At 42.3% G+C, this 71,707-nt stretch overlaps 5 protein-coding genes and 1 pseudogene across 5 annotated transcripts; 1 reads left to right on the top strand and 5 right to left on the bottom strand.

Annotated features, from left to right (window-relative positions):
- Nucleotides 1-6,090: 6,090 nt before the first annotated feature.
- On the bottom strand, nucleotides 6,091-7,050 carry LOC109255095 (olfactory receptor 3A2). Its single transcript, XM_019429509.2, has one exon. The coding sequence runs from the start codon at nucleotides 7,036-7,038 to the stop codon at nucleotides 6,091-6,093; it is 948 nt and encodes a 315-aa protein (XP_019285054.2). The 5' UTR covers nucleotides 7,039-7,050.
- A 10,155-nt stretch (nucleotides 7,051-17,205) lies between these two features.
- On the bottom strand, nucleotides 17,206-18,153 carry LOC109255096 (olfactory receptor 3A1). The gene has a single exon (XM_019429510.1). It carries the CDS (start codon nucleotides 18,151-18,153, stop codon nucleotides 17,206-17,208), a length of 948 nt encoding a protein of 315 aa, XP_019285055.1.
- A 9,907-nt stretch (nucleotides 18,154-28,060) lies between these two features.
- On the bottom strand, nucleotides 28,061-29,008 carry LOC109255097 (olfactory receptor 3A2-like). Its single transcript, XM_019429511.2, has one exon. The coding sequence runs from the start codon at nucleotides 29,006-29,008 to the stop codon at nucleotides 28,061-28,063; it is 948 nt and encodes a 315-aa protein (XP_019285056.2).
- A 21,272-nt stretch (nucleotides 29,009-50,280) lies between these two features.
- LOC109255085 (putative olfactory receptor 3A4) lies at nucleotides 50,281-51,290 on the top strand. Its single transcript, XM_019429500.2, has one exon. The coding sequence runs from the start codon at nucleotides 50,343-50,345 to the stop codon at nucleotides 51,288-51,290; it is 948 nt and encodes a 315-aa protein (XP_019285045.1). The 5' UTR covers nucleotides 50,281-50,342.
- Nucleotides 51,291-53,738: 2,448 nt separating this feature from the next.
- Nucleotides 53,739-54,506, bottom strand: LOC109255084 (protein SET-like; annotated as a pseudogene).
- Nucleotides 54,507-62,227: 7,721 nt separating this feature from the next.
- On the bottom strand, nucleotides 62,228-69,886 carry LOC109255220 (endogenous retrovirus group K member 13-1 Env polyprotein-like). Its single transcript, XM_019429743.2, has 2 exons — nucleotides 69,834-69,886; nucleotides 62,228-63,897 (listed from the first exon to the last, which is right to left on the bottom strand). The coding sequence occupies exon 2, from the start codon at nucleotides 63,851-63,853 to the stop codon at nucleotides 62,810-62,812; it is 1,044 nt and encodes a 347-aa protein (XP_019285288.2). The 5' UTR covers nucleotides 63,854-63,897; nucleotides 69,834-69,886; the 3' UTR covers nucleotides 62,228-62,809.
- Nucleotides 69,887-71,707: the final 1,821 nt, after the last annotated feature.

Here is a 71,707-nt window from a genome sequence, read left to right as displayed (position 1 = left end):
TATGGGCCTTGTGGGATCTGGGAAGGAGAGGAAGCACCTGAACTTTTAAGTACATCTGCAAAAGCAAAAGCAACATTGTGCTCCTTTAGCAACATTGTTCTACAAAAGCAGACAAGGTTCCTGGTGAGTTCAGCTTCTGACCTGTCACTGTCAGCCAAGCTGTGCCCACGAGAAAACAAGCCTCTCTGCCTTTTGACCATCTGACAATCCAGGGGAAGGCACTGGAAGGCAGGCACTGGCCACAAGCAGGCTGCTGCAGTGGGTGTATCACTCCCTGCCTGGTAGGATGGTGTCCCTCAGAAGCCAAAGTTCTGGTCCACAACAAATCACTTTTTTCTTGATCATCCGGAAGGGACGACATCCAGACCATAGGAGTATCTGCCTTGGACACATTTAGCAGGAGGGGGAGGGGCAGCTGGTGCTTCTGTTTTCTTCTTTGCCTCTTCACCCCAATAAAAATATCTTTTATTTAAAATCCTGAGCGTTAATAGTGCTTACTTTGGTCTTTTGAGCTGTGGCCGATTGTGAGAAGCTATTAGTGCCACAGGACCTGTAGGCATTTTCCCCACAGTCTAGTTAAAAGGCCTGGGACGTAAACTCTGATTATACAGAAGTTCCCCTTAAGTGTGGTTTCGCTTTCTGTGGTTCCTGGTACCCACGGTCGAAGCAGATGATACTCCTCCTGACCTCAAAAGGTCAATAGTATCCTAATGCTAGGTCACGATGTCTATGTCGTTCACCTCACTTCATTTCCTCGCCTAGGCCTTTTATCATCTTACATCATGGGGGGGGGGGGCAGAGTACAGTTCAATAAGATACTTTGAGCGAAAGACCACATTCACATAATTTTTGTCACGGTTTATCATTATAATTGTCCTATTTTATTATTATTTATTATAATTGTCCTATTTATTATTGTTGTTAATCTCTTACTGTACTTAATTTATGAATTACACGTTATCATAGGTATGTATGTGTAGGGAAAAAACGGTATACAGAAGGTTCAGTACTGATGAAATTATGAAGTGGGCTTTATGAGTAAATGCTAAGAAAGAATTCTTGAGACGTTTTTGGTGCAAAAAGGTGATTTAATTATAGCAGGGGACAGGACCAATGGGAAGAAAGAGCTGCACCGAGATTGTGAGGAGGGACTGATAATATATTTTTAATGTTGTGGTGGCAGGGAGATAGAGATAAAGTAAGTTTCTAAGGAATTTTAAAGCAAGGCTTTTAGGGCCTTGAGGGGCTAGCTGCTGTTATGATAAGGTTACTTTTAGCCTTTATTTTATTATTTTTTTAATTTTTATTAATTTTGAGAGAGAGAAAAAGAGAAAGAGGGAGGGGCAGAGAGAGAGGGAGACACAGAATCTGAAGCAGGCTCCAGGCTCTGAGCTCCACGGACCATGAGATCATGACCTGAGCCAAAGTTGGGCACTCAGCTGACTGAGCTCCCGAGGCACTCCTACTTTTAGTCTTTAATAAAACAAAAACGTTAAGGAAGTAAGGCAGCCATGAGTTCCCTGGGAAGGTCACACTCTGCATGTTTCTGGTTTCTATCAGTGGGCTGCAAGCTGTAAGGAGACTGAATTTAAGCTACATTTCTCTTGTCTTTGTGTTCCTCATTGGCCTATTTCCTATTATGTATTACTTCCAGAAGGTACCATGTTGGAAGCCCCATTGAAAAGCTGGAGTGTGTACCATCCTTTGCCCTTTGTCGGGTCTTACCCCCACTTTCCTTCCGCCTCTCCGGCTCCAGACGCCCCATGGAAGCTCTGCTTGTGGCCTCTCAGCCCCTGTCTTGGAATCAGCAAATGGTTTGTCGGGAAAGCAGTGCAATTGTCAGCAACGTCTCTCTGGGATTCCTTGCTTTCCTGTGTTTTGGCCCCTCAGGTTACTTGGTAGATCTTTGATGCCTCTCAGACTTCCAAGGGCAAGGATGTTTATTTCTTTGCTTGACTAAGAGTTTTGACACAAAATCAACAAATCTTTTAGAATGTCTTAAAAAAAAAAAAAAAAAAAAAAAAGGAAAAGAGTTTTATTGGAGCCCAAGTGAAGCCTGCTGCTGGCCGGGATACACAATCTTCACAAAGAAGAGTGTGCTTTGGAAAAGGAATGTTTAATCCAGGGCTATATATGTTTTTTGTTACATTGAGAGTTACAGTCATCATGGCCAAAGACGTTTCAGAAAATTAAAACCTTTATCTTATGCTTTTAGTATGTGCAAGTTCACAGGCTTCAGAGGTACAGGAACAGACACAGAACTTAGGGAGATTTTTCCTCTTATCTTTAGTTTGGAATGTTTCTTTTAGGTTATTTGCTAATGAAGCAGATGTACAATGTGTGCTCAGGGCAGAAAGATTGCCCATGCTTTGAAGTTGAATGAAGTCATTGTGATCTTGGTAAAGGTATAGCTTCCCTGGGAGCCCAGGAGCAGGGCCCACAAACATTAAAAGTTACAAATTTTCTTTATCAGGAGCACATGTAGAGCAGTCCTTCTCAACCAGAGTTCCTAAGGAATTGAGTTCTAGTAACCTAAGGTATGCATTCTATGTAGTAGGTTAACTTCTGTCCTGTGCATCTAGAATGTTGCTAGCTATGGAGCCTTGGGAGAATTGAAAAAATTGTCCATTTTGAGAAAATTGACAAAATTGTCAGAATTAAGCACAGGGCTTAATTCTGTCATGGAAACACAGTTGTGAAATGCTAGTATAAAGCATCTTATTAAACTAGCTTAGGCCACATGCCCACGGAGAATCATCACTATGGCCAGGCCAGTGATAAATGCTAGTATCTCCACTCTGGAGCCACAGGGTGGAACCCATTCCCAAGAACCACCCGGATGCCAGAGGGAAACTGGGAGCTGATAGAAAGGCAGAACCAGAAATCAGAAAGACCATGAATGTTCACTACAAGCAATTACCCAATCAAATAAAATGTAGACTTGCGGTTTCCACTCAGACTTGGAAGTCGTTAGTCATCCTCAAGATAAGAAAAAAGATGAGCAATCAAAAAACAACAACTCTTTTTAGATCTATCAAATAACTGAGGTCGCATAAATAAAAAATGAACCTTTGCTGTTGAGAACCCCCGAGATTTTAGGGGCTGTTTGTCAGCACAATGTAAACTAGCCTAGCTTGCCTGCTATAGATGGAAAAAGTCTTTTTTTCGCTCAAAGCGAGACGCAAAATCATAAAGCGTTACAGGGAAAGACTATGAATCTGAAAATAAAGAGCCACAGTGAGAGGCAAATGAGCACTTATTTGGGATTAAAGAATCGCAATTCAGAGAGTACAGATTCTGGTAGAAATCCAAACAGCCCTGCTTGTAGGATGAAAGCAAGGGGCTTTTATGAGGAAAAGGAAGGGGCAATTACATGAGTTGAAGAAAAAAAGTTTTCTATTGGGTGGGAAAAGGATGTCTTTTAAGCATGTAGAGGTGGGGATTTATTGGCACCTGTGCATTTAAAGGTCATGCTTCTTAATGCGTCATATGTGTAATTAGCCTGTTAAATCTCCACCCCTGGGCATGACTTTTAATGTACGATAATGAAGGAGAAAGTGAGTGAAAGGTCAGCTCTAGGGTCCATCTTGGCACAGCCTGGTTTGGTCCTGTCTTTGCCAGTCTTCATAGTTGAGTCATTCCTTTGGTAGGCATCCTGTTTCCGCATTCCTGCAAGTTATGCTGCTACTCAAGGGGCATAGAGTGTCAGCCATCAAGGAACGCTGGATTTTGCAGTTAGGGCTGAGAAGACCAGAGTCCTGTCTCTGCTGTCTTACCAAGGTCTGGGGACCTTTGATGGGTAATAGATAAGAGTGGTCGTGTCAAATGCTCACAGGTTAGATGGAGTGGTGGAAATAGTGATAATGTCCTCAAAATATTTTCTGGGTTCAGGCTAGGAAAAAATTCACCCAGCTTATTGTAATCAAGGGTCATTTAATGTGAAAAACTGTGGAGGACATGATCTTGTCCCAGTTCTTTAAGGTATAGGTTGGAACAAGTCCAGCCAGAGAAAGGAAATTTCTAAGGTCTCAGAGCAGTGGTTACAACCCACATTCCTGATTTTTACTCACAAGAATTTTGCTTGTTCTCTTTAACCCTGAAGTGTTGGGAGACCCAAGAGTATCAGAAAACAGACATACTTCAGCTGTACTCCTTAGACTGTACCGGCAGGCACTGTCCCCAAAGGCAGGAAGGCTGATAACTTGAGTGGGCCAGTGGGGTTGTGAGGAATGAACCCTGAGCACACACCTCCACCCTCCTTCTCCCCTGCCAGCCCTGCCAGCCCTACTCTCTGTTCTCCTAGGATTGGCTCCTAGTCAGAGGAAGCAGAAGAGGAGTACCGAGACTATTCTGCATCATTATACCTTCAGCAAAACTTCAACTTCCCCCCTCCCCCCGCCCAGTTAGAACGAGGGGCAGGGGAAACCCAACAATAACATCAAAGGTGCTAGTTATTACATGGCCACATGCTGATGGGAAGTGTTTCCATACTAGGAATGTTACTCTCTTCTCCGGTCCCATTCATTCTTCACTTTTTCCATACTTATCTCTGAGCTCATCAGCATCCCTGAGGCATCTTGCTTGATCATTCCAATCATCCCATCCTTTCTCATCTCCTATTCTCTTGTGTCCTTCCCCTAATTTCTGTCCTTCCTTCTCACCCCTTCTGCTCACCATCTTATCCCATCCCTCCCTGCATCCTCCCATTATATCTTCATTAATCCACTCCCACTCCTGTCCTACCTCCCACACTCTTGTGTTTTCTTCCATCCTCATCTCAGCCCATACTCAGCTTCATGGCTCCAAGAAGAGATCACAGGGAAGCCAGGCTCCAGGTGTAGCCATGGGGCAGATTTAGGAAGGATACATTGGAGGGATGGTAGAATTGCTAGGACAGGGTAAGTAGCCTTCCAAGGAAGGCTGGAGAAGAGGTACAAATCGGAAATGGATGAGCTGAAGGCTGGATAAACATCAAGATGAGGAAATTCTCTGGATTGGAGCTGTACTGATGTACTAATAAAGCTAGAGAGAGGAATCACTCCCAGAAGCTTCATTTATGGGCATTTTCTGAGCTAGGGGGTTTGGGAGGGGAAGATAAGATGTTGGAGGAGAGGGTTATATTGTACATTCCTTGCTGAAAACTCAAAGCAATACCTGGTTATACCTGGTTATATACCTGGTTGGCGTATAAATGCTTATTCTTACAAAGGCTTTATCATATCTGTGAACAAGGGGATTCATCCAATAAGAAAGACATGGCAGGGGGTGGAGATGGGACATTGCTTTTTTGACCTGGAGATATATCATGTGTGTATTAAAGTGGTTTTAATTTAGTGAGCTATTTCTCTCTCTAGACCCTACCTGTCCACTAAACATTATATTGGGTTCTTGTGTGATAGTCAAGAGAAGGAATGGATTTTTTTGGAGGTGAAAGGTGAAGTGTAGAATAGGATAATCTTGGCACTGGGCCCATGGCTTAAAAGGTCTTTCTGTACTCTGACCTAGATGGAATCTTATGTCCCCACCAGGAAAAAAACCTTCACAGCGACATTACTGGTTACTTGGGTTAATTGGTTACCTATTATCCAGATAGCCCTTCCTTATAGGCCATTGCTCTCCAGAACTACTGGGCTTTCAAGGCCTCAGGCTTACTCAGAAAGTGAGCACAGCCATACACAAGGTGGCAATTGAGCTGGGGCACTTCCTCAGCAGAACCTAGCTTCATATCTGCCTATCTTCTTTATTTTTCTTTAGAGCCCTTATCGCTGTGTGATATTCCATATATGAAGCTTATTTATTTTATGTATTTTGTCTGTCTTCATGAAAACATGAGTTGCATAAGTGCAGAGACTCTTGTTTATTTTGTTCACCAGTTCCCTAGGAAAGCATCTGGATCCGAGAAGCAACTTAATAAATATTTGTTGTATGAATTAATGAATGAATTACATAGCATTTCTTTGCAGGACACATACATCACACAAGTCTTCAGGCAGTTAGAGATATGATTATGGGCAATTTTCTAGGTTAATGCCTTCATGGGAAGTTTTCCTTAACCCAGAAAAGGCAGGAGAGAAAGGACATTGTCAAACCTTAAGTCAGTGACTGCTTCCCCACGAGTACCCGCCACAGGGCACCCTGAACATCAGGATTTCTAAGACTGTAAATGAGAGGGTTCAGCATGGGGTTGATAACAGTATTAAAGACCCCAACCCCTTTATCCTTGTCTGAAGACTCCTCGGAACCAAGACGCATGTAGTTGAAGATACCAGTACCATAGAAGAGGCAAACCACTGTGAGGTGGGAGCCACATGTGGAAAAGGCCTTCTTTCTGCCTTCCACCGAACGGATTTGTAGGACTGCAGCTGCCACGTGTGCATAGGACACAGTGATGAGGACCAAGGGGGTTACAGCCATGAAGGCTGCTGCTACGAAGAGCAGCAGCTCATTGAGTTGGGTGCTGGAGCAGGAGAGCTGGAAGAGCTGTGGGAGGTCACAGTAGAAGTGATTGATCACATGGGGACCACAGAAGTTCAGGGTGGTTAGGGTAAGAGTGTGATTTAATGCATTGGTGAAACCCAAAGCCCAGGACACAACCACCAACATCCTCTGGACTGTCTTGCTCATTTGGGTGCTGTAGGTGAGGGGCCGGCAGATGGCCAAGAATCGGTCATAGGCCATCACTGTCAATAGGAAGCAGTCCATACCAGCCAGGAGGTGAAAGAAGAAAAGCTGTGTGAGGCAGGCTCTATAGGGAACGGTACGCTTGTGGGACAGGAGACGGGCCAACATTGAGGGAACAGTGACGGTGATGCACCCAACGTCCAGCACCGATAGGTTCCCCAGGAAGAAGTACATGGGGGTGTGGAGTTTGGGCTCCACCAAGATGGCGGCCAGGATGCTGAGGTTGCCCCCAACTGTGAGCAGATAGGCAAAGAGGAAGACTACAAAGACCACAGACTGCAGCTGTTCTGTTTCCACTAGGCCGAGTAGAATGAACTCAGGAACAGATGTCCTGTTAACCCCAACTTCTGGTTCCATGAGTTTCTGTAAGGAAATGTCCCAGGAGGGGAGATATCAGTCCACTCCAATTTGTTTATTCAACATTAATGCTTTAAACTACCCATGTTAAAAACCCCAGGTAAGTTCTCAGCTGTCTGGGTGATGATATTCCCACTCCCCAGGTTAAACCTCATCACTCACCTCCTCCATCAACTCAGTGCCTCTGCTCTTAGCTGAGATGCCCCAAACCATCATCACTTTGTCCCTTCCATCCTTTCCTGGTTGAAAAGGTTGAAATACTTGGGGCATTGGGAAAATGAATTAAGATAAAAACAGACAGTGAGATTAAGATGGATTTCTCCATTTTACTCTGGGGCATCAGTCAAAACCAATAAGCAGATTTTACAATAGAAAAATTAATGCTATTTCCAGAGAAACCAGAAAGCATTTGAAAATCTTGGCTTCAGAGCTTCTAGAAATAAAGCTCAAACAAAGAGAGCAAGACTCAGACCCGTGATTGCAGACATCAGATAGTTGAACCGAGTATATTTATCCAAGGTGAGGAACGTAGTGCTGAAGTATAAATTCAAAATCCCTAGGTCAATAAGTTGCTGATGTTCTTGATGCCAACTAAGACTTTATAACAGCTTAATTTAAAATTATTTATTGTTTTTATAGTATCTGCTACTCACCTCTGAAACCAAAATTGCAAGCATGACCTCTGGGGCAGCTGCAGCTGGGTACCGTTAGTGTTCTACATCACACGGCCACCAACCTTCCACTTATTCTTGACTCAGACACAGCGGTTTGACCACTCGCTCTAAGGAGAGATCCTCAGGAAGTAGGCACATACTTAGAGAAGCAGATTGAGCCACGTTTTTCAGATATTATAAAAGATCCTGGTTAAAAAAAAAAAAATCAATGTTTCTCTATTGCTGATGGGATAAGCAGAGCTCGAACTTCCTAAGAGCAATGTTATTCCCTTGCATAGAATACACCGGAATCAGAGGGAAGCGGTTGGAGTCTAGTGACTCTAACAGAAGGGGAAAGGGTGATGGGTTCACATGAATGAAAACTTAGATGCAGTGATCTCTAAAATATGCTTAAAATTCTAGGATCACCAGATAGGCGAGAAGGAGGACCAGTCACAGGCAACTCATAATTTCTGAAATTGATGATTAATCAGTGTTTTGCAAAGGACAAATGAATGGATGGACCACAGCTCTGTACATATACTACATAAGAGCAATGAACTACTCTCTATTTTCCTTTTTTCACGTAAGCATTAGATTGTGACTGTGTCACTTTCTACCTCTGTGCTCATGCAGTTTTCTCTGGCTGCAATGGATCCCTTTCCAACTCTACATCCCAAGTATTTCAAGACTGAAGGCTGGCTGCCTGGGAGTTCCCACTGTCAAAAGCACCACTGTCTCTCTTTCTCTCCTAAGCTCTCACTATACATGATCTCATGGAATTTATTACCATGTATCTTCTAGCTAAGTCATTTCTCTATAAAGTGTATCTCCCCTACTTCTCTGTAAATGACATGAGGACCACAAGCAGGTTTCATTCAGTTTTACAACATTAATACTTATCATACTGCTTTATATATAGTAGGTACTCAGTGTTTATTAAATAGATAAATAGATGGCTCAAGCATTCATAGGATTGCAGAGAAAGAGAGCATCGGCGTGACCTAGAGTTGTCATGGAAGATTTTTGGGACATATTGGAACTGAGGCTAGACTTTTGTGAATTAGGATGAATTACGGGAGGTGTAGAGGCATTTAGCATTCTCAAAGCATTGTCCCGAGTCCCAGGTTCTCCCTCCTGAGCTATTACCGCTCCCTGCTCTGGAACTCCAAAGAATACCTCCATGTTCCTTTTGATGGAAAGGCTCAGCAGGACCTGGGACTGGAGTGAAGGTTTAAGGCTGCCCGATGCAATGGGTCATAGGCAGTGGATCAGACTCAGTGAATCCCACTCTCCTACGCTCTCCTAAGAGTAACAGAGAACAGGCTTCCAAGAAATGGGGGTATGGGCGAAGGGGTCCAGAAAAGGAGCCAGGATCTTTGGGTCGTAGCCTCAGATCTTCCCATAAAACAGTTTCTTTTTCAGAGGCAGCAACTGTACCTCATGAAAAGTCAGATTTGAGCTGATGGCAGCAACAGAGGCCCCATCACTGTTTTGGAAGAGCAGGGAAAGAACCCCTGAGTACACTCACCTAGGCATGGGCGTAGACACAAGGGAGGCTCTTCAGGAAAGGAGATGAGGAGTTATGTAGACCCACGTATCCGCCAGAAAGGAGGTAAGGAACTAGATATAATAAATCAAGGAAACAAGCTGATATTTTCTGTACCCTAGCATTATCCTTACAGTGTTATCCCTCCAAAGAGGGAGTAGACAGATGGGGAGAAAGACAAGTTGTTTTGTAAACAACACAAGCCCTTCCTAAATATAGCAACCGTGCCTCACATCTTCTGGTATTCAAATTTTCTTTTAAAAAGATGAACAAGGGCTTTATCTCTAGCCATAGCTTTATAGCAAGTCGTTAGAGACGGTGATATAAATTCCATTTAATGGTAGGGTCACTGAGGTCCCAGGACTTGTTCACATTCTCAAGCCACCCCGGAAACTAGAGGTGTAAACGGGACTAGATATAGGTTTGCTAAGGGAGGGGTATATTTCTCAGATGTCAACCCCGAGCGGAGCCACTGAGCAGAGATAAACTAATTTCCAGACTTGTCTTGGGCCTGGGATGAGAAAGGAACCCCAAAAGAGAGGCAGGAAGGAGAAGCTTTCTTCACACCCAGTTTCCTAATGAATCCTCAGAAATGTGGTGTTTTTCTCCCTCAGGGCCTTGTTAGTGGGAGCCCCTGGGACTGTGTCTTAGGCACCCAGCAGTGTCTCTGGAAGTGGGGATCGAAGAGCTATATTGGGCTAGGAGGCCTTCTGGGGAGCTGTCTGCCAATATGACCATCTAGGCCGGGCTCTGAGAGATTGAGAGCCCTGGTGAAGGCGGCAGACTAGTAAACAGAAGATGCAGGAAGGTTAAGGAGAGTGTTCCTCTGACACCTATAGCCACCACTACTTACGCAACACTCCTTTCCCAAGAGAGGGTCTCTGTCTTCTCCCACCAGAGGAGCCTTCTGCAGTAGGAAATGCACTGTGAACAGACCTGTTTTCTGGCGTTCGGTGGTTGACTTTGGACAAGCTGCTGTACCCTTTTGGTCCTCAGTGTCCTTATCTGTGAAATGGGCATATCCTCTACCATAGAGCATTGCTTGCAGATTAAATCACGTAAGATTCGCTAAGCTGATGATAGAAGTTTGGCAACACATCAGCATATCAACTGATAACATCTGTGGGTATTTGTTAGGCACATGGTAATATGTTACGTACTTTTTGCGCCTGGGTCCCTGTCATTCCTCACAACACCTCTTGGAAGCACCTTGTGGCAGACACATCAGATGTCTGCCTCACCTCTCCCTCAGCCTTTCTTCTCGTTTCATCTGCAGCTGGGTCGGACAGTTCCCCTCAGGCTTTTGCTTGTGGCAGGCCGACAGAGGGTAGCCTCTTCCTTGGGATCCTTTGATGCCATGAATTTTGGCAGTGGGGCTGGGTACTCGCTAGGTCTGAGCATGAGTGCCCAGAGTGCAGAGAGCGCCTTGACAATAGGAAAGGGGAGCCAATGGGTAGACACCCCAGCAACCATTCCTCAGACAGTCGTGGGAAGCATTCCATATTCTCACGCTCAATCAAGTCTCTGCTGGACATCCGTTGCAGAGACTTTGGCCCCTTGGTCAGGGACATCTCTTCTTCATTCATCTCACTCTCCTCTTAACCCCTGTCTTCCTCCCAGGGATTCCTGCTCCCTGGGATGATTTCCCAGTTAAGCCACACGGGCGTCTTGTCTCAGGCTCTGCTCTGGGGGGAGCCTGACTGAGACAGCTGGTACTGGGAGTGGCCCTAGGAAGCAAATCCTCCTGATGGAATTCTGCACCTGGACCATTCGCCACAGCTGGGGGGAAAGTGGGCTTGGTGATAACCGTAGTTTCATCGCTGCGACTCAGCTGTGGTATGTTGGGATGAGGTACAGGTGAAAGGCGAAACACTGGGTCACGTGTTAGCACCAGCACATTGATATGATAGCCATGGAAAGTATAAGAATTGCGGAGTTTTAAGAATTAAGGGTGGGTCGCTTCTGTTAACTTTCCCAGAAGCCTGAAAAAACAACGCAAAGCCCAGGGGAGCCAACATTCAATTCAGGGTATGCCACGAAAGCCTGAAAACTTCCTTGGCACATCTCATGAGGCATTACTCTTCTGCAGCCACAAGGAGAGAGCTCTGAAAATCAGGCATCGGACCTAATTGTAAGGGTGGCAGATCCACACGGGAGGCTGAATGTGCAGCTTAGGGGAGTCTCCTGTGCTAAATCCAGGGCCCGGCTAAGGAAGGAGTGAGACCCTGAGTCTGGGGATGGGGAAGTTTGAGAGGTTGCTCATGAGAATTGCAAACCCCCAGACTCTCCCGCAGTCACTTGGCCAGAGTATCCCTTCCCCTTTGCTGGCGGAGATCAACTTCCTTGTGTGTGACGGCCACACAAACACCTCATAGGAAGCAGATGTCTACAAGATGATTCTTGTCTTCCTCAAGAACTTTTCCCAGGTCTCCTCCATGCCTCCAGAACAATTGGGATTACGTCTCAGCATATTCTGAGAAAGGCCAATCCCACTCATGATGTCAGAGAAATAATTCACTCACTGAAAAGAATCTGACACTAGGCTGAAACAGGGCCCCCTGGATATTCAGGTCCTAAGCCCTGAAATCAACCCTTTGGAGATATGATGTGATTGTTAAGGGTCTTCATCTGGGAAGATGATCCTGGACCATCCAAGTGGGCCCTAAATGTTATCACTGGAGTATTTAGGAGACAGAGGCAGAGGGATGACTACAGAAGAGAAGGCAATGCGAGGCTGGAAGTGGAGAGGGAATGAGGGAACCACAGGGCAAGGAAGGCCAGCAGCCACTGGCATCTGGGAGAGGCTCAGAATGTGTTCTCCCCGGAGCCTGTGGAGCAAGCTTTCTCTGCTGCCATTTGAAGTTAGCCCTGTAGGACTCATTTTGTACCTTTGGCCTCTGGAGCCATGAGAGAATAAACTCCTGTTGTTCTGAGTCACCAAGTGTGTGGTATTTTGTGGCAGCAGCCATAAGAAATGAATACACTCACCAGTGCAACCCAGCAGGAACTGGAAGTTCCTCTTGTTGACAAAGGAGAGATGTGGGAGTGGATCATGAGGACCAAAGGGGTGGGTGGAATGTGAGGCTGAATAGCGAGAGTTCATTGACGAGGGAGCACTTTTCAGGATTCAAGATTTAAAATCCTGGCAGGATGCCTGAAGCTGGCCCTAGTAAAGTGCCAAGATGTCTCTTTGAAGCTAGATGTTGGTTATAGGGACTCTTCAAGGATAGGTTGGCATGCCTGTCTCTGGGAGTGTGTCTTCCTCCAGGTCCTTGTGGGCACAAGTGTTCCCAGGCCACTTTAATCTGCAGTTGGACAGAGGTCTGTGGGGCAACCTCTGGAGGCACAGTAGCATGTGTCTCCTGGTGGGTCGTTGGACGAGCGGGAGTATTCCTGGCCCATGACTGTGAGGTGCAGAAGCCAAGTTCTAGGGCCTTTTCAGCGTCTGCAGTTGGACCGGGGCTTGAGGGTCTGAGAGGCATATATGAGCGTGTCTCCTGCATTGTCCCGGGCTGAGCGGGACTGGCAGCTGAGAGGGCTGGAGCTGCTTCAGCATCCACAGCCAGGGTCAAGGTTGGCGGGGCTGTTAACCAGGGCACAGGTGGGTATGACTTCTGCTGGGTCTCCCGGCAGATGTTGCCAGTGATGGGACCAATGCCAAACGGGGCCAAGCTGAGTTCACAGGGGGACAGAGCTGCTTCTAGGTTGTAGCCAGGACCTACTGTCAGCATGACAGCCACCTGGGCACATGTCCTTCTCCAAATATACCTTCTTAGTCTTGGGTTCCACCAGGGTCTCACAGTCTCCTACCTAAAGCCCAGAGCCCCCACAACTTTTCTGTCCAAAATATTGTTGCTGAGGGGGGAATCGAGTGGGGATCTCCTCTTCTGTCATTTCGCTGGCTGCTGTTATATATTTGTGTTTATATTTGTATTACATTACACATATTATACATAAACCATATACATTATCACGTACACCATATACAAGCAAGCTTACATTTTATGGGATCTGGACAACTTTGATCCACTAGGGGAAAAGTTAGAACATACACAAAAATAAATTGTGTGTACTTTAAATATTTGACTTACAAATAATTGTAAATAGGCAATCATTTGAACTTTGGCTCAGGTCACGACCCTGTAGTGTGTCGGTTCGAGCCCCATGTCGGGCTCTGTGCTAACAGCTTGGAGCCTGGAGGCCTTTAGATTCCGTGTCTCTCTTTCTGTGTCTCTCTCCCACTCACACACTCTCTCTCTCTCAAAAAGAAATGATAGATAAACGTTTAAGAAAATTAAAGCAAATGTAAATGTACTAGAAAAACATCACTGATAAGTATTTAACCAACATTTAGATGGAAAAGTCATTATTTTCTAAGCATGACAAAAAAAGCATGATAAACTTCACAAAAATATCAGACTTCATTTGAGCAAAAGAAGCCTAAACAAAGTAAAAGACAAGTGGGAAATTAGGGAATATCTTTGCAACACAGACGGTAAAGAGATACTACCCTAAAATGTGAAATGTTGCCACCAATGATTAAAATAAAGATAAACTACCCTATGGGGCAAAAAATATGAACTGGCAATTTTGAAAGCATAAATATAAATAAATTAGAAATAAATATATAAAAATCAATTGAGTCACACTCATAAAGAAATTCTAATTTAAAAATAATGCAATATTTAATCTAATTATCAAAGATAAAAAAAAATTCTATTTATAACACTCAGTAAAAGCAAGTGAGGTAAGAAACATTCTCATAAACTGCCAATCAACCAACTAAAGCTGGTTGCCCTACAACCTTGGTCCAACACACACACACACACACACACACCTTTTATGCATATAACCAGTGAAATAATTTCAGTTATATGAACACATATACAAATGAGAATGTTAACTCCAGTATTATTAACAACTGCCCAAAATATGAAATAAATGAAATCAATAGGGATTTGTTAAATAGATTGTAGTTTATACATAAAATGGAATATCATGAAGCCTTCAAAATGGATAACGTTGATTTGTAGGTTGATATGTAAAAAAAAATTGTAATAATACAGAGAGGAGGGAAAGCATATTACAAAGCAGTACGGTGTTGTGCTTGCACATGTTGACGTGCATGCAAGTGGGAGCGTGTGTTCATTTGTGTGGAAAGCCAAATACCAGCTACCGCCACTTAGTTCTTTTTTAAAAATTGGATTACTGAAGGAATGGTATAAAAGAGCGACAATGATATTCTGTATTGTTTGAACCTTTATGATATGATGTATTACATGTATGATAAACATACATTGGAATAATAACCTGGAATTAAAAAAAAACCAGGCAAATTCCAAAGAAAAGGGAATCTCCCAAATCGGTAATAAAACCCTATGATTCTGGAGAGTAGACAGCATGCCCGGAATCAGTGCCTGAGTCATCACTTATGATGCTGAACAAGTTGATCCATTTTACTCCAGTGATTACACATGAAATCATCCCGTGAGCCTTGAGATGAGTGTTCATATATAAGAAAGGCTAGAGGCACAAGGAGTTTTGGAAGTAAATAAGCTCCATCGTGCAGCAGGGTTACATGCTGGTGGGTAGGAAAAATGGTAGTAGGAAGATGTGGTAACTCTTCAGGGTAAACAGAGTGACACAGTCTTTTTGTTCATTAAAACTAGTAGAATCAGAAGGGATTACAAGTGGAAGAACCTTGATGGCTACCTTGTGCCTGTCAAGTACAGGCCCAGACAAGGTTGAGAACTTATTCAAGGTCGAGAACATTGCGGATGAGAGGAAGTGATGAAGTGAAGACCATGTTGTAGGTCTTCCTGGACAGTTTCCTCGACCCTTGGAGGAAGCTCCATTTGCATTCTTGAAGTTTATCTGATGACTAAGAAAGGATCAGGAAAGAGCTATCTTCCTCCCCTCCCCGCCCCCCCACCCCCCCCTCCCCCCCGTGTCTTTTGACGGTCTTGGCTAGCGTGACCCAAAAGGCAGAGAGTAAGTTGATAAGGTGGTTGGTTAGTCATAGACTCTGGTGACATTTGAGGTGGACAAAATACCCAGAACTTCTTCTCATCTCTTTTGTCATCTGATAAACCTCCCTAACATTCTCAGAACACTTTCTTGTAAGAGAAACTGAAAATGTGTCCCTTGGACACTTTTTAGCACTTTCAGTGAAATCTGAAAATTGCTTTATTCACGGTAGAAAAGATACACCACAATGATGGTGTGAGGGTCGCATAAACTGGTTATTGCTGGACAGTATAGAACAGAAGCAGCCCTGTACAGAAGCCCAACTCTTTCGTCTCTGACCCACTAATTTTGTTTCCCCCCTTCTTTTCTCTGACCTTTTAGCCATCTCAAGGTATCTTATCCTATTTCTCTATCTTTCTTGTCTCCACTCTTTGTGTACCCCATTCAGTCTACTCCAGTGCCCCGAGCCTTCACTCTCAGCCCATTTGTTTGCAGTTCTGTCCTATTTCTCCCCGTGTCCCTCTTTCTTCTTCATTTTCCCGCAAACGCTTCACCTCCGGTCTTGTTTTGCTTCCCTCCCTCATGTCCTTTCTCTTCATCTCTGTCTTACCCAGTCCTTTCAATCCTTTCACTTCCCTGAAAACTCACAGAGAAGCTAGGACACAGTTCAGGTCAAAGGGATGTTTTGGGGCAAGGAATCAGGAAACATCAGTGACAGAGTAGAGATGCCCACAATAGGCGATTCATCTCAAAGGGAGGCTAGAAGGAAAATAAAGCCAAATACTGATTGGATGAAAGCTTAGGATGTAGCATGCAAGATGAGAGAACATTCTAGGTTAGAGACTGTTCTCCTACCGAGAGGGGACGTTTAGGGGAGCATCACTATATGGCTTTATTTACAGATATGGATGATCTCAGCTGGAAGATTTTGGGACTGAGAGGATTTAGAAAGGAAGTTCATATGGAGTATTTTGGGGTTTTTCATGCGTAAATAATATTTTCATTACAAAAGATTATCTTTTCAAATGATTTGAAATATATCAGGAAAAACAGACGAGGAACATTAAATTTGTATTATAAGGTTTACCATATTTATTAGTGGAGTTTTAAAAATTTGCACACATGAATCATGCTCTCCAGAGGTACTAGAGAACATATACCCATACAGCTTCCTCTCTGTCCCCTCTATATCCCATGATATCTTCATGTGATAGGAAAAGAAAGTTCCTGTTTTGGTTTGTAGAAATCTGATAGGTGAAATAAAATGAATCTAATCTCTAGGTCCATGTTTTAAAACCAGACCATCCATAGCTGAACTTGCGGGAATCACATGACCTACTAATGGATGCAAGGCGTGGTGGGAAGGCTTCTTTTTTAAAAAAAAATTTTTTACATGTATTTATTTTTGAGAGACAGAGCCCAAGTGGGGGAGGGGCAGAGAGAGAATGAGACACAGAATCCGAAGCAGGCTCCAGGCTCTGAGTTGTCAGCACAGAGCCCGACGTGGGTCATGAACCCACAAACTGAGAGATCATGACCTGAGCCAAGTTGGACACCCAACCAACTGAGCCACTCAGGCGCCCCAGTGGGGAAGGCTTTGGATATTTTGGGGAAGCCAGGCTATAACCAACCAAAGAGTCATTCCCTGTGAGACATGAACCTGTACTAGTCGAGGTTCTGAGATTTTGCTTCTACTCAGAGAAAGGAGCACACAGTGTCTGAAGTTGTAATTTGTCAAAAGGGTTGGCCTTGACAGGGCCCACACACCTACTGACTATAAATTGCACATGGTTTCTTTGGGAAACAATAACTCTTATCCCTAATTAAAACAAACAAACAAAAAAACCAACCAACCAACCAAACAAACAAACAAAACCTCCTGTGCAAGGAGACAGAAGCAACTCTGGACCGTTAGTCTTAGTTACTGGCTCTAGAGGATTTCTTCTTTAGTCCAGAAAGGGAAAAGGAGGGAGTGACACTCCAGACCTCAGGACCTTGTCAAGCCAGTGGTCGCCTCCCCATGAGCACTCTCCAGAGGGCACCCTGCACGTCAGGGTTCCTGAGGCTGTAGATGATTGGATTCAGCATGGGGTTGATGACGGTGTTAAAAATTCCAAAAGCTTTATCCTTGTCTGAAAGCTTGGCCGAACCCAGTCGCATGTAATTAAATATACCTGAACCGTAGAATATGGCAACCACAGTGAGATGAGAGCCACATGTGGAGAAGGCTTTCTTCCTGCCCTCAGCAGAACGGATTCGTAGGACTGCAGCTGTCACATGGGCATAGGAGGTGACGATGAGAGCCAGGGGAGTACCTGCCATTATGAAACCCACAGCAAAGAGCAGCAACTCATTGAGTTGGGTGCTGGAGCAGGAGAGCTGGAAGAGCTGTGGGAGGTCACAGTAGAAGTGATTGATCACATGGGGACCACAGAAGTTCAGGGTGGATATGGCTACTGTGTGGGTCAGTGCATTAGTGAAGGCTAAAGCCCAGGACACAGCCACCAATATCCTCTGGACTGTCTGGCTCATTCGGGTGCTGTAGGTGAGGGGCTGGCAGATGGCCAGGAATCGGTCATAGGCCATGGCTGTCAAAAGGAAGCAGTCCACCCCAACGAGAAGGTGAAAGAAGAAAAGCTGTGTGAGGCAGGCTCCATAGGGAACAGTACGCTTGTGGGACAGGAGACGAGCCAACATTGAGGGAATAGTGACTGTGGTGCACCCAACGTCCAGCACCGATAGGTTCCCCAGGAAGAAGTACATGGGGGTGTGGAGTTTGGTCTCCACCAAGATGGCGGCCAGGATGCTGAGGTTGCCCCCAACTGTGAGCAGGTAGGAAAGGAGGAAGACTACAAAGACAACTGGCCGCAGGTCTGGTGTCTCCACCAAACCCAGCAGGATGAACTCAGTAATGGCTGTTCTATTGTACTCACATTTTGACTTCATTTTTCCTGCAAGGAAACATCCAAGGATATAATCTTTCTTCTCAATACATTTATTCTAAAAGAACAAATAGACTGTAGGGCGGTAAAATTTGCCACCCCAAAATGTGTGTCTTTGGCACGTGGACTATTTTAGGCTGATTACTTTTAAAAAGCGGAACTCTCAGGAGAAACCTTTGCTCTCCCCTCATATGCCTAAAAGAGTTTAGATAGAAGACTTGCTCCAGGAAGGCAGCTATCACCATGGATACCAACAGTATAACATGAGATAAGTGTGGTAGCCAGGGAGCATTTTAGTGACTTTCATTCTGTAATAGAATTAATTTGACAGAAGAAAGCAAGGCTGTAAAAGCTCTCAATATAATTATGGAAGAGAACTAATTGGTATGTATGCCTTTCCCAAATGCCCCTGACTGTCACATACAACGCTGTTACAACACCATTGACTCTATTCCCTGTGCCATGCCGTTCATCTCCCTATTTGTTCCTCAACTGAAAGCCCATACCTCCCACTCCCCTTCACCCATTTTGCCCATCCCCTACCTTCCTTTCCCTCTGGCAGCCACCAGTTTGTTCCCTGTATTCATGGGCCTGTTTCTTCTTTGTTTTATTTTGATTTTTAGATTCTACATATAAGTGAAATCATATGGTATTTGCTCTTTGTCGGACTTATTTCACTTATGTCATCATGCCCTCTACGTCCAGCATCCCAATGCTTTTTATGAAGTTAGCACGCACCTGACACTACAAATATAAAATTTTAGGAAGAAATAGATGAAATATCACTAGAGAGCAACTTTAGTTATGACTATAGAAACAAAATGCTAAATATAACTATAGAGAGTTTTAAATATCAGAATATTAAAAGAAGTAGTCTATCATGATTAAGAGAGCTCTTATAAAAAATTGAGGCTGATCTAATATATGTAAATATATGTATATATTAGATCAGTTGCCTAAAAAGTACTTTTTACAGGTTACAATCCATTGTTGATTTAAAAGGAAAACACCCAGCTGTAGTCATCTAAGAATAGAGGGATACTGCAGGATTATTGCTAATGGAAAGTAACAAATTATCCCATGAAAGTAGGAGCAAGAGAGGGATCCCCACCATTACATCTATTTTTATTATTGTCCTAGAATCATTATAAAATTAATGTCAAGAAATAGAAAAATCAAGTTTATATATTGGAAAGGAAGAGAAAGCAAGTGTGTTGATTGTCCATAAAAGGTAATCAAGAATTATTAGAAAAAAGTATCGAGATAAAAATCAAATATACAGAAATCCATACATTCCTTATATACCATCAATGTACACTGTTGGAAAACATACTGCAAAAAAAAAAAAATTAAAAAATGAAATGCTTATGAGATAATGTTAAGACTAAAGCAGGATGCAAACCTGTACAACACGGTGTTATTTCAATATTAACAAAGACAAAAAACACACACTTTCACACTCACACACAGAAACAAGACTGGGAAGAAATACCAAACTTTGTCAGTGGTTGAGTAATAATATGAATGGGTTTTATTATCTTTCTTCTTCTCTTCTCTACTTTATGATTTGTCTACAATGAATGCAGATTATTTGTTTTAAGTTCATTTATTTATTTTGAGAGTGCACGCACAAGCTGGGGAGGGACAGAGAGAGGGAGAGAGAGAATCCCAAGCAGGCTCCACATTGTCAGTGTAGAGCCTGACACGGGACTCCATCCCAGAGGAGATCATGACCTGAACCGAAATCAAGAGTCGGAAGTTTAACTGACTGAGCCACCCAGGTGCCCTGCAGATTATTTTTATAGTATTTGATGAAGTACCACTTCATGGGCATGATCATGGAATACCTACTAAACCCCATATCACAATAAAGTAAGTGCACAAAAGAGAAACCAGCAATCCCTTCCCCTATGATATGTAGGTGGTCCCAACATATTTGATACGGACAGAATTTCCTTGGGGAATTCCCTGAAAACAATTGCAGCTAAAAGCTGTTAGGAGAATTACCCTGAGCGAGACACTGTGTACCATTATAAGTGCTTTAAATGTATTAACTCCTTTATTCCTCACCCCCCCTACTATGAGATGGATCCCATTGGTAATCCCGATTTTGCAGAAAGAACATGAGTCACGTAAAGCAAATAGCAGAGGCAGGATTTTAACTCTGGTAATCTGACTCCAGAGCCCCTGCTCTTGTCCTTTACACATATCACCGCTCAAGCAAGGTAACCCAAGGCATCTGAAGGATCATGAAGGCATGTCTTTCTCCTGAAATTCTCTCTGAATCTATATCTGATCCATTCTCATGACTCAAAAACCCACTCTCATGTTTGCTGTGGTTTGTGCCCTTGCAGATCCCAAAGTCTTGACTTGCAGGCTGAAGTAGCTCAGGTTCAAACAAGTGTCTTGGTTGGATCATGGCCACAGTCAGAAGTTGCCCCCAATTTCCCTTTTTATTTCAATCCATGTCACCAGATTGCAAATTCTGTGACTTCCTATATACCCACCTTTGCTGTTGCTACTTTCTCTCTATAGACTATCCTTCTTCCATTGTCACGTGCTCAAAGTCTTCAAGACTCAGCTCAAATACTACCTCTTCCAGAAATACCTTCCTGATCTGTGCCCATTTTAAAGTGATATTTACATCTTCAACATTCCCACCACACTTTAATTATATTCCACATGGCACTTACCACTGTGCCTTCTAGCATAATCATTCAGTGATTTAGTGCAGCTCCCTCAGTCCAATTTAAGCATGAGATTCATATCTGAATTTAGGAACTATATGCATAAACTTATTTTAGGTATGCACCATTTTATAAATGAATGAATAACTGCATCCATTGACAAATAGACTTTCTGACAAAGAGGGCATCTTTGTGGGCTATAGTAGTGATGAAAGGGTTTCTGGAAAAGTGGGAATTTTCCTAGACTTTGAAGGATTGGTATGATTTGGTTGAGGTAGAGTCAAGTGAAAGGCACAAGGGACTGTTGTAGGGATGACTCCTCCACTCATCGAGATGGGGCATGCAGTGCACGTAGCAATCTACATACTGGCATACAGCTTTTTATATAAACTTCCCACAAAGTTTCCACAATCGGAAGAAATATTCCTCAAAAACAAGTAAGTCATGAGCCAGAATAATATGTTCCCCTAGTAGCTTCTGTCTAGCCCTCAATCGATGAGGGATGAAACTTACACAAGATTTCCTAAATTCTGGGTTGTTCACCAGATTATTGATCTGGGGTGTCTGTGGCTAATGAAATCACAAGAGTGACAACCGATGAGGAAGCCCTTCTGGATCGCCATTCTTGGGGGTTCATATGAGTCCTAGACTTCCGTCATGCTGTGAGAACTCCCTGCTCTGAGGTCCCAGTAGGGCCTCCATGTACTAGTGGTGGTCTCAGTAATCTAGGTGAGGCTGTCCAGCAAGGATTGGTTCCGGGCAGGGAAGTTGAACACTGAATCTCATCCCACTCATCCTTAACAGTCAGGAAAAAACAAAAAGCTTCATCTAGGAAAGAGGGAATTGGTAAAGATGCCTAGAAGAGGAACCTCAATCTCTGGTTCATAGTCCCGGATCTTTCACTCACCTGATTGTCATCCTGAGCATGTCTCTCTTAGTTGTGCTTTTGAGACTTTGGTTGCTGTGCCTGTAAAACCAGGAGGTTTGACTTACTGAGTAACAAATAAATTTCCTTCCATTTTACACAAGAGTGGAGGGAGGATCATGGGAAAACTCACCTGTTACCGCACAGAGACCAGTGAGGTTGCAAGGGAAGGGATGTAAAGGGAGTGAGAATCTGCACAAACTCAGTCAGCAACTCTGGGGGAATATATATGGAAATGAGATTAAAAGAGGTAGAGGCCATCTCTGTCATGGGACTTCTCCACCACAGGTAATCCTCTTGTGTCCTTAAAATTGCCCAAGAGTGGGGAGGAGCAGGTGGGGCGAGCTAAGTAAATACAAGTCTTAATAAATAGGACAGCGGTAACACAGTGGTGCCTCATGCATCTGTGGTGATTTAGAATCTCTCCAGACATCTCCATCCCCCATATTGATCTATGGGGGTAGATGGGATGGTTATCCTAAGAACTCCATTTAACCGAAGGGGACATAGGGGAAGTCTTTGCTTTCTCAAGGTCATCTAGGGAACTAGACACGGAGCCAGCACCGAATCTGGGTCCCCAGCCCAAGGGTTTCCCTCTTCCACTTGTCTGGTCCAAACAGGACTTGGGGGCAGATACAAGCTGACTCCTAACCTGAGATGAGGAGGAAGCCCAAGAGAGAAGGCAAAAACTGGAGGTGCCCTTTCCCACTTCAAATTCTTAATGAGTCCTCAGGAACAAAGTACATCCCCCCCTCGCCCCTGCAAAGGCCCCTGGGGCCTTGTTAGCGAGGGCCACAGACACTGTGTCATGGGAGTCCCAAAATGATCCTGAGAGAGGTAGTTGAAGCAGTGTGCTGTGCTGTGCTGGAAGGGACCAGGGGACCCCTGGGAAGGGTGCTCCCACCATCATTACCTGGGTTAGGCCTTTAGAAGATGAGAATTTAGTGATAGAGATGATGAGAGAGGAAATTGGAGAGGTTGTATAGTATAACCCTTGGACTCTTGTGTCTTCCTCCTCAATAACTCACCCAAGTCCATGGGATAGCATACTCTCTCTGGGAATCCTGCCGCACTTTGTAGACAGACAGACCTGCTCTTCCAGCTATTAGCAACTACTGAGACCCTATGGACTCCAGTTTCCTTTTTTGAAGAATGAGAGTAATATCCTCTCAAAAGGTTGTTGGGAAGACTAAATGAAATAACACGTATAGAGTTCCTAGTAGGAGACTAGCAGTGTTGCTATTAACATAATAATAATTGATAATATGTACATGACCCCACACCATAACATTTATACGCACTAAATCGCAATCAACCCTTACAACGATTTCATGAGGTAGAAATCGTTACTATTCCCATTTTAGAGACAAATAATTGAGGTTCAGGGTGACTCAGTAATTTGCCGAAGGCCACACACTCAGGGCTTTGAGGGGTTGGGGCTCAAACTTGAATTTGTCTAATTCCAAAGCACATGATCTCAACAATTATGCTATGTGATTGACTCCTCCACCCCTGTCCAATTAACCCCTTTCCTCCAAATGATATACTTGTTTATCCTGTTGTTTGTGACCAATATAGCTTCTAATTCACCATGAATTATGCCCCAGGATGAGCCTAAGGCATCCTACTCTCAGTGATAGTGGCCTCTGCACCACCCAATAGCCTGGTGCACAGAACTGGGATCGACTTCAGCTGCTGCCTCCAGTACAGCCCTCTTGCTCTCCAATTATATCTGCTACTTATTCTCACTGCAAAGAATTATGACCTTAACTCAGTAGTCTTATGAGGAGCTGACCTTCCAGAGTTAGGCTTGCGTTGTTGTCTTAATGATTGAACATACGAATGTTAAGGCTTTTCATCATTCAGTAACATTTTTCTAAAGATAAATGAAAACTATATTGAACTGGAGCTCTAGAAGTTGTTCAGAGATCATGGGAAAGGAGTAATACTTAAAGGATATTGCCTATGAGTTTATTTATAAAAAATATATTTGAAAACACAAAACTATTGAACTTCCAATTGTTGGAAGACATCAGAAACAAAAATGAAAGAAAAATGGTAAATTGGAATACTGTGTAGAATTATCCGTAAAATATATGGCCAAAGATACGCAAATACGTAAAGAGTTCCCGCAGATCAATTAAAAAATTGACAATTCAGTAGAAAAAGAAGCAAAGGACATAAAGAAACAATTTTCAGGAAGCTGTGAGATTAGCCAGGTGGCAGGCAGGATAGGAGGTCGCATGCTCATCTCCAGGAGCTCCATCACTGTTGTGTCCAGTCCTCTGAAGACCACAGTGCCTTGCCATTTACAAAATAGGAGCTGCCACTGCTCAGTACCCCACACACGAGGTCCCAAGTCACAGCTTTGACCAACGATCACCAAGCCAAGCTGCACTGCTGTGTGACCACATTCTGGCTCCTAAGCAGAAAGTTTGACCTGCCATCACCAGGGGGTCCTGCCATTGCCCTGTGCTCTGCAACCTAAGCCCTAAGCCAGGGCTCTGACATTCCATCACAGGGGCTCTGGTTTGTCTCCCAACCCCTAGGTCCTAGTCTCAGCAGAGACTCACCGTCACCAGGTTGCCTTGCTGCAGCTCTCTGCCCCACTTCCGGTGTCTTGACTCAGGGCTTTGATCCACCATCACCAGGGCTGTGCTGTTGCTGCTCTACACTCTGGGGTCTGGAGTTGGAGCTTTCGCCCCAACTGCTGCTGCACCCTGCCACCTAGGCCCAAGCCACCATTACCTCGTGTCATCCCTGGGCCAGCCACTGCAACATTTCCCCTCCCACTTAGAGCCTGAGTCACTATGGTAAGCCCCAGAAACCCAGACCCCAGTTCCATGGGATACCTGCACATGTTCACATGTCAGACACCGGCACCACCACCATAGCAAGTGCACCTGAACCCCAGGACCCTGACTCTGTGGCCACTGTGGGTGCCAGCCCACTAGACCTGGGGCCGAGAGGGGTCCCCTCAGGTAGAGCTTACCCCCATGGGCAAAATAGGAGAACAGGAGAATGCCAGCAGCTTTCACCACCAAGGATCCCAATAGCCCTAGCCATCACTGTTTGGGCTACCAAAGACCCCTGTGGTCTTTGCCAAGGTTGACCTCAGCTGAGGGAGCTACAATCGAATTAAAAAGCATCTACCAAACAAAGGAAGCCATCAATAAACTGAAAAAGCAACCTATGACATGGGAGAAAATATTTACAAGCCATGCATCTGATAGAGGGTCTTTATGTATCCAAAATACATAAAGAACTCATTCAACACAATAAAAATATCCATTTTAAAAATGGGCAAAGGACCTGAATAGACATTTTTCCAAAGAGACATCCAAGTGACCAACAGGTACTTGAAAAGGTGTTCAACATCACTAATAATCAGCACATCAAAACTATCATGAGATATCACTTCACACCTGTCAGTATGGCAATTATTAAAGACCAAAGACAGTAAGTGTTGGTGAGGATATGGAGGAAAAACAAACAAACAAACCTTGTGCACTGTTTGTGGGAATGCAACCTGGTGCAGCCACTATGGAAAACAGTATGGAAGTTCCTCAAAAAATTAAATATAGAACTACCCTACGATCTTGCAATCCCACTTCTGGTTATAGATCCGAAGTAAATGAAATCAACTATCTCAAAGAGATATCTGTACTTCCATGCTAATTGCAGTGTTGTTCACAATAGTCAAGATATAGAAATAGCCTAAAGTCCTTTGATAGATGTTTAGATAAAGAAAATGTGATATATAGATAGATACTGATACACACACACACACACACACACACACACACACACACACTAGAACTCCTGTAGTGACAGTGAGGATGGGGTTTGATGGCATTATGCTAAGTGAAATAAGCCAGGCAGAGAAAGACAAATTTGGTGTGGTATCATGTGTATGTGGAATCTTAAAAAAAAAAAAAAAAAGCCAACTTCATAGAAACAGACACTAGAATGGTGGTTGTGGTTGCCAGGGACTGGGGGAGAGGACAAAATGGGGAGATGTAGGGCAAAGGGTACAAGTCTTCAGTTATAGGATGAATAAGTTCTGAGAATCTAATATGCAGCATGGTGAATATAGCTGATAATACGCAACTGTATACTTGAAACTAGGTGAATAGATATTAAACATTCTCACCACACACACACACACACACACACGGGAGAATTAGCTATGTGAAATAAAGGATGTGTTAATTATCTTGTTCTTGGTAATCATTTCATAATGTGTGCATATATCTATCTATATACCTATATCTATATGTATCTATATCTATATATCTCTATATATCATCATGTTGTACACTTTAATATATACAATTATATTTGTCAATTATTTCTCAATAAACTTTGGAAAAAATTAATTCCCAGTGAAGAAGTACTAATAATTATATTAGCCCAGGCCTCCATAACAAAATACCATAGATTGGGGGGTTTAAAAAACAAAATTTATTTTCTGACAGTTCTGGAGGCTAGAAGTCCAAGATCAGGTGCCAGCACAGCCAGGTTCTGGTGGAGCTCTCTCTGGCTAGCAGATGGCCGTCTTCTCACTTTGTCTTCACAATGAATGGCACTTCCTCTCTTCTAGACCACAGGCCAGCAGGTTAGGGCTCCAACCTAATGTAACCTTAACTACTTCCTGAAATACCTCATTAATACTTCCTAATTAATCTCATTTAGCCTTAATTATTTCATAAAGACCCTATCCCATATACAGTCACATTGGGGATTAAGGGCTTTAGCACATGAATTTTGGTGGGATACAATTCAGTCCATATCATGGATAATAAACATTTGAAAATGTATTCAACCTTACGTGATGTCAAAGAAACGCATATTAAAATAATAATTAATATTTTACAACCGTTATAATGTCAAAAATTAGAAGAATTTGTTTCTATTGGGGCGCCTGAGTGGTTCAGTTTGTAAAGCATCCAACTCTTCATTTCAGCTTAGGTCATGATCTCATCGTTCGTGAGATGGAGCCCCGTGTTGGGCTCTGTGCTGACAGCATGGAGCCTGCTTGGGATTCTCTCTCTTCCTCTCTCTCTGCCCCTCCCCCCTCTTTTTCTCTCTTACTGTCACTCAAAATAAATAAATATTAAAAAAGAAGAATTTATTTATAATAGTTACTGTTAAAGCTGTAGGAGGCAAGCAGTTTCACCCATTATTGTAACAGTAAAAGAGTGAAATTTTTGTGGGATAAGAAGGAAATATGTATTTAAAAATCTAAGTTTTTATATTTTTCAACGCAGAAATCATATTAATTAGAACTTATGAAAATGCTTGCAAGATAATAAAAACACATCTTTGAAGAATATTATTGATCATATTGGAGTAAATCTAGAAATAGTTAAACTCCATCAAAAGGAATATTGTTAAGCAAATTATGGTTAATTAATAAATTAGCACTAGGCAATTATTAAAATAGAGGAGGTAAGTTTCTAGATATTTTGCCAGATAATAAAGTCTACCAAGTAACGTTTAACAAAAAGACATGGTACAACATGCCCCTATAGATATGACATATATATAAACATGTTTTTATATGTATAAAAAATTAGAAGGGAAGCACCAAATTCTTAACAGTGGTTTCTTCTTGAAAATTGAATTATGAAGGGTCTGGACAGAGAGGGTGAAGATTTGATTTTCACTTTTCATTGGTAAAATTGTGTTTTGTTTTCATTTTTATAAACATAATTTCTAATGGGAAATTTAAAATCAATGAGTGATATTTCCATTTCAGAAAAAAAAAAAAAAGAAGTCCCACAGGAAGTATAACTCCTCCACTGCTAAATACCTCAGAATCTTGCAATGCAGACAGGGCACTCAGTGTCTCAAGTTATACTGTACTGGGTCCAGAACCTTGTGTGGGATCCTTGTGTCAAAGCACATTGGGGGAGCTATTTCAGGGGAATCCAGACAAGAGGGTGTACTAATATTTGGTACCAAGCTGTGACTTTCCATATTCTAGTTTGGAAAGAATCTTTGCTGGTCTATTTTTGGGGAACTCAGCAAAAAATAAGCAAAAGGTCCTGCCTGTAGGACCATGAGTCTCTCAGGATACAGAGCTTCCTGGGTTCCACCTCCATCTGGAGTGGGAAGAGTAGCTAGACCCAAAAGGCAACTAGTCAAGGATTCTGGTTTACAGAACCCACACACACATTATCAGGGAGAGCCTCCTTGGGAAACAAAGAGTCTCACTTCATAACAAGAGTCATCTTGCTCAAGGATCTAGGAGAGACAGGAAACACTTCCTGTGGTTCTACCCTCCTGATACACTTTTATGCAAGGGGTCGCTTCCCCGTGAGCACCTGCCACAGAGCCCCCTGTACATCAGGGTTCCGAAGGCTGTAGATGAGTGGGTTCAGCATGGGGCTGATGACAGTGTTGAGGATGCCAATCCCTTTGTCTTTGTCTGAAGCTTCCACTGAGCCCAGCCTCATGTAGCTGAAGACACCTGTCCCATAGAATATGCCAACCACAGTGAGGTGAGAACCACATGTGGAGAAGGCTTTCTTCCTGCCCTCAGCAGAACGGATTCGTAGGACTGCAGCTGCCACATGGATGTAGGAGGTGACAATGAGAATCACAGGTGCACCCGCCATGAGGATACCCAGACCAAAGAGCAGCAGCTCATTGAGCTGGGTGCTGGAGCAGGAGAGCTGGAAGAGCTGTGAGAGGTCACAGTAGAAGTGATTGATCACATTGGGACCACAGAAGTTCAGGGTGGATATGGCTACTGTGTGGGTCAGTGCATTAGTGAAGGCTAAAGCCCAGGACACAGCCACCAATATCCTCTGGACTGTCTGGCTCATTCGGGTGCTATAGGTGAGGGGCTGGCAGATGGCCAGGAATCGGTCATAGGCCATGGCTGTCAACAGGAAGCAGTCCACACCAGCCAACTGATGAAAGAAGAAAAGCTGTGTGAGGCAGGCTCCATAGGGAACGGTATGCTTGTGGGACAGGAGACGAGCCAACATTGAAGGAACAGTGACGGTGATACACCCAACGTCCAGCACCGATAGGTTCCCCAGGAAGAAGTACATGGGGGTGTGGAGTTTGTTTTCTACCAAGATGGCAGCCAGGATGCTGAGGTTGCCCCCAACAGTGAGCAGATAGGCTAAGAGGAAGACTACAAAGACAACTGGCCGTAGCCCTTGTGTCTCCACTAAGCCCAGCAGGATGAACTCAGTAACAGCTGTTCCATTGGTCCTGGATTCTGGGTCCATGTGTCCCTGAAAGGGATCAATCTTCCTAATTTAGTTATTCAAGAAAAATACACGGACTCACTCTCAAATGCCAAGCCCCAGGGTAAATTCCCACGGGTCTCTAGTGGGTATTTTCCCACTCCTCAGGCCACACATCTCTCATTAACGCTCAGTCTTCACCTCAATGTCCTCACCCAAGTTCCAGGTGAGTTACACAACTACCTTGGTATCCCCCCTCCTTATAAGAGATCTATAAATCCTTTCTTCCAGTGTTCCCTAGAATCAGGGAATGAGGTCCTTCTACCAACAACCTGTATAAGGAGATTTGGAGAAATATCATGCTAAAAGTGAAAGTGAATAGCTAGTAAAAATAGAAACAGCAGAAGAATTGATCATAAGTCCTGATAAAGTGATCAAAAGTCCTTACAAAGGAATAAATATATATCAAATCAGCAAGAAAATTGTCAAGATACACAAAATTAGGAATTGTAAAGGCAGCATAACCAGAGGCCAAAAATAAATAAAATAACCTTGGTATACTATCTGCTCCTAAATTTCAACAATCAATTCAAGAACAGTCCCCAAACCAAATAAACCAGCTACAATTGAAAAAAAAAAAAAAAAAGGAAAAAAAATAGGCAGTAATGTGCTTCCATGTGTAGGCGCTAGGCTCCTATACCTTACATACAAATTATTTTAAACTATCAATGTAAATATAATTTTCATGTAATATAAATTTTCTTAGCTTATAAAAGATGAAAGCCTTCCAATTCGTTTTTTAAAGTTAGCAAAGTCTGATACTCAAATGTAACGATAATAGCAAGAAAATGGAATTATCCTACACTATTCCCATTTGATAACATGTGTGCAGAAATCCTAAGTACAAGAAATGAAAGCCACCATTACCTAATATATTTTATAGGAGAGGATAATTTCATATTAGTAAATCTATTAATATACTTAGCAAACTTGTGGGCTTGAAAGGAGGAAAATTTTCCAAAGGACAATTCATAAATGTCTACATACATACTTAAAGAAAAAAGAAAAAAACTGCTTGTAGTTACTTTAAGTGGAAGAACACCATTTTATGAGATAGGCCATATCCACTACAAATCAGTATTGTTCATAATGGTGAAGTAGTAGTGACATTTCTATTAAAATCAGACACGGTGGGGGGTGGGGTAGGGAAGGGAGTGGTGGAGACTGAACGGCTCAGTTGGTTGAGTGTCTGACTTTGGCTCAGGTCATGATCTCATATCCATGGGTTCAAGTCCCACATCAGGCTGTGTGCTGACAGCTCAGAACCTGGAGCCTGCTTTGGATTCTGTGTCTCTCTCTCTCTCTCTGCCCCTCCCCTGCTCACACTCTGTCTCTCAAAAAATAAAATAAAACATTAAAAAAAATTTGTTACTTCAGGTATTTCTCATTACTCTAAACATTTTTAGGCAAAGAGAAACAAAATGCTTAAATAATGGAAACAAGAAAGAAAAGAATAATTTGAAAATAATAAAATTGTCTAAATAGAAAACTCAAGAGAGGATAAAAAACTGGTAAACTCTTAGAATTATTAAGATATTAGCAAATTAGATAAAAAATAATTAAGCACAAGTCACTGTATTCCTTATATGCCTACAATAATTAGCTATAAAACCCAAAGTCCCAATCGTAAGGTGAAATCTTATAATATAAATTATAATATAATATAATATAATATAATATAATATAATACAATATATTGTTATATATATTATAATAATATAATATAATATATTGTTATATATACCAATATATTAATATAATTATATTATATTATATATAATATATTATATTATATTATATATAATATATTATATTATATATATTATATATATTATTATATGTTATATATATTATATACAATTAATATATATTAATATAATATAATATATATTGTAAATATATAAATATATAAATTTACACCTGAGTCATATATGTAGGCACCTAAAAAATGGCCCAAAATAAGCATTGCTCAGTTCCACTGACTGTTAGGAATATGGGAGAATTTTAATTACTCTTTCCACTTTTCTTTTGCTTTCAAATGATCTACAACAAATCCGATAACTTTTATAACAATAAATATATTTTTTAATGACCTGCTTTCTCCAGATTGCAGATATCGTAGCTCAAAGGCAATAGTAGCTCTAAGACTCCTTCTCTCTGTCATGTTTCCAGAAGGTTCAGGGAGCTGCAACCTGGCAGATTAAATAAAGGTTTAGAATGGTACACCCATCTTGATTTGCCTCACTGCCCCATGAAGTAATAAAATAACAATTACACCATTGTATCTCCTTTGCAAGTTCAACCTACTTGTAATGGAATAGAAGACTTGCTTACCCATTAATTAATTAATTAATTTAACCCATTAAATTAATTTTGGCAAGCAAGTCTTCTATTCCATTACAAGTAGGTTGTACTCATAAAGGAAGTACAATGGTGTAATTGTTATTTTGTTACTTCATGGATCAGCGAGTCAAATCAAGATCAATAAATCGTTCGAAACCTTTAATCTGCCAAGTAGCAACTCCCTGAACCTTCTGGAAATGACCTAAATTAATTTATGTGGTATCCATCAATGGAAGCTTATGGCCTATTTTATTCTTTGTGTGCGTGCTTTAGCAGAAGATGAATGTTTTAAGACTATCTTTATTTTCTAATTCTTAAACTAATACCTTTGACTTTTTTCTTTTTGATGGATCTTTTAAAATATAGTAACTTGCTAACATTGGTCCCTGGAAACATTTAGGGATTTTAAAAAGGGTAATAAAAAGCATCGTAGATAATAATAATTGAAAACTGTGATTTCTACAACTGTATTTATCATGACATAGGAATTATGAAGGTAGGTTCCTAAATATTGAGAAATGCTTTAAAATCCAAGATACAAGATCAGTTTTCCATCAAAATAATGTAGATCCTGAGTCATGGTGGGAGGCCCTCATCCAGGGTAATATTTAGCTGGAATCCATTGGTAGAGATTACCAGCCTGGTACTTGTTAAATATTTTGATTATAACCCTTATCCACACCGTGGCCTCATCAGTGCACATAGCTGTATTCAGTATACCCTGTATATAGTGTCATTGAATCAAAGAAGGACTAAGTTGATTAGCACCTTGGAGAATATCTACTCCCTCATTTTACTAAAGAGGAAACTATGGTTGGAGCATTGTGGGGCTGCAGTTGTTGGGATTAGAGTGAATACTGACTATACTTCAAAATGTCTGGTTTTCTATTTTTTAAAAATGTACCTATTGCTCATGCACCTGGGTGGCAAAAGTTGAGCATCCGACTTCGGATCAGGTCATAATCTCATAGTTCATGAGTTCAAGCCCCATATCAGGCTCACTGCTGTCAACTCAGAGTCTGCTTCAGATCCTCTGTCCCCCTCACTCTCTGCCTTTCCCTCACTTGTGCTCTCTCAAAAATACATAAAACATTAAAAAAAATTTGTTTAATGTACCTATTGCTGGGCCAGCCCATTGTATACTTGCTACCCCAAATTACTCTGAGGCTATCAGAGAAAGAATTTGTATGAGGACACCAGAAGTTTGTCCACTGATTTGACCAGCCCAAATTGGCTGCTTCCAACCAAGCCCCGAGGGGCATTTCCTGACACTTACTGAGGGTTGAAAGATTCTATGTCCTCTGCAATTCTCTTTAGGACTGCTCTGGGCATACTCTTCTGAGAAACTTATTCTCTAGACCAGGTGGCTGTGCCTTTCAGACCTCATGCTTTTAAGCTCACACACCTGTGGTAGGGAGCTTGGCAACAAGCAGACTCTGTGGTCATGGTGACAGTCGGCACCTGCCTCACTTCGTTCTGCTTTCTACCAACCACAGAGTTCATTCTGGATCTTTCCTCCCTCACCTATCCTGTGAGAGCCTTTTCTCTGATATGTCTGCCTGGTTCAGGTTTTCTAAATTTGTCACCAAATGTAGCAGAACCTCAGGTCTCTCCTGAGTACGGGTGCGTGAGGACACTTCTCAGACACCAACAGTCTGCCTCCCAGCCCCCTGCTTTCCATTTACCCAAAGATATCCCATGTTGCTCAAAGGAAACCAGCCTGCTTTCCATGCCTCTTCAGTGCTGTATCTCATGGTCTTCCTCTGGCTGATGGCAGGCTACAGTGCCTCCCAATCACAACCTCCCCTCCACCATCATAATCATCACCTTTATTCCTGTTCTCTCAAAAATAAGAATTTGGTCCCTTCTCATGTTAAGAGTTTTTCTGATAATTATGGATAGTGCATAAAAACAATGACAAATTTAGGAAAATTACAGGAGTTTAGAATATCTTGCAGCATCCTTGTCTCTGAACAGTCCGTGGAAACCACCCCAATGGCGTCTTGCTCTCTTTTTCCATTTCATGCTCCCTTGGCCAGAAACTGACTCCCTGCAGACATCTTCTTTTCTATACACGTGTTTGTTTCATATGTGCAGTTAAGGCAGACCAGCAGCTACAGACATGCAAGGACGGTTGATGAAAACCTCAATGCCAGAATCCAAATTAGGTCCTTATATGTTGGTGGTGGTCAGTTTTAGGGGATGCTGCTTAGAAGATTCCATGTGGGTGAGAAATTTGATGCAGCGTCTCCTAAGGTCTTTTGTTAGCCCAGAAATCCACGGCTCCTCTTGAGTCACCCTGCAGATCTAATTATAGACCTAGGCTCATTCAGTAGACTCTGTGTGATTTGATGTCAATAAGAGCAAAACAGCTGTCCACACATATTACATCATCGGAGAATAATTAAACTGCCTCCCAAATGCCCTCTTGAATCTACTTGAACTTGCGTTATAAGATCTCATATTCTTCCGTCTCATACTTCCCTATCTTTGCTCAAACTGTTCATTTTATCTGCAATGTCATCTCGCTAACTCCAACTGCTCAAATCCTTGAAGACTCAACTAAAGTGTTTCTCTTCTGTAGAAGTTTTCCTGATCCTTCCCCATCTCAAGCTCCTCTCCAGGAAACTCATGTAACATTCTAACTGCGTACTTCAAGGCAATTCTTTCCGTTACTCTCTTGCATGGCATTTTCTCTCTAGTGACTCCTCTCTACTCCTTTGCCTACTTTAAGTGGCTTCCGGGCATATTATGCTTCACTCAGCTTTGCAGTTTCTATGCCTATCCTCACATTTTGCATACAGGAGGTGCTCGATATTTCTGAAATAAATAAATGAATGAAGTTGGCAGCCCTGACCATAAGATCAAAAAAATTGTAATGAAAGGAGGCATCAGATTGGGTTGTAGTAGTTGGGAAAGGCTTTTTGAATGAGATGGAATTTATGCGAGACTGGGGACAATTAATAGAATTTGAAGGAAGTGTAAGTTTGAGTAAAAGGCCCAGAACTGCTGTTGTAAGAACATCCACTCCCTCTATCTAGATGGGGCATTGGGAACCCCAATAATCACTCCACTGACATGGTGTCTTTTCTTGAAAACAGCTGCAAAGAATTTGGCAATTAGGAGGGGATAGACCGTATGAATAAATAAGTCTAGGCCAGAAGACTACACCCCACAGGGATGCCAGGTAACCCTCACTCTGTAGAGGTGAGACTTACCACCACCGAGATTTTACGATCGTAACAGTACTCTAGCTGGTCGTGAGTGTTAACTTGCTCCCAGATAATGTATTCCTTACTCGCTGACCTAAGGCCCTTTATCTGTAGTAAACTAATTTATTTTCTGAGAGATTTGCCCACTGGCCTTGAGGAGTGAAGGACCAGAACTTTCCCAGGCCACAGAAGCCAGCAGGTCTGTTTGAAGCCTCCTTAGCTTTCTGATAGCCTAACACTTTTATTAGCAAAGTAATTTTCTTTTTCAGGTCACGTAAATGATTTTACTAACCTCCTTTTGTGTATCTATAGACCTGGGCCCTCCTTTGCAGAAAGAACACAGTACTCCTGCACATCACAAAACAGGAACCGGATTCCCTGGCACAACCCCCAAGCACTGAGATCATATTTGTAGCTGGTATCATAGAGTCTACACATGATGGAGAAACTTCGTAGGCCACTGCACTCCTTTTGCTAACTAACTACCCTAAACCCCTATATAAACCTCTGGGCCAGGCAGAAACCTGGGAGTTGGTCTTTGGACGAGAGTCTGTCTTCTCCTCAGGTGGCCAGGCTCCTGAGTAAAGCTCAAATTTCTTTCCAGTCAAAACTTGTCTCTTTACCTTTCAGGTGACAGGCAGCCCCACTTGCGCTCAGTAACACGATGGCTACTGGTCTATGCATCTAAGAAGTCCATCCTTTTTATTTTATGTTTTTATTTATTTTTGAGAGAGAGAGACAGAGTGCGAGTGGGGGAGGGGCAGAGAGAGAGAGGGAGACAGAATCTGAAGCAGGCTCCAGGCTTCGGGCTATCAGCACGGAGTCTGACGCGGGGCTTGAACTCGTGAACTGTGAGATCATGACCTGAGCCGAAGTCGGACGCTTAGCCAACCGAGACATCCAGGCACCCCAGAAGTCCACCTTAAACAGGATCATCATGGTCACCTCGACTGAAGAGGTCCTTCTAGATTACCATTCTTGGGTGAGCCCCAAGCTATCCTGCTGGGTGTTTACTGCTCCCCACTCCGATATTCCAACTAAAAGCTTTATGCACCTGATGATGAAGACACTCAGCCCACCTGAGATAGGGGTCTGGCCCAAGGTTACTTCCTAAGGAACGGGTCCAGCTGGGGGATTAGATTATATGAATGCCCTCATACTCACTCCAATTAAAAACAGAAGGCAAGCTTTGTCCAAGAATGACAGGTGTTGGCAAAATGCTTTGGCACAGGAGGGTGGCAACCCTTTCCCTCACTTGACTTGTTACCCCGGGCAAGACTCTCTTTACTATAACCTCTTTGAAATAGGAGGTTTGACTTGCGTGGTAACAACTCAAGTGTCTTACCTATTATTAGGGAACAGAAGGAGGACCCTGGAGAACACTCACCTTGTTACAGGTACAGAGCCAGACAGGTTTCTGATGGAGGGAATGAAGAGGGTGCCGTATCATGCGGGCCCTGGCCCCAGAGAGCCCGGAAGGGGTCATATATAAGAAAGTGAATAAGAAAGATGTGAGATCATCTCTTTTTGTGGGACTCTATCCACTGCGGTGCCACATCCCCTGCAGACCTCAAAAATTAGTCACCCCGGGAAGGAGTGGGGCTTTGGGGAACCACATGCTGATAAACAACCCAAGGCCTTAATGAACCCAATAATGATGCTTTGCAACTCTGTGTTGCTTTTGATTTTCTCAGAAAGGCCTCACACAGAGCTCCTTACTCCATCTCTCATATTGTTCTGTGGGAATGTTGGTAATCCCATTATCACCCAAGGACAGTGAAGTCCAGAAAGTTTCTTTCTTTTCAAAAAAGTTTTAATTTAAATTCCAATTAGTTAACACACAGTGTAATATTAGCTTCAGGCGTATACACAATATAGTGATTCAACACTTCCTTACAATACCTGGTGCTCATAACCACAAGTCCACTCCTTAATCCCCATCACCTATTTCACCCATTCCCCCCACCAACCTCCTTTCTGGTAACCATCAGTTTGTTCTCTATAGTTAAGAGTTTGTTTCTTGGTTTACCTCTCTCTTTTTTCCCTTTTGCTTGTTTGCTTTGTTTCTTAAATTCCACATACAAGTGAAATCATATGGTATTTGTCTTTCTCTGACTTATTTCACTTCGCATAACATACTCTAGCTCCACCCACTTTGTTGCAAATGGCAAGATCTCTTTCTTTTTGATGGCTGAGTAACATTCCGATATATTTATCAATCTTTTTGATCCATGCATCAGTTGGAGTCTTGGGCTGTCTCCATAATTTGACTGTTATTGATAATGCTGCAATAAACTTCAGGGCTCGTGTGCCCCTTTGAATGAGTGTTTTGTATCCTTTGGGCAAATACCTAGTAGTGTGATTTCTGCATTATAAGTAGTTCTATTTTTAACTTTTTGAGGACTCTCCATATTATTTTCCAGAGTGGCTGCACCAGTTTGCATTCCCACCAACAGTGGAAGAACATTCCCCTTTCTCCACATCCTCACTAACATCTGTTGCTTCTTGTATTGTTGATTTTTGTCATTCTGACAGGTGTGAGGTGATATCTCATTATAGTGTTAATTTGTGTTTCTCTCATGATCGCTGATGTTGCGCATCTTTTCATGTATCTATTGGCCACCTGTATGTCTTCTTTGGAAAAGTGTCTGTTCATGTCTTCTGCTCATTTTTTAATTGGATCATTCATTTTTTGAGTGCTGAGTTCCCATAAGTGCTTTATATATTTTGGATATCAGATATATTTTATCAGATACGTCATTTGCAAATATCTTCTCCCATGCCATAGATTGTCTTTGAGTTTTGTTGATTGTTTCCTTTGCTTATTCCTGAGTTTCAAGGGTGGTTCGATATTCCCAAATCAAGCAATGTGATACATCACATTAATAAAAGAGAGGATAAGTACTATATGATCCTTTATAGGTGCACAAAAAGCATTTGAGAAGTACAACAGTCCTTTATGAACACTCTCCAACAAAGTAGGTTTACAGGGAACATACCTCAACATAATAAAGATCATATGTGAAAAAACAAACACTAATGTCATCCTAAGTGGGGAAAAACGTATAGCTTTTCCTCTGTGGTCAGGAACAAGAAAAAGATGTCCACTCACACCACTGTTATTTAGCATAGTTCTGGAAGTCCTAGCCACGTCAATAAGACAGCAAAAAGAAATAAAAAGCATCCAAATAAGCATAGAAAAAGTAAAACTTTCACTCTTTGCTGATGTCATGATACTCTATGTAGAAAACCCAAAAGACTCTACCAAAAAATTGCTAGAACTGATACATGAATTTAGTAAAGTTTCAGGATACAAAGTCAACATACAGAAATCTGTTACATTTCTATACACCAATAATAAAGCAGCAGAAAGAGAAATTAAGTAATAAATCCCATTTACAATTGCACCCAAACCCATAAGATACCTAGGAATAAACCTAACCAAAGTGGTGAAAGGCCAGTCTTCTCAAAACTATAAAACACTGAAGAAAGAAATTGAAGAAGAAAGACATTGAAATAGAAAGGCATTCTATGCTCATGGAGCAGAAGAAATAATATTATTAAAATGTCCTTACTACCCAAAGCAGTCTACACATTTAATGCAATCCCTATCAAAATACCACCCACGTTTTTCACAGAGCTAGAGCAAACAATCCCAAAATTTGTGTGGAAGCACAAAAGACCCTGAATAGTCAAAGTAACCTTGAAAAAGAAAACAAAACAAAACTGGTGGCATCACACTTCCAGACTTCAAGTTATATTACAAATATATACAGGCACAAAAATAGACACAGAGATCTACAGGACAAAATAGAAAGCCCAGAAATGAACCCACAACTATATAGTCAATTAATCTTCAAGAAAGCAGAAAAGAATATCCAATGGGAAAAAGACAGTGTCTTCAACAAATGGTGTTGGGAAAACTGGAAAGCAACATGCAGAAGAATGAAACTGGACCATTGTCTTACACCGTATACCGTATGTCTTTTGATTGGAGTATTTAATCTATTTACACTCAAAGTAATTATGGATAGATATGTATTTAGCGCCATTTTATTACTTGTTTTGTCATTGTTTCTGGAGATTTTCTCTGATTCTTTCTTGTCTTTGTCATTTTTGGTGTCTCCTTTCCACTCAGAGTCCCCTTTAGCATTTCTTGCAAGACTGGTTTAGTGGTCATCAACTCCTTTAGTTTTTGTTTGTCTGGGAAATTCTTTATCTCTCCTATGCTGAATGATAGCCTTGCTGGATAGAGTATTCTTGGCTGCAGATTTTTCCCATTCAGCACTTTGAATATATCATGCCACTCCCTTCTGGCTTGCCAACTTCTGTTGAGAAATCTCCTGCTAGCCTATGGGTTTTCCCTTGTAAGTTAAGGACTTTGTTTGTCTTGCTGATTTTAAGGTTTTTTTTCTTTATCATTCTATTATGTGAATTTAATTATAATATGTCTTGGCGTTGGCCTGCTTTTGTTGATTTTGACTCTTGGATCTGGACGTCTGTTTCCTTCCCCAGATTAGGGAAATTTTCAGCTATTATTTCCTCAAATAAGTTTTCTGCCTCCTTCCTCCCTCTTCTTCTTCTGGGACTCCTATAATACAAATGTCATTATGACTGATGGAGTCACTGGGTTCCCTAAGTCCATTCTCATGTTGCACAATTCTTTCTCTCTTTTATCAACATCATTATTTTCCATTATTTTCCATTATTTCCATTATTTCCATAATTCTAGGTCACTATTTCATTCCTCTGCTTCTTCAAGCCTGCTATTTGTTCATTATATCAAGCCCATTCCTAATCTTGTTTATGGCATTCTTCACCTCTGATTGATTCTTTTAAACTCTTTTATCTGTGGTCAGGCTCTCACTGACGTCCGTCGTCTATTCTTTTCTCAAGCCCAATGAGTGTCCTTATGACTGTTGCCTTAAATTCTCCATCAAGGATTTACTTATATCTATTTTGCTTAGGTGTTTTGTTCTTTTATCTGGGATAAATTCTTCCAACTTGGCATTTTGTCTAGGTCTCTGCCTTCTTCTCTGTATTAGAAAAGCCACAGAAATGTCTCCTGCTCCTGAAGGTAATGGCCTTATGAATACGAGTTCACGTGGTGCCAGGTCCTGGCACTTCAGGGAGTTTCTCCTGGGTTCTGTGTGCACTCTGCTGTTGTGTTTTGGCTGCTCTATTCTTCAAGCGAGTCGTCTGCAGAGGTTCTCTTTGCCTGCTGTGAGCAGTGTTTGGTCCCTGGCCTGAATGTGAAGAGTTTTAAGTAGGTGTGCTCTGGTCTGTTGAAATGAGACATAACAGCACCTCCACCAGAGCTGAGGCCCTGCAGAACTCTCTGGTTGGGAGATGTGATGGGGCAGGGTTTCTGCTGGTCTTCTGGTGGCAGGAGGCTATGCTGTGACTGAGGTGAGCATGACCTAGAAGTGCGATCCCACCAGAGTGCAGGGGGTTGGTGCTTGTGTGTGCCCAGATTCTCTCCAGATCATGGTTTCCCAGCTATCTGCCCTTAGGTTGTTTCCCTGCCTTCCTCCAGGAGCAGTGCACTGCCCTCAGGGCTCCATCCCAGCCAAGCCCACTGACCTTTGAAACTGGGGTTTAGCCCAGCTGGTTGCAAGAATTTATTTTAGCACTCCCATTTTCCAAGCCAATACCTTTGGGGAAACATTCTCCTTGTGCATTTCCTTGTGTGCTCCTCTCTCTCTGGCCTCTCCCCATGACCACAGATCCTTCTCCTTCACAGCACCCACAATGTGTTTCTCCCCCCTGTCATGTCTCTTACCTTTTTTTTTTTTTTAATTTTTTAATGTTTATTTATTTTGGAGAAAGAGACAAAGTGTGAGTGGGTGAGGGGCACAGAGAGAGGGAGACACAGAATCCGAAGCAGGCTCCAGGCTCTGAATTGTCAGCACAGAGCCCAACACGGGGCTCGGACCCACAAATTGTAAGATCATGACCTGAGCCGAAGTCCGATGCTAAACCAACTGAGCCACCCAGGCACCCCAACCTCCTACCTTCTTTAATGTGGCCTTTTCTTTGCCTTTAGTTGTGGAGTTTGCTCTTTCAGACTTCAGGTCAATTTCTGGGGTATTTTGGATGATTTGATAGTTATCTAGTTGTGTTCATGGGATGAGGTGAGCCTAGCGTCCTCCTACTCTGCCACCATCTTCCTCTCCAAACCCTAGAATGTCTGTCTTTTCAATGCAACCCATGAAACTAATGGTGGAGCTAGGACTTAACCAGAGTCCATCCCTGAGTGCCTTGCTCTTCCAGATTCTTGACCCAAAGAAGAGCTCTGATCAGAGAGTAGCCAGCTCCCAGGCTTGCTTTGGCCTGGGGATAAGAGGAGGCACAAGGGAAGAGGCAAAAGGGAGAAGACTTCGCAAACTCAGTTTCCTAATGAGTCCTCAGGAATGCAATGCCTTCCCCCTCAGGGACACTGGGATTACATTATTGGGTCGCATAATGATTCTAGAAGTTGTAATAGAACTGAGTAGTGTTAGGAGGGACCATGGGGATCCCCAGGGTCTCCTACACTGGCTTTTAAGCCAGGTTCTTAGAAGCCAAGGGTCCAGATGATGAGATTAACAAACAAAATGTAGAGAGGTTGTCTAGTCCTCCCTCAGTGTCCTACCACCTGTTCAAGCAGTGACTGCCCACCATAATGAAGACTTTGCATTTCTTTAGAGATAGAGCCCCCAGCTCCTACTACTTTGTCAGGGCAGCCTGGTGTTATATGAAAAGCATGGGCATGCTACAGTCAGACTAACTTTCCAATTATTCATGGCGTGACTTAGGGCCAGCTGCTGAGCTCCTCTGGGTTTCAGTTTCCTCATCTGTGAAATGAGAACAACCTCTCTGACCACATAGGGTTGGTCTAAGAATTAAATAAAATTACATGCTTAAAGCACTTAGTAGGGGACCAACAAGTATTAACAATAATATGGTAACAAGCACCAATATCTGTTGCATTTTAGTGCATTATCTTACTTAATCCTCCCGATAATTCTTGGATGCAGGTTCATTATTTGCCCCACTACACGCAGGAGGAAACAGGCCCAGAGAAGTTCAGTAACTCACGTGATGTTGTGCATCTACAATTTAGAAGAGCTGGAACTCTATGAAACTTTCCATCCCTCTTCTTCCAAATCACTTCAAAAAGCAACTGCTGCCACATACACTCCTGTGACTCTCTGCCACCAAGATGTACTTTGATGCGAGTGCCAACCTTTTTCAGCTCTTTCCTGGTCTGTTGTAGATGACTCCGCCTATAGTATATTAGCCAGTTGGGAAAGAGTGAGCACATTTCCACCCTCAGATGCTTGCCATCCATCTTACAATATGGCTGGTATCTGTTGTGCAGTGGACGAGCCTGGGGCTCCACATCTGAGTCATGATCATTCTGGTAAACCTTGTTCTCAACCCTGGACTCTATTCTAGCTAAAAGCTGCTACTTCCACAATATGGCTCTCTTACTGAGTTTCTTGCACGAAACTGCACCTGACTGCCCTACAAGGCATCATATCATACTTTAAAGGTATAGAAATTAAGACCATGTCATATTTGAGCAAAATTAGAGAAATGAACCAAAAAGACGCATTAGAGAGCCTGGAAATAATATGTAGAAATGTGATATGTGACATGGGCAGCCTTACAGGGCAGTAAGAAAAAGACCTTTCAGTAAAGTGTGTCCATAGAGGAAAAAAAATATGACACAATATCTTTTTCACTCCATACACAAAAATTAGCTTCAGGTACATGAGGTACTTACACTGAAGAGTAAAAATGTAAAAAACTTGGGGCACCTGGGTGGCTCGGTTGGTTAAGTATCCGATTTCTGCTCAGGTCATGATTTTGTGGTTCATGAGTTCGAGCCCCATTTCAGGCTCTGTGCTGAGAGCTCAGAGCCTGGAACCTGCCTTGGGTTCTCTGCCTCCCTCTCTATCTACCCCTATGTCACTCACACTCTGCCTTTCTCTCTCTCTCAAAAATAAATTTAAAAAATAAATTTAAAAAATTTTAATGTAAAACCTTAAAAATAGTCTATGGGATATCTTCATGATCCTCTAGGAGGATCTTAAAGAAGTCCAAAAGGCATTAATCATTTAAAAAAGACTGAGAGATTTGCCTACGTGAAAATTTAAAACCTCTACTCATCACAGGACAACAATTTTTAAGTAAAAAGACATCTACAAATTAGAAGAGATATGCAGCACATAGAGCTACTTTGGAGACTCCAAGACATATCAAAAACTTCTGCAACAAATACAAAAAATAAAAGGGATAAAATAGATCATGGGCAAAAAAGTGGGATTTCACAGGAGACACAAATGGCCAGTGAAATCAGGAGAAGAAGCTCAGCTTTATTTGTAATCTAGCAAATGCAAATGAGAATCATGCTGGAAACACCTTTTTCTTTTTCTTTTTCTTTTGCTCTTTTCCAGAGAGACAGAGAAAGAGAGAGAGACAGAGTGTGTGTGTGTGTGTGTGTGTGTGTGTGTGTGTGTGTGCATGTGCATGTACGAGCAGGGGAGGGGCGGAGGGAGAGAGAGAATCCTAAGCAGGATCCATGCTCAGCATATAGCCCAATGTGGGGCTTGATCCCACCACCGTGAGATCATGACCCAAGCGGAAATTAAGAGTCAGTCGCCTAACCAACTGAACCACCTAGGCATCTCTGGAGACACCATTTCATCCTCACTACATTGTTCTAAGTGAAGAAATGAGAAAGCAGCCAGTTTTGATGAGAATATAGTGCAACAAAAATTCTTATGCACCGCTGGTAAGACCTTAACGTGGTACAAGCATTTTGGAAAACAAAACCTTTTAAATCCTTTAAATCTGAAGATGCACAAATTCCATTCTCAATTAGCCACCAAAGAGAAATTCTTGCATGTGTGCACCAGAAGACGTGTACAAGAGTGTTCACAGAAACAAAACACCTGCACACAGAAAACAAATGAATTGTGGTATAGTCATGCCACACAATGCTATACCACCATAAAAAACAAATAAGAAACACTTACTCTATTGGAGAACCACACAAACATTAAATTGAGTAAAATGAACAACTCAAAAGAGAATAACTACTGAATGATCTCATTTATACAAAGACCAAATACATGCAAAACTTAATATTTTGCTTGGAGAATCATATATATGTAATAAAAAAAGATTTTAAAGGGATTTTTTTTGGAATAGTATTACCTGAGTGAGGAGATAGAGCGTTAAGATTAAGGAGAGATACACGGGAGTTTTCAAAGGCAATGGAATGTTTTCTTTCACAAATTGCATAGTAGGTAAGATATTTGCTTTACTGCGTTATTATTCTTTTTTTAAAGTCATGTTTGTTGAGGTATAATTTACAAACAGTAAAGTTCACCCTTTATAGATGTCTATGAGTTTTGACCAATGTATACAGTTGTATATACCACCACCAAGATGTAGAATATTTCTATCACTCCAAAAATCCCCTCATGTCCCTTTGTAGTCAGTCCTATTTGCCCTTTCCATCCCCCTAGAAACCACTGATGTGTCTTCATTGCCATAGTTATCTGTGTTAGAATGTCATATAAAGGTTGTAATCGTACAACCTTTTGTGTCTTTTTTGCATAAAAAAGAACTAAAAACAAATATTGAGCTCACGTTAATGATATGCATGCTGAATTACTTAGGGAGAGGTGTACTGATGCCTACAATCTTATTTGAAATGCATCAAAGAGCAAGATGGAGTGATAGATGGGTAGAAAGAAGGACAGATGGATAAATATGTGATAAAACAACTACAATAAATTATACTGGTAAAATTGAGATAATGGGTACATGGGTGCTCACTGTATAACTATCTGAACTTTATGTTTGAAAACTGTTAGGGGAAAACAGTCTATCATTGAAGAGAGGACTTGGAAAAATGCCTTATTATCAAATATACCAGTCTTCCTAACCTTTGAACCACTTCTGGGAATCTGTTCTAAATGTAGGAGAGCCATGTGCACAATGGGGACTTGTAAATACTGTAATTTAAGTACCTACCAATAAAGGAATAATCAGGAAAACTTTATTTTTATTACCTCTATTGGAACTCTCTCTTCCTTGGATCCAGTGTGAGTCTGGAGGTGGGACAAGGCAGGAATGGCATCAGAAGATGAGCTTACTTGTAATATCCAACCCCTTGGCCTTGGCCTTGGGCATAGCAACTCTCTGTGCCCTCTTCCAGGAGGCTCTACTATCCCCTATGCAAGCTGAACTCAGCAGGCCTCTCAGCACCTTAATTCTTTATTTTTTTAAATTAAAAACATTTTTTTAATGTTTATTTATTTTTGAGAGAGAGAGAGAACAGAGTGTGAGCGGGGAAGGGGCAGAGAGAGGGAGACACAGAATCTGAAGCAGGCTCCAGGCTCTGAGCAGTCAGCACAGAGTCCAACACGGGGCTTGAACTCATGAACCATGAGATCATGACCTGAGCCGAAGTCGGATGCTAAACCGGACTGAGCTACCCAGACGACCCATCGTCACCTTAATTCTGAGGTGAAATAACTTTCATTCTCAAGCTGAGAGCACCATTGCATATGCAATATAGTTATGTTGTTGTTTTATTTATGAAACACATTAAAAAGAAAACTAATGGGCAGAGTATTATTAATCAAATTTAAAAAATTGGAGAGAGATTTTGTAGACTTTTTCAGCCCCATGGCAAATGAAGTCTGGATAGTGTAGCAAGGTTATCCTGTTGAGTAAAATTCTGCTTCCCTATCATCTTTAGTAAAAATGGCGGCAGCCATCATCACCAGCAGCTGCAGCATCCTCGTAAGTCCCAATATTAATTAAATGGTCTAAAAACTCAAGCAAATTTCCTTCCTTCCCACTAGGTGATCATTATTACATGAAGGCTTTGAATTGCCACATATTTACATAATTAATCTTTTTTCCTCTTCCTTCGTAGTTAACGGAATTGAAAAACCTATGCTAACAAATAAGTCAACAAGCCCTGAAGCCAGTGAAAACTCTCAAAACAAAGATACGAGCAATAAATATGAACAATATAGGTGGGGGGTGTGAAGAATGCATGTTTCCCTGTCTCTTATAGAAAAGAAAGTCGTGAAGTAATTTATGCTTTTGTCATAAGGTAAGAAGGAATCTAGTCTTGAGAATGTAGAATATCAATGGAAAAGACAAGTTCTTTGCCCAAATTAGGGGTAGAAACTATTCAGAACAGAGGACAAATATCAGAGATGAAGAGACTTGGTTCCATTATTATTTATAATAGTGAAAAATTGGAACGAAATATCCAGTGATAAGGTAAGTTTTGGCAAATGCAAATAATAGAATATTAGAAAGTCATTGAAAAAATTTGAAGAAGGGAGCACCTAGGTGGCTCAGTGGATTGAGCCTCCGACTTTTGATTTAGACTCAGGTCATGATCTCATGGTTCATGAGTTTGAGCCCCACCTCGGGCTTTGTGCTGGTAGCACGGAGCCTGCTTGGGATTCTCTCTCTCTCCCTCTCTCTCTGCCCCTCCCTGGCTCTTGTATTTTCTCTCTCTCTTTCTCAAAATAAATAAATAAACTTTTAAAAAATTTGAAGAGTAATACAATAAATGAAGCTCAACATATAAAGATAATTTTTTAAAAGCTGAAAAAATTCATTCAGTGTCATGCCTCTTTTGGTAAAACAAAAAATGATAACGTGGGCATGTGGCAGAGCATGTGGGTGTGTGAATGTATATGCGTAGTGAATAAGAGATAACTATTGGTGAAGGCTTGCCTTTTTCACGTGAGCAGGGACCATATATCTTGGTCACCTCTTGTCTATCATATTGTCTGGCAATATCTCCCCCCTTTCAGTAGCTTAGCAAGAAGTCAGCTCAGCGGTTCGGTGGAAAAACAGGGTGATAACCAAGGCTCAGCTCCACTGGAGGCATCACCATTTAACAAACTTACTTCCCCATCCAGGAGGCACCGGCTGTTGGGCAGCTGCCTGGATGCTTCCCTCTTTCTTCCAATTCCCATAAATATATCGAGTGTCTGTAGGGGGTGGAGTCCCTCTCTACCGAAAAGCTTGCCCTAGTCCGTCCAGTCTCGTGATGTTCACCCTTTACCACCCTCCATGGGCAATAGGGAGAGTTCAGGAGATCATTGTGCCCTGCTATTTCTTTGCCTGTGACCTTTCCACAAAAAGCCATGTGTTTTTAGGGTTCTAGGTGTGTGTGAGTGTGTGTGTGTGTGTGTGTGTGTGTGTGTGTGTGTCTTTTCATGTGTTCCTTTTGTATAATAGGGGCAAACATGGTGCATTTGGTTTTGTATGTGTGGAGTTGGAGGTTCCTGTGGAATGTTCATGTAGACATATCCAGTGCACAGTTAGGTATTAGGATCAACAGCATTGCATCTGGGATGGATGTAAGAATTGACGATCATCAGCTTGTCGTACCTTTAGACTGCCATGGGGGGATAGAGGAAGGGCACCCAACCCTAAGGGCTGGTGGATGGTTTCCTGGAGAGAGAAGACCTGTGCCAAGTCTTCGAGGATGGAATGTCTTGGGTTAATAAGGTGAGAGAAAAGACTTTCCAGGGAGAGAAAATAACCTTTGTCATGTCAGGAGCAGAATGTGCAATAGTGGTTTCTGTAACCTGTGGTTCCCTTCTATGGACAGCTGTTGACAGAAATCCCTACTTATCCTAATTCCCTTCCAGCTCCTCCAGAGCCACCATGAAGCTCCTCAATTGATCCTGCAAAGAGTTTCTCCCAAACATGCTAATGAAAGCCAATGGGAAAGCTTTCTGACTTAACAAAGAATTGTTACAAGTTGAGTCTGATGCCTGAAGCCACTTTCAGGAGTTAGCAAAAGTAGGGCAGTCTTGGTCTAAAACATACTCCAAACCTTTCTCTTCCTTTATGATGTTGGGGGCCTTGAAGGTTGGAAAATATTTAGGATCAGGATGCTACAGGGTCTTGATTGTAAGTGGAAGCAGAAAAATGGCAAGGCATTCGTTTGAGGCTAGAAGAGATGCCAAGTTTGAGGATGGTTAATGTGAGCTGTGTTGGGAGATGTGACATGACCTTGTGAGATGAGGGAAGTCCAGGGATGCTGCTCCAGGACTGAGATAGGAGCAGATCCTGCCCAGGCTCCACCCTCCTCTCAGCCCCAGGCTGCAGGCAAAGCTGTGTAGTTACAAGACACTGCTCTTCCCCACCGAAGACAATGGGCTGAACTAAACCAGAAACCCAAAGTCCCAAGGTCACCTCTGAAACTGTGTGACCTTTACTGTACTTTAAGACTTTCTGAAATTCATTTTAACTCCATGCAATGCTGATAGCAGTGCAGGTACACAGTATGAAAATTAATAAAGGGAAACATCATTAAAATGGAGTGTGGAAGCCAGAAGGGGGGAGCTCTCACTCTATGCCACTCCACCTCAGTTCTAGGAAGAACTGTCAATGCAGACCCCAATGGAAGAATGCTCAGGGGAAAAGAATCCTCAATTTCGGGCCCCAAGACAAAAAGATGTACATTTCACCTCTGACAAATAATAGACTACCCCAGCAACTCAGCCAATGAGAAACCATCATCACTCTCAACTCTTGCTTTTCTCGAAGGGACAAGAACTCCTCTCAACTCCCTATTTCTTCATAAAATAACATTCCTTTCTTTTGTTTGTGGGACTCACCTATGGTTTTTGCCATAGCTTGCTTGTTCCAAACTGCAGTCCTCTGATATTCCTGAACAAACCCATATTTTCTGGTAAAATAACTGATTTTTATTTGTAAGATCAATAATAGTAGGTGGTGAAAAACATTTTTGTTAAATAAATGAATGAATTTTTCCATATCCATGAAGGTCATACTTGGAAACATGTTGAGGAAGTCCAAAACATTTGAAAGGTTCTAGAGATCATTATGTCTATGGCAGACACAAGTGTTTACCTGGTTCTGTCTCCCCCTGGAAGGTGCTAATTTCTGAAGCCTCAAGGGGTAACAGTGGAGTGGAGAAAAATCCCAATGTGAAATGATGTCATATTAGCTGTCTGTCTCTATCTCTCTGTCCTTTATAAGCTATTGCCTCCGTGAGGGTCTCTGGGCAAGCGTGACTGTCCCTCCTCTTTGCTTAAGAAGTGCCCATCTCCTTGTCTGGGTGAATGCCATCCCAAGACCCGTCACTGGACTCTCAACTTGGTTTGCATACCAAGGAAATGGGCTCTGGAATGGCTCCTCTCTTCCCCCAAAATATCAAGTGGGACTTGGGTGCTTGAATATGAGGGGTTAGAGAGAAGGCAGTGATGACTAAGTTTGCCAGCCCTGCTACTGGGAGGATGGCAAGGCTGTTACCAAAATATTTAAGTCAAGAGCAGATTGAGAAAGAAGACCATTTCAGATCTGGAGAGATTGACTTAGAGGTGACAGTCTGAACAACGTGTCCATGTAGAAGAGGCTGGACCATCAGTCGGTGTTTGACCCATTGTGGTCTTGACATTATTTTCAAAATTAATCATCAGGAAATGTATTCCTCTGCTCATGCCTTTTGCCACTTGGGGAGCTCCAACTGCAGCCTTTTCCTGTTCAAGGCGACTTAAACATCCATCCTTCAACCAGAAGTTGAGACAGACCACGGTGCATTTTATTAGTGTGACCACTTTGGGGAAAGGCAAGTATTATCCAACTGATCATATGGGGCCAGTCATGGCACCATCACAGACTTTGTCCTTATCTGGTCATTGGGTCCATGATAGTATGTGTGTTGGATGATGTATAACTAGAGCCGGGAGACCGAGGAGCAAGAAGCTAAGTGATGGTGTAATTGGAAGCAGAAGGGAGTTCAGAGGCTGGGTATATACTTGTTTAGCTCCGTGAGAGAGTTCAACTGGGTATCCACTGATCCCACCTGGGAACTTAAGCTTGCCAATTCTCACCCTACTCAAAAACTTTTTTTACAGTTTTCTTAATCAACAAAAGGTCAGTACTCTGGAGCCCAAATTTCCCAAGTTCTACATGGAGAAATGCAATAGAATCTTGCTGTTTAGAAAATCTACAAGGCTTGTATTCACCAGCAGTGGAGCGGGAGATGTCCTCAATGGTATCTTCTCATTTCATGTAGCTGTTTTCATTTCATTTCATTTCATCTCATCTCATCTCATCTCATCTCATCTCATCTCATCTCATCTCACCTCATTTCATTTCATTTCATTTCATTAAATTTCATTTCATTTCACTTTTTCTGAAAAGTCCAGACCAGCGCTCAGCTTCCCAAGTTAATGTCTTAACAGTCTGGGTAACAGCAAGCATCTCACTACTGCCATCCTACGCGATGACATGTGTAGTGGAGATTGTGGACACAGGTTGCGGGAGCATGCCTTCCCATTCCCTTTCCCTGAAGCCTCCATTTCATCCCCTGGGATCTTGTGTACCTAAATTATGGCCATGCCACCATCTGCAGGCTTGGCGTTTTCTTCTTGGAACTTTGGTCTCAGGAAAAACATCTTTCCCTTTAACTTTCAAATATTACATTTGTTCCCCATTTTATGTCTATTCATTTAGTTCTGTTTGAGTCTCTCCAGTGCTACTGTTCTTACCCATTAAGTGTCAGGTTTATCAAGTCTTTTCCTATTATGTCACAATCTTTAACTCTGTTAAATTTTATGTGTTCTTGCATCCTGGCCCTCTCTGGGACATTGCTACACTTGGTGGTTTCTATCAGGATCTCATTCTCCTTTCACCACCATTGGCACCTCCTAGTTTTTGCTCCGTTCTGCTGCTGGTGGAAGAAAGCCATGGATCTGGGAGCCTCAGGAAATGATTCTGTTGTCACTGAGTTTGTCCTGCTGGGTCTGTCAGAGACCCCAGCTCTGCAGCCCATCCTCTTCACCGTCTTCCTTCTCGCTTACGTAGCTACTCTTGGGGGCAACCTCAGCATCCTGGCTGCCATCCTCACCGAACCCAAACTCCACACCCCCATGTACTTCTTCCTGGGGAACTTGTCCCTGCTGGATGTCGGGTGCATCAGTGTCACTGTCCCTGCCATGCTGAGACGCTTCATGTCCAATAACAGAAGCATTCCCTACGGGGCCTGCCTCTCACAGCTCTTCTGTTTCCACCTCCTGGCAGGGGCGGACTGCTTCCTGCTGACAGTCATGGCCTATGACCGCTATCTGGCCATCTGCCAGCCCCTCACCTACAGCACCCGCATGAGCTGGGGAATTCAGCAAGCGCTAGTGGGCGTGTCGTGGGCCTTTTCCTTCACCAACGCACTGACCCAAACTGTTGCCTTATCTACTCTTGACTTCTGTGGCCCCCATGTGATCAATCACTTCTACTGTGACCTCCCACAGCTCTTCCAGCTCTCCTGCTCCAGCACCCAACTCAATGAGCTGCTGCTCTTTGTAGCAGCAGCCTTCATGGGTGTGGCCCCACTGGTCCTCATCACTGTGTCCTATGCACACGTGGCAGCCGCAGTCCTGCGAATCCGCTCTGCTGAGGGCAGGAAGAAAGCCTTCTCCACGTGTGGCTCCCACCTCACGGTTGTCGGCGTATTCTACGGGACAGGCGTCTTCAGCTACATGAGGCTGGGCTCAGTGGAGGCTTCGGACAAAGACAAAGGGATTGGCATCCTCAACACTGTCATCAGCCCCATGCTGAACCCACTCATCTACAGTCTCCGGAACCCTGATGTGCAGGGCGCCCTGCAGCGGGTGTTCACAGGGAGACGGCCTCCAGAGTGAGATCCCTTCCTCTCCTTTATGAATGTCACGCTTACTGCTTCCAAAAGGTATTGTGATTAGTGCAGATGAGAAGTGAGTATGATGAAGTGGGGTTGGAGACTGGCTTAGGAAGGAAAATACAATAAAATGATAATGGCTATCACTTATTTTATGATACATGACAGGCCGTCTTCTCAGTGACTGACATCTACTAACTCATTTAATCCTCATAATAACCTTATGAGGTAGATGTAGATTTACAGTTGCCGATTAGGAAATTGAACCTTAGAGAGGTTGAGTAACTTGCCCAAAGTCACACAGCTAATCAACACCAGAGCTGGGATTTGAACCCAGGCAGGCTACATCTGTAAGTACTGCATCTCATTTCAACGAGGAAGGGTATCTATAAGGTGTGGGGAGGGGGCGGGAACTGGGCAACAAAAAGAATGAAAAAGAAAAGGAAAATCAATATTAGAGGGAAAACATTATTTAAACAAAACAGAAATACGAATTAAGAGATTTTTGTGCCTTTGACAAATTTACACTTTGTTCCAGAGCAGCTGGTAGAGGTTAAAGGGATTGCTGGAGGCCAATTGCAACAAATAAATCAACAAAAAGGAAACAAGTGTTAAAACCAAGCCTGGGGGCGCCTGGGTGGCTCAGTCAGTTAAGCGTCCGACTTCGGCTCAGGTCACGATCTCACGGTCCGTGAGTTTGAGCCCCGCGTCGGGCTCTGGGCTGATGGCTCAGAGCCTGGAGCCTGCTTCCGATTCTGTGTCTCCCTCTCTCTCTGCCCCTCCCCCATTCATGCTCTGTCTCTCTCTGTCTCAAAAATAAATAAAAACGTTAAAAAAAAAACAAAAAACAAGCCTGAGGTGTCTTTAGGCCTAAAATGAGTCTTTTGCAGGCAGCATACAGAAGGGTCTTGTTTATTTTTTATCCATTCTGAAGCCCTGTATCTTTCAACTGGAGCATTTAGTCCCTTTACATTCAAAGTAATTATTGATATGTATTTACTGCCATTTTATTACTTGTCTTGTGGTTGTTTCTGAAGATTTTCTCTGATCCTTTCTTGTCTTTATTGCATGTTTTGCCTATTTTCTTTGCGATATATTTGGTTTTCTTTCTCTTTATTATTTGCATGTTTGTCAGTGGTTTTTAATATGTGGTTAGCTTTGGGTTTGTATATAACCTCATCTGCATATAGCAGTCTATATTAAGGTGGTGGCCATTTAAGCTTGAACCCATTCTTTTCTCCTCTCCTCCCCATGTTTAAACATGTGTTACTACATTTTATATCCCTTTTTATTACTTCCTTGACTGATTTTTTAACAGAAACGTTCATTTTCACTGCTTTTGTGTTTCCTACTTTTATACTTCCACTCAAAGAGTTCCCTTTGATATTTCTTTCAAGGCTGGTTTAGTCATCATAAGCTCCTTTAATTTTTGTTTTTCTGGGAAACTCTATCTCTCCTTCTATTCTGAATGATAGTCTTATTAGATAGAATATTCTTGGCTTCAGATTTTTCCCATTAATCACTGTGGCGCGCGCGCAGCGCGCGCGCGTGTGTGTGTGTGTGCGCGCTGCGCAGCGCGCTGTGCGCATGCGTGCACAGGCACATGTGTGTACACATTTAGTTTTATTGTAACAAAACAACTTGTACACTTTTAAAGTTTAAAACCAAGCATCATCTTTCCTTTCCGGTGAAACAAAAAGAAAATTTAAAAATAAACAGGAACAAAATTACAATGGACAATGTCAATTCCCAATAAGATCCCATAGGTTCTTCTGATTCTCCTATTGAGCGGCAGTGTTCAAGTCATCATTAGGAGGGTATTTTATTTTAAAGGTGTCATCTTAAACTGCTAGGATGTCCATTAAACATCCTGATTAAACATGCCAAAGCCATGTTGTCAAAATGTCCTCTTACCCACCCAAACATTTCAAACCCACTCCTTGCTGATCTTCGGTAGCCCCATTTTTTTAAAGTCCCCCCCGCCTTTTTTAAACAAGAGAAAGTAGACAGATATATCTTGGTCAATGCTAATTGTCCATATTCACGTACAGACACAGTGTTATCTCTGAGCCCAATAGTGAGAGAAAGGAGGGAAAAAGCTAAATTCCATGCATTACTACACAGCAGGGTAACACCCTCCAGTTTCCGGCATAGCTAAGGGAGCAGCTTTTTCTTTTTTCCCACAGAACATGGTGGTGTTAATTCCATAAAGGTTTTGTTGAGACAGGAAGGGATAAAAATAATTTGGAACAGAAAGGGGTAGAGTTTCTTTCCCTACTCTATTCTGTTCATGGTATTTTCCCCCAAAGTAAGTTGAGAACCGTGGTATAAAGGCAGAGAATAGAGACTTTTAAAAACAGGGTGCATGAGCCACAAGGAAAGGGGAAAAAAAGGTTACAACTTGCTCCAAGGGACCGGAGAAAATTAAAAATGGAAGTTTGGGATCCATCAGTTAGTCCTCTTTTCCTTCATCTTCCTCCTCCTCCTCCTCCTCCTCCTCCTCCTCCTCCTCCTCCTCCTCCTCCTCCTCCTTTCCCTCCTCTAACATCCATATCAGGAACCAAGTAGTGCTACAATGGATTTGGCCAAATATCATCTTCGATGACCTCTCCTAACTCACCTGAGTCAGAATGGTTAGCAAACAGGTGAAGAAGCTTTCTGCTTCCTCATGCCGTCTCTTCCCGAAGGCTTTGTTCTGCATTTGACTTGAATGTTTCATCAAATCCTTTCCAGATTTCCATTTGGTTTTAATGGACTTTGAAGATGGATCACAATTCTCACTCAGATGAAATTCTTTGGAGAGAACTTTATTTTCAAAGTAAGGGTTGTCATCAAAATAAAAATCTATTCTGTAACCTGATTTAATATCTTCAAATTTGGTCACTTCAACTCTTGTCAAATAATGCAGTACCTCTTCATCCTCCTCCTCAAGCAGTGCAGACACCTGTGGATGATTGACAAATGTTACCTCAAAATTTGGGCTTTATGGTGATCAATTCTGACCTCTTCTGAAAAAATGGTTGGTGGAGTTTGTTATATTTCTGTTCTACTTTCAAAATCTCCTCACTGACTTCTTCGTTAAGTCTATGTCATTTTGTACTTCATCAATATGTTCAGTTGCTTTTTGCTGCTCTTTATCTCCCATTGGAGAGGTCAATGTCTCCTTTGACTTGGGGGCAGGAGGCAGTTTCTTCATTTGAGGTGGGAGTGAAGCTGGCATTTAGGGCCATGCTGTGAGGAAAGTCCACAAAATAAGGGCAGACGTATGTCTGGAAGAAACTCCAACTACTCTCCCGTTCAGCACTTTGAATACATTATGCCACTCCTTTCTGTCTTGCAGAGTTTCTCTTGAAAAATATCCCAGTAGACTTATGAATTTTCCCTTCTAAGTTAATGATTTCTTTTGTCTTGCTGCTTATACGATTTTTTTCTTTATGACTCTATTTTGCAAATTGAATTACAATATGTCTTGGTGGAGGTCTGCTTTTGCTGATTTTGATGGGAGTTCCCTGTGCCACCTAGATCCGGATATCTATTTCCTTCCACATATTAGGGAAGTTTTCAGCTATTTTTTCTTCAAATAAATTTTCTGTCCCCCTTTCTCTCTCTTCTTCTGGGACTCCTAGAATATGAATATTATTATATGTTTGATGGGATCACTGAGTTCTCTACCTCCATTCTAGTTTTATGTAATTCCTTTGTCTCTCTCTTTTTTCGCTTGGTTACTTTCCATTCCTCTTTTAGCTCATTAATTCACCCCTCTGTTTCATACTGCTATTCATTCCATCAAGTGTGTTTCTCATTTCATTTATCGAGCCCTTTATCTCTGCTATGTTATTCCTTTTTCTGTGTTAAGGGCCTAACTCATGTTTTCCATTCTTTTCACAAGTCCAGAGAGTATCCTTATAATCATTGTTTTAAATTCTCTATCAAGCATCTTACTTGTATCTGCTTCACTTAGATCTCTGGCCATGGCCTTGTCCTGTTCTTTCTTTTGGGATAAATTTCTCTGTATCCTCATTTTGTCCGCTTCTCTGTGTCTGTTTCTGTGTAAGAAAGTCAGATATATCTTCTGCTCTTGAAAGTTAGTGACTTTATGAAGAAGAGGTCCTGGAGTACCCTGCAGTGCAATGTCTTCTGTTCACCAGAACCTAACCTGACACTTGTCAACACAAAATGAACAAACCTTGTACAATTTCTAAAAAAAAAAAAAAAAAAAAAAAAGGAATAGAGTTTTATTCAAGCCCACGTGAAGACAGCTGCCTGGGATATACAATCTTCACGGAGAAGAAAGTGCTTTGGAAAAGGAATGTTTAATCCAGGGTTATATATGGTTTTGTTATAGCAAGAGTTACAATAATTATTATGAAGGACATTTCAGAAAACTACTAACTTTATTTTATGCTTTTAGTATGTGCAAGGTTGCAGGCTTCAGCAATATGGGAATGGAATTTAGGGAGATTTTTACTCTTATCTTTAGTTTGTAATATTTATTTTAGGTTATTTGCTAATGAAGTAGATGGACAATGTGTGCTCAGGGCAGAAAGATTGCCATGCTTTGAAGTTTGGTGAAGGCATTGTGACCTTGGTAAAAGTATAGCTTCCCTGGGAGCCCAGGAGCAGCACCCAAAAACATTAAAGTTGAAAATGTCTTTTATCATTCCCCCCTTTTAATCAATAATCTGTCCTCAGAAAGCAGTGATGATCGACCTTATGTTATGTCCCTTGATGCCAGGGTGACTGGCTTGTCTGCCGTTGGTCCATCAAGTCCCTCATTTGCTAGGCGTGAACACACACACACACACACACACACACACACAGGGTTCCTTGTTGGGGGGAATTTATTGTAACATAAATGGTGGGAAGCTTAAAAGTGGTATATGTTCTTTATTAAGTCCAACTGATGAACAAAGTACATGTGCTTGGCTGAGACTGTCTAGTTTTACATTTGATATAACATTTATAACAATGATATATGGACAGTAAAATAATTCCAATAAGTACATTTTGAAGAAACCAATGTGATATTTGAACAGACTGCGACAGAAGAAAAAGTCCAAAGAATCCTTTACGTACATCTTGGAAAATAAAAGGGTAGGGAAATTTATGATTATTTATGAGGAAAGATGGAGCATGCACATTGAACAAACCTAACATATATCCCCATGTTTCCTTGGGGTGGAGACTTAACATCAGAAGGAGACAAAATTCAGTCCCTGGCATCAGGAAGTTTTCTTAGGATAAGGAGAAGGGGTCATGGGCATGCTCTAAGAACTGGTATAAGCTGGATGGGGTCTTAGGCTTGTTGTCTCTGGTAAGGCACGCACCTGTGCCAAGCCTTGCTTGTTCATAGGCTGTAATCACATCAATCGACCTTGAGTCCAGGCTTCTGCAGAGACAGCTAGTGAGTCTTTTCCTGAGATCTGAAAAACACAACAGCTGGCTGGGGGAAATGCTTATCTGAAAAACAAGTTTTAAACTTTTTGTTAGTTTTAACATCCTTAACCCTATGAGGCACGGTTTCAATTCCCCTGAGTTATGATCATCCCTTCATCTTGAAGAACTGGAATGATGACCAATTTGGCTACTTCTTTGTTTCTTCAGGTGAGGTAGGTTTTGCATAAAGAGCAGTTTCTGAAAATCTTTGCTGTACTATACCTATGTGCTGGGCTAAGCAGAAGTTTTAAAGGCCATAGCAGCAAGGGAAATAGAAGCAACATACAGTCAAATATGCTAAGTTTTTTTCCTGTTATAATTTCCTGTAGTCAATCCTTCATTCCATTTCTTTGGAACATGGGTGGCAGTCCCCCTTCTGTAACTGCTTCAAGCTGAATTAAGGCATAGTAGGGGCCTTGGAATGGAAGGATTTGACGTGGTACTGGATGCAACTCTTGGCCCCTTGTGCCAATGGAGGGGAACTATCAGAGAGAGTTCCTCATCTGAGAACTTGGATATTTTCCTACATAGTTTGGTACTACATGACATCGTTCATTTTATCCCCAAACACATTTTAAGGAAAAATAACAATATAGTTAAGTCCGTCATCTCCTCTAAAGGCTGTATCAATGGGTATCCAATAGAATAGATCAGTAAACCAGTCCCAGCCACCTTGGAAAGGGGGTGGTGGTGGTGGTCAAGAGCTTCTAATAGCCAAGTGGCTTGCTGCTTGATTTTATCTCTATGGGTTTTTATTTCCCATAAGGAGTCAATATAGGTGGTGTTAGCAAGTGGTGTTAGCCACCATATAGACTCTGTCTTAGTTAGCAAGCAATCAGGTCATTAATAACAGGGTTTTTTTTTTTTGGAAATAAAAGAAAAATATAAGTTAATGGTTGGAGCAAATTATAAACGCGGCGTCAGAGTCCCTAGTGATGCCAGTGTGAGAAGATTTTTAGATGTCAGACTTGAAGCATCCCCAGATGTAGGGGGAGCAGGCAGTGGCAATCTGATGGATTTTATAGTGCAAATGTCTCTGGTGATCCTTTTGAGTGGCCCATAGAGTAACAGGCACAGTGATTGTATATGATCTATTCTGGCAATCTTTCTGAAGTTAACCTCAAGTTGTCTGGCTTTGGTCTGCAGGGCTGGTAAGGCAGCTGGGAACTCCATAAGCAAGGTATCAGGCTGACATTTCTAAGGGACTCTACTGGCTATAAAGTCAACCTTAATTCCTTAAAGCCATCTGGTCTTATCTGAGTCTGTACATGTCTCTTTCAAATATGATGTTCCAGTCAAAGCCTTGGTAATATAACCAATGTTTCCAATGGTGTTCTGTTAAAGGAGAACAGATTTTTATTGAATTTATGTAAATAATTATAATCACCATGAAGGAAAGAATACTCATTGAGAGTTTTGAATTCTGGAGGGTTCAGGCAGGGAGAAAAGAGAAATGCTTCAATTTGTTCATAAAGGAATCTCTATCAAATTTTTGTAAGTCATAGATAACCTAAGAGAAAAAGTTTCCTTGAATCTGAAGAGCAAGCATTAGAGAATCAGCAATATTTTCAAACAAGAGTCATAAAACAAAACTGTAATCATTTTCCTTAATTCACTTAGTCCCATGTTATCAACTTTTGTTTTGCTTGAATGTAGTTTTCCCATTAGTTTTGGAAATCCTTACTCAGTTTAGTTTTATGATCTTAAAGATATCAGAAACCTGTATTTGTCAAAATTCCTTTTCATATTCATGAACTCTTTGAAGTTGAAACATATTTTGTAAGAGCATCAGAACAATAACTGTAAATGACAAAAGACTCAAAAATGGGCATGGTTTGATGAGACTCTGATGAGAGCTCATTACAATGCAGTTGACAAGGAAATTTGGTTATTTTTGTGACACATAATGTTTTAATAATTAGAATTTTAAGTGATGACATTATACTAGGAAATAGTCAAACCTTAGGAATTTTATATGGTTTTGGAACAGTTATAACATTTACCCACAAAGATAACCTAAGAGAAGTTACAATCAGTTATTTGACAATGCTTCCCATGTGACTTAACATACCAAATAAACAAGCCTATTTAGTCAAAAAGACTTCATTTAGTATTTGAATTTCTGGGAAGTTTGTTTAAAAAAAACTTAGAAAGTTTTAAAAGCATGTGCCTATATAAGATGTTAGATTATTATAAAACCTAATATTTAATTACTGTTTAACCAAAAGGGCCATAAGAGATTTTACGGAACATTGGAATACTTGTGACCAAATTTTGCCACTTTAATATTGAAGGATTTCGTTTTTTTGAGTAATCAAAGACCTTACAAAAACAAATCAAGAAACCTTATTTTTCTGAGCAAATGAGCGGGGGGTGGGGGAGCCTTGTTTATAATTTCTTATCAAGAGTAGACCAGTAATCCAAGAAATCTTAGTGTTTTTTTCTTAACAGAGAGAAAAGCCAAATCTTAATTTTATATCATACTATTTTAAAAATTCATTTATTCTAGTGTTAGTCCTGACCACATATAAAGTTCTTTTTCAAAGATTCCCCTTCACAAACGTTTTACAACTTGTTTTTTTTTTTTTTTTAACTTAGATTCTGTCCTAAATTTTCTCTCTCTAAATAACCAGTCTCATTTCAGGACAAAATTATTTTCTTTCCATCAACAAAATGTATTTTCATTCTTTTTTTTTTTTTTTTAATTTTTTTTTTCAACGTTTTTTATTTATTTTTGGGACAGAGAGAGACAGAGCATGAACAGGGGAGGGGCAGAGAGAGAGGGAGACACAGAATCGGAAACAGGCTCCAGGCTCCGAGCCATCAGCCCAGAGCCTGACGCGGGGCTCGAACTCACGGACCGCGAGATCGTGACCTGGCTGAAGTCGGACGCTTAACCGACTGCGCCACCCAGGCGCCCCTGTATTTTCATTCTTTACACCTTTCTTACATATCTCCTACTTTCCTATATACGTAATTGCTTTTTAAAAAAATCATTTTCCAGCAATCTTAATCATATTTATCAGAGTTTTAATTCTTAGAAATCTTAGTCTCCTGTGAAAATTAACTAGTAACAAATTGTGAATTATTACACCAGAACGTTTTAGAATGGAAAATTTATGAATATATTTAATAGTTTCTACATCCTTTTTTTATAGTACAGTCTTTCAATAATGCACAAAGTATGTTTACCAACTGACTCAAGTATTTGTTTTTGTTTTTGTTTTTTTTTTTTAAGTTTGTTTATTTTGAGAGAGACAGATCACAAGCAGGAAGGTGCAGAGAGAGGGGAAGAGAGAGAATCCCAAGCAATCTCTGCTCTGAGAGCAGGGCTTGATCTCATGAACTGAACCATGAGATCATAACCTGAGCTAAAATCAAGAGTCAGACGCTTAACCAACTGAGCCACCCAGGTGCCCCTGGACTCAAGTATTTTCAGTTTCTCTACAATAAGAAGCCAACACAGACAAACCTACATGCAGTAATTAATGTTTTAAGATTTTATTTTATTTGGGAAAGACTTAGATACCCAATGAATTTAACCTAGTTTATCATTTAACTTAGCAAAACTTCAAAGTTTTAGATTATTAATGATTTGGGGAAGCTATTTAAAAATTTATCCATAAACCTTTTTATTTATTTAACTTACTTGTTCTTAGCAATTACCCATGAAAACTTTATGAGACAGACAAAATTAACCATTATTTTAAGTCCCCTCTGCTTACACATTGCAACAGAGATAACATGAACTTAACCAATAAATTCAAATAGAGTAAAAAGTTGGTTGCCTACATTATATTTGATGTCGATAACTCTAAAGCCATGTTTATTTTAATTAAATCAATGACCTCAATTTAGCTTTAATATCGAATATATTGCATCCAAATCCACTAAGAAGTCAATTGGTTTGTTCCCCACTGGTCAATTTTATTTGGGGCTCCTGTGGGGAAATCTGAAGTGAGTGATCTGAGTCCAGGGGAGTCCTTGACTCTTTCATGTTGATTTGGGAGGTGCTTCCTTTGAACCTCACAAGGAGGTGGCCCAACAGCTTGGGGTGCTTTTTGCTCCTTGACAGTGAGGGTAGGATGAGCAAGAGCTGATGGCACTGGAGGCACCAAGGATAGTTTAGGAGCTGGTTGTGCGAGTGGACCGGAAGCGGGTACAGGAACAGGAAGCAGAGGCAAAGGTAGAAGGGGAGTCGCTGGCAAGGCCAGAGGCAGATTTAAAGTTTTGGCCTAAATTTTTTTTAAACCTCCATCTCCTATCCGGTCTCCTGTCAGCCTCTGGAAGAGGAGAGGGCCGGCCACCATTTCTGGTGCTTGTGCTTGGAGGGTGGATTTAGGATTTCTAGTGTCTGCCTGTCTTCCTTCTCCTGTTCCTCATTATTCCAACTACTGGGTAAGGGGTCAGTGTCTTAAATTTTCGTCATCTTTATCTCTTTGGGCCATCAGTTAGGTCCTTTCCTGTGATGCATCTTTATTATGAAGTAACATAAAAGTATGGATGTTGGGAATTTTATCCCGGCTCATGTGAACTTGAAAAAACATTTGGATTAGTTTTTAGCCTTTTGTGTTTTAAAATGCTCAGTTTTTACAAGCGCTTGCCTTTAAACCAATTAAATAGAGCTCTTTTACAGATTAACTTTAGCAATGCCCATCCACAGGTAGAGAAAATATCTCACATTTATAATACATATGGACACAAATGCACAAACAGGATGCAAACAAAATGTAGTCTGCATTTCATCAATGTTTGTGGAGAGGACATTAAAGACCCAATTTCCATATATCCCCCTTTTATTAACACAAATCTAATTGTAAGACAGCATTATAATTTATGGATCTATTAATTAGTTATTTTCCGTTTCCAATTACATCACAACCGGTTTCTTGCAGAGATACCAAAAGCTGCAGCAAGGGACAAACCGAATGAAGCCAGAGTACCTCTGTGACTGTTGGTTCCTCCCCCAAAGCCAGGAGCTTCATTGACTGAACCAAATGGCTTCCTGGTTTCTGGTAACTTGGTCTCATAGCCGGCTTTCCCTACTTATGCACACAAGAAACTAATTCAGACATGTCAAAAGAACCCCATTTGGGACACCTGAGACTCAAGTTATCCTTCCAATTTTCCCACGTAAGTAAGCACTTGCAAGTATAGGCTCCATATGTCCTATACATGTAGCCGGCTGGAGTTTCTTGTGGGTGGTTCTTGGTTTTCTGGGGGCTAATTCCATCCTTTGAAACATGGCTCCCCAATTCTTTTAGTTTCAGTTTTACTTTTAGAATAAGGCTTGAATAAGACTGTGGTGGATCGAGAGGGTGCTGTTTGTGAGTGTCGCCAGTCGCCATGATAAACTCTCTTACGTGTCTTGGTTTCTTCCAGAGAGGTCCAAGACCACCAAGGGGGCTCGGGGCACTGGATGATCAATCCTTACGTGTGCGTTCCCTGACGAGCCAATCATTAATTATCTTATGAGATGGAAATTCCTATGGGACCCCTTGTCGCGACCGGGACAACAAACACCGAGATCAGGGTCCTGAGGGTAGGGGAATGTAAGAAAAAAAGAGAGAAGAGAAGACAGTTTGGGAACAGGAGGGTCCCCTGGGCTGATGGCCCAAGTGACGGCTTTATTGTTGCTGTACACAGTCTTTTATATCCAGACTCTTATGGGTCAGGTCATTCTAAGAATAAACAGGTTTCACATAATCGCTGCCCACCAAAACATTTAGTTCTGTGTTTCTTGTGCATTTTCTAGACGGGTCACAAGACCTTGTTGATAAGATTGCTAGCAAAACACAATTCCCATGTTTGTTTCTATCTGACTCGGGGTAGAAAAAGGGAGGTAGCATTACTGCCAACACCTGCAGACCACAGGCTTCAGGAATTAACTTTCTCAGCCTTGACAAGGCTTTCGTATGCCCTTGAGAGTGGGGGAATGGGAGGGGGAACCACTGGGTTGGCTTGAGTCAACAGGGAACGTTGATCGACCTGGTCTCAGCCTGGCGCCGGGGCCCGGCCTCCCACATGAATGGGAGGGGGAACCACCGGGTTGGCTTGAGTCAACAGGGAACATTGCTCGACCCGGTCTCAGCCTGGCACCGGGGCCCGGCCCCCCACATGTCCCCCTATTGCTTGTAATTGCAACATGTGCATCCTGGCTTGGTATGTGGTAAAGGCAGTAAGACCCCATCTCCAGAAACAACACAGCAAGACAAGTATAACAGATATTAGGGAAACAATTCCAATAAAGATCCAAAAGGAATGCTGAAGAATATTAAATGGATTAAACCCATTAAGTTGGTGCAGTATGGTTCCAGCGAGATCTCCAGGGTCAGGGAAACTGAGTGAGCTACTTGCAACAGCATTTATCTCTTCTTGTAGCTGTAAGAGGTCTAAGCTAGTGTTAGCATCATGCCAAACCCCTTGTAAATGATGACGCACTTGTCCCCATGTCATATTGGTATACTCTAAAGGGGTAACACAGATATGCTTATATGCATCATGACAAATTAAAGAAAGTCTGGTATGCAAAACAGCAAACTGATCACCAAGATACATCAACGCTTCTTGTAGTGCCTCTAATTGGGCTTCCAATTTACGGTCTATTCGTTCTTGAGTGGCAAACACCTTGGATACATTATGAACCAATTCATTTACATGGGATGCCGTTTGGGCACGTTCATGTAAGGATATTACAGATACAGTTGCAGAGGCAATTACAGTCACTGCTGCTATGAGTCCAGCAATTAAGAGTCCAAGAAACCATTTGGTCCTGTGCAGCCGTTCACAAGCAGGACAAGTCAGCCGGTATAACTGATGACCATCTTCTTTCACTGGAGTAATGACTCCGTCTCCAACAATCAGATAGTAGGGTGGAGGAACATAGGCACGCAATTGCAGAACTGGAGAAACATAATATTCTGGAAAACTAAAGCTGTCATTAGTATATATTTTATCAAAGGTAGCATATAACTTCCAAAGATCAGAATGAATTCTTCCTTCAGGGGATTGCGAAGTGGTTTGTGGGATAATCTTGTGGTGTACCTGTACCTTGTTAGGAGGTGGACCCATATCTCTTAAAGGAGCCACTAAAGGTCTCCTTGTTTCCCTTTGCACTTCCAAAATAGCCATAGGTGTTTCTTGAAGGAATGAATGCCAGGCCTTTCGGGAATAATCTGTAATGGTATAGTTTATGCCTTTAGGAGTCATCCTCAATGAAGAGGACTGGGCACATTTACCCCAAGGTGAGTCCCCAGTAAGGCCTTCCTTGACCAACTGAGGGACATACAGGAAGATTCTGAGGGGGATCACGCGGTCCAGAAAACATCCATTCTCCTAATAATTCTCTCTTTTGCCAATAAGCGGCAACAGAGCGGGGTACCCATTCAGAAGGACGCTTGCCATTTACATAGTATAAGTAATAGACCGCCCTACTGGTTTCGTACCCAAACACCCATATAAGCAAGTTTGTACGGCGTAGACTCCCTTTGCAGGCAGATGGGTACTCCTGCAGAGAGTGCCGTCCAATTTATAGAGGCCGACACAGTGGGCAAAAACCCTGCATCTTCCCCTCCCATAAAGGAGAGATTGGTGTATACTTTGGGTGTGGGGTCTCTCCATGTTACAGGTTGTACTGTAGGAGGACCTACCACGTATGCCCAATAGAGGGCAGACTCCCCGGTTGTAGTGAGAATGCACAGGCATGCCAAGAAGACATGTGTGGCCGTTACCTCTCTACCTGAGGCCGTCACTACATCAGTGGCCTGGGTCAGCAGGTTCTTTATCTGTCCCCAGGTGGGTGTACCCGCCTTATGACTCCACCGTTGTCGCTTCTGGGGGGGCTCCGTCACTGTCAATTTGGCCATTTTTCGGTGCAACCGTAATATCTTTGAGGAGCTGAAGCGGGACCCAGCGCGGCGCTTCCTCATCCTGTGGAAAAACACAAGCATACCCTCGCCCTTTTCGAAGGACTGGGTCTGGGCCTCGCCAAATGCCTTCCGGCATATCTTTCCATCTTGCCATCAAGAGAGGTTCTTGACTCTTTCCCCAGCGACGCTCTGCGGCAGTCATCCCTGCTTCATTGACATTTAAAAAATTTAAAACACAACACAAGAGTGAGATGTACATGTGGGGAATACTTTATCTTTCCCTTTAATATCTGCCCCTCTTTAAGTTTTTGCAGATACTGTTTTAGAGTCAGATGAGCTCGCTCAACAATAGCCTGTCCTGTGGAATTATAAGCAATGCCAGTTGTATACTCAATTCGGAGTCGGTGGCAAAATTCTGTAAAAGATTTAGAAGTATAAGCACTACCATTGTCAGTTTTTATTTTATGAGGTTTGCCCATTGCTGCAAAGGCAGAAAATAGGTGATTTTGAACATCAACAAATGTTTCTCCTGAGTGGGCTGAAGCATGTATATAGCCTGAGCAAGTATCTACAGACACATGTATATATTGCAATTTCCCAAAAGGTAAATATTGGGTGACGTCCATTTGCCACAAGTCATTGGGGCGAAAACCTCGGGGATTAATGGCATACACCGGCTGTGGGAAGAATTGCGGACAGATGCCGCATTGTTTAACAATTTGGCCGCTTCACGAGATATTTTGAATTCTTGTCGAAGGGCTGCCGCATTCTGATGAAAATTATCATGACTCCTTTTGGCTGTTTCCAAAGGAGTGGTAATGGGCAGAACTTGCAATAAATGGGTTGCTGCATCGGCTATCCGATTCCCAGCAACTAGGGGACCAGGCAGATCGGTGTGAGCTCGAATGTGGGAAATATAAATTGGAATGTGCCGTAAATTAAGAAGTTTTTGTATAGCATGAAATAGATGATAAAGTTCCTCATCTGCTGTCAGTATAAAGGCAGTGGGAAGCTGCAACACAGCTTTGACAACGTATTGACTGTCAGAATAGACATTTATAGATTCCGGGTAAGTTTTTAGGGCTACCTATACAGCATAAAGCTCGGCCCTTTGGACAGATTTAGTCGTATAATTTAAAGTGATCAAATTTTTATGTTGAGAAGTGACATAATACACTGCAATTTTACCCTCTTTACCAGCATCCACAAAAATGGAAGCAGCATCTTCAATCGGCTGACAAACAATAGGATTATAGGGCAAAATATCTATAAGACTGAAACCTTGTACTAAAGAATCAGAAGGTAAATGAAATTTAATTTGACCTGTAAAATCAGCCAAGGCAAGTTGCCATTCGATGGACTGGGCAAAAGCAGCGTCCACCAGCTTCTGTGCCAGAAAGGCACATGCAATAAATTCTGGATCGTGTCCAAAGAGCTGAACAGCTCGGGATCTTCCTCTAATGATGAGAAGACAAACCATAGATAGCAAAGGATTAATGACATGCAGAGAGTGTAAGGCTAAATGTAGCCATTCAAGTGGGCCATGAGATTGCCACAGAATTGCAAAGGGGATGACTTGAGGTTTTAATATTATTAGATACAAAGGCTGAGAAGGGTCAATTCTAGTGACTTGGGCCTGCTGAATGGCCTGTTCTATATGTCTTATAGCTTCTTTAGCTTCTTGAGTGAGACTTCTCAGGGATGCTGGAGAACTATCTCCTTTTAGAATATTAAACAAAGACAGTAATTGTTCTGTGGTGACCCCTAGTGTATTTCTAATCCAATTTATATCTCCTAATAATGTCTGAAAATCATTTAAAGTAGTCAAATGTCTGGTTCTAATTGATACTTTCTGAGGTCGGACAGTTGGTTTGGAGATGAGATACCCTAGGTATTCAAAAGGTGCTTCCCTTTGAACTTTCTCAGGGGCAACAATCAAATTATATGCTTTAAGGCATCTTTGAAGAGAAATAAAAGCCTCCTGTAATAATTCCTCAGTTTCAGCAGCCAAAAGTAAGTCATCCATATAATGGATACAATATACATGGGGAAAACTCTGTCTAAAAGGGGCAATTGCTATGGCCACAAACTCTTGACATAAAGTCGGACTGTTAGCCATGCCTTGCGGTAAGACCTTCCCCTGATACCACTTAGCAGGTTCCTGTAAGTTAGTGGAAGGCAGGGAGAATGCAAAATGTTCTCCGTCGCCAGGGGCCAACGGAATGGTAAAAAAACAATCTTTTAAGTCCAAAACTAGTAATTGATATTGTAAAGGAATGGCCGATGGGGAAGGGAGGCTGGGTTGCAAAGCCCCCATGGGCTTCATGACAGCATTAATTGCTCTCAAATCTTGCAGCAACCTCCATTTATTTGACTTTTTTCTCATCACAAAGATTGGGGTGTTCCAGGGACTGGTGGAGGGAACTAAATGACCTAATTGCAGTTGTTCCTCTATGAGGTGAGCAGCAGCCTCCCTCTTAACAGTAGGTAAGGGCCATTGGTCAACCCACGCTGGAGTGGAAGACATCCACTGGAGAGGCATAGCGTGGGGAGTTTCCAATGGCCCTAGGAAAAACCCAATCCGAAATGGTCTCTTTTAGGCTCGGGGACATACGGCTCAGGATTCCCCTGCAACTCCTTCCCAAAGCCTTTCCCCTCAATATAGCCCATTTCCTTCATAAGGTGCATAGCAAGATTAGTCTGTTTTTGAATCGGGACTGCCTTAGTCTCCAGAGTCAAATTCATTGCAGTTAATATGTCCCTGCCCCAGAGATTAAGATCTATGTTCAAAACAAAAGGCTGAAAAGTTCCAGTCATACCATCAGGCAGTCTCCAATGTAAATAATCAAAGCTTTGCAACGGAGCAGAGGCATAACCAACACCTTTAATTGGAATATTAGTCACTTGAGTAGGCCATGTGACAGGCCAATTTTTTTGAGCAATAACTGAGACATCTGCACCTGTATCCACTAGTCCCTCAAAAGGGACTCCTTGGATATGCAATGTAAGCATGGGCTTTTCTACAGAGATCACTTTAGCCCAATAAAGATCTGTGGAGCTGAACCCCTGATTTCCCTGGTAAGGTTTAACAGCCTTATTATTGGAGGATATCCGGGGTATCAAGATCAATTGTGCTATGGGAGTCTTGGGCTCAAGCACCAAAGTTCCCATAGTTAAGCTGGCCAAAATTTTTATTTCTCCAGTGTAATCTTCATCAATAACTCCAGGATAGATCATCAATCCCTTAAGAGTCCAGCTGGATCTTCCCAATAATAACCCCCAAGTATTCCTGGGTAGAGGCCCCCATATCCCTGTGGGGATGGCTTTGGGGGGCTGTCCTCCTTCTAGGTAAACGGACTGAGCTGGGGTAAGATCTAGTCCTGCACTGGCGGGGGTACCACGGTATAGTTGGCTAATACCTGGGAGGTCTCCAGTGTTAGACACAATGGGTGAGAAGGTGCCTGTGGGAACATTGCCGCAGTTGTTTGAGGGGCCAGCGGCTGGCCCCGCTTCCAGTTTCCCTGAAGAGGTCTGCCATTACAATCAGTTTTAGAGCGGCATTCATTGACCCAGTGATACCCCCGTCTACATCTGGGACAAATAATTGCCGGCTTGTTATTAATGTTAGGGCCACTTGGCAAACCGGGGATAGTTGGAATTATTTCTTTACTATGACATTGGGCCTTCATATGGCCCTTTTGGCCACATTTGAAACACACTATTCCACCCAACTTCCTTGGATTAGTTCTTATGTTTTCACCCTGAAGCTGGGCATGCACCTGTAAGGGGTCCATTCCCTTTAAGGCGGCTGCCAAAGTAATGCCCTGAATATAAGATGGTCCAATCTCAGCACATAGCCTAATATAATCCTCCAAGGTACCCTGATTTTTCCAAGGATGAATGGTTGCCTGACATGCAGAATTAGCATTTTCATAAGCCAGTTGTTTTACAATAACGGTACCTGCCTCCCCATCAGTAACGATACGACTGACTGCAGTCAAAAGGCGCCCAACGAAATCCTGGTACTTCTCATCTGGCCCTTGCCTAATTTTAGACAATTCCTCAGTTCTGCCCCCTGTGGAGGGGAGTTTTTTCCAAGCTGTAATGGCACAGGTATTAATTTGATTATACGCAATTTCAGGATAATTCAGCTGGAGGCCCACATCATAATATTGTCCTGTACCTGTGAGCATGTTGAAATCCACTGGTATGTTAGTTCTTTTATTATACATAGCCTGTTTTTCAGCATTCTCTGCAAATTCTGCTTTCCAGAAGAGGTTATCTCTCACACTCAAACAAGCCTGAGCAATGACCTTCCAATCTCCTGGGCACAATGCCTCCCTGCTCAAATTATCAAGCATAGACAGGGTAAAGGGAGCTGTTGGACCATACTGGGCTGTAGAGGATTTCAAATCTTTCAGCAATTGAAAACTTAGGGCGGAGTACACTCTCTGTCCCCCCTGCTGAATAACAGGGTCAGCGTGAAAAGCAGAGGTGTCTTCCCCATACTGTGTTGCTTGATACAGAGTCCGCTGCAAAGGAGTAGCTCCCATAACGGGGTAAGGTTCAGTGGACTGTTGATTCTGAGTAATAGGGAAAGCCAGCCGAGGTAAGCCTCTATCTGGTGCCTGAAAAGAAGGTCGTTTTAAAGGTACCTTCCGGACCAGAGGGGCCAAGAAGGCAGGTGTCCTCTGGTCTTCCAAATACGGCCCATCATCCCCCTGATCCCCAAAAGGAGAGTCATCATTATTTTCTGGATCTTGCACAGATAACTGTTCTAGGAGGGGGAGAGGAGGTAAAGGTGAAGGCACCCGTGACTGTCCTGAAAGGGCATTGAAAGTAGTTTCTGGAGGGAGAGGAGCATCTGAAGTCACTAAGGGTTGGGCTACTTCCGAGCTAAGAGAAACTATTTCAATAGAATCCTGCGGATCAAGGACCTCCTTAATACAGGTCCAAGTAGACCACAAAGTCCCTGGAACTGCAGCCCCACGAATCTTCATTTGATTTTTAAGTTTCTGACCAACTCGCTGCCAATCCTTTAAATCAACTGTACCCCCGTCTGGAAACCATGGGCAATAATCATGCACTACGTCAAAAAATTCCCTAAGGGCTGACTGAGAAACCTTAATTCCCTCTCCTTCATAAGAGCCTGCAAGGCAGTTACAAAATATCCCTGTTCCGTAGACTGTTTCTGTCCCATAGTTTTACTCCCGTCGTCTGTGCTGCTGGCACAGTTCCCCTACCTGAATTAGACGTCGCGCGGTCCGCTTTCGCTTTCCTCCTTGTTGTCTCAGGTCCCTGTTTGGGTGCCACTTGTCGCAACCGGCGCAACAAACACGGAGATCAGGGTCCTGAGGGTAGGGGAATGTAAGAAAAAAAGAGAGAAGAGAAGACAGTTTGGGAACAGGAGGGTCCCCTGGGCTGATGGCCCAAGTGACGGCTTTATTGTTGCTGTACACAGTCTTTTATATCCAGACTCTTATGGGTCAGGTCATTCTAAGAATAAACAGGTTTCACATAATCGCTGCCCACCAAAACATTTAGTTCTGTGTTTCTTGTGCATTTTCTAGACGGGTCACAAGACCTTGTTGATAAGATTGCTAGCAAAACACAATTCCCATGTTTGTTTCTATCTGACTCGGGGTAGAAAAAGGGAGGTAGCATTACTGCCAACACCTGCAGACCACAGGCTTCAGGAATTAACTTTCTCAGCCTTGACAAGGCTTTCGTATGCCCTTGAAAGTGGGGGAATGGGAGGGGGAACCACCGGGTTGGCTGAGTCAACAGGGAGATGTTGCTCGACCCGGTCTCAGCCTGGCACCGGGGCCCGGCCTCCCACACCCCTAGACCCCTAGTATCCTCAGACACTTCCGCTAGGCTTTCTGCCACCTGAAAGCACCATTCGACCAGAAGGAGCAAGTGTCCCTTCTCTTCAGAGCTCAGTGATTCAGCCTCTCATATTTCTAACCAGAAAATGGATTCAAGCCTTATATTAATAAGATCAATTAGTTTCATGCCAAATTAAAACAACCAACCCATCCACTTTCCCCCTCTAGGTTATTCCCACCTAGAGAACATTACCGCTCAAATCAAAGTCATGACCATCAACATAAATTAGGGACGTCCGGATATCGCCAGATACACCTGTGAAATGTGAGCAGTCAGAGGGGCACAAGGGGCTGTGCTGGTTCCGAGGGCCACGTTCCAGATGATCTGCGCCCCCCCTGCCACCCCCTGCCCACCAAGGTGTTCTCAGCCAAGCTGCTCTGGTATTCTGACAACAGTGCCAAGAACTGTTAATGCAAAATGAACAAATCTTTCACAATTTCTAAAAAAAAAGGACGAGAGTTTTGAGCCCAAGTGAGGACAGCTGCCTGGAATATACAATCTTCACAAAGAAGACAGTACTTTGGGGAAGGAATTTTAATACAGGATTCTATATGGGTTTTTTTTTTTTTTGTTTTTTTGTTACATCAACAGTTGCAAATCATCATGATGAAGGACATTTCAGAAAATTACCATTATTTTATGCTTTTAGTATGTGCAAGGTGGAAGGCTTTAGGGGTATGAGAATGGAACTTAGGGAGATTTTTCCTCTTTAGTTTGGATGTTTCCTTTAGGTTATTTGCTAATGAAACACATACAGTGTGTGCTCAGGGCAGGAAGATTGCCCATGCTTTGAAGTTTGGTGAAGTCATGGTGACCTTGGTAAAAGCGTAGCTTCCCCGAGAGCCCAGGAACAGGGCCCACAAACGTTAAAGTTGAAAATGTCCTTTATCACACTTTAGGAGAGTACCCTTTGTGTGTTGCTTGTGTCCTGTTGTGTCTGGGTCACTTTTCCTTTCAGTGCAGCCTTCTGCACTGACTCCCTGCCTGTTGTGGGCTGTGATCTCTGCGGTGTGGGTGGGACCCAGGCAGGCCAGCTCTGAGGGGACTGCCCACCCACCCCTGAACTTGAGAGGGGGCATTGGCATTAGCAACATTTGTGTGGGGCCTCTGGTCCCACGCCCCATCCCTAAAGCGCTTCAGCTGCTTTAACAGCATTTGCCCTGAGCCCTGGGCTGAGGCTAGCGTGCCTCGTGTGGCGTGTCCTCTCGAGAAACTGCGGGTCTGGCGC

Source organism: Panthera pardus, unplaced genomic scaffold (assembly GCF_024362965.1).
Source record: "Panthera pardus isolate Hobbes unplaced genomic scaffold, ASM2436296v1 HiC_scaffold_3, whole genome shotgun sequence".
Classification (NCBI taxonomy): Eukaryota; Metazoa; Chordata; class Mammalia; order Carnivora; family Felidae; genus Panthera; species Panthera pardus.
This window is presented reverse-complemented; position numbering and strand designations above follow the sequence as displayed.

Excerpts from the sequence above, each read along its gene's own strand:
- LOC109255096 (XM_019429510.1), bottom strand. The coding sequence starts at position 18,153 with ATGAAGTCAAAATGTGAGTACAATAGAACAGCCATTACTGAGTTCATC.
- LOC109255097 (XM_019429511.2), bottom strand. The coding sequence starts at position 29,008 with ATGGACCCAGAATCCAGGACCAATGGAACAGCTGTTACTGAGTTCATC.
- LOC109255220 (XM_019429743.2), bottom strand. The coding sequence starts at position 63,853 with ATGGCTATTTTGGAAGTGCAAAGGGAAACAAGGAGACCTTTAGTGGCT.
- LOC109255085 (XM_019429500.2), top strand. The coding sequence starts at position 50,343 with ATGGATCTGGGAGCCTCAGGAAATGATTCTGTTGTCACTGAGTTTGTC.
- LOC109255095 (XM_019429509.2), bottom strand. The coding sequence starts at position 7,038 with ATGGAACCAGAAGTTGGGGTTAACAGGACATCTGTTCCTGAGTTCATT.